Below are 72,089 nucleotides of genomic sequence, written 5' to 3'. Positions count from 1 at the left end.
GAATTGTAAATAAAATCGTTACATTTTAAGTAATAATTTAAAATATTTGAATGTAAATAAAAATAAAGGAACATTTGTGTAATATGTCCCAAATTTAGGGGTCACTTTATAAATATATCCCATTTTATTTCAAAACTATTTATATGTCCTATAGTTAAATTTTACCTCAATATACTCATATATGTATATTAAGTTGTAAAAATAATAAATATGTGCTAAAAATTACTAGAATACCCTATAAATTAGGTTTTAATTGATCACTATAAATATAGTCACTAGCTGCGTCCAAGAGTATTATTTTTTTTTCTTTTTGAACACTTTGGATTAACTACAAATGATAATTCCTTTGATGCAACTCATTGAAGAACTCTTTAGACTCCGGATGTCTAATGACATTCTAGAAGAAATGCTAGAAATAATCTGAAGGATGTAAATAGCATGTCTGGCCATACAAGATTTAGTTATGCAAATTTATACAAGCCTGTATTTGATTTTCTGTTATCAATAAATTTGGTTCATCCTCTAACCCAGCCACGGGGTTTGGGTTTTGAAAGTATCGGCTATCATGCGCATATAAACAGACACAAATGGAGGTATATACTGTTTCAGAGCTTTGCTACGAATTTGGTCGTACACCTTCAAGGGTAGTCCAAGCATGAAGCATAATGACTTGAATAAAAATCATGAATAAGTTCCCTCACTTCAGTAACCAACTCTAGAAAGTTGCCAAAATTAATATTGTCGATGACCTTGGCCTTCTGCTCGGTTCCGTCAAAACTTGCAAGTGCATAGAGGCCATCATATATTGCAACACCTTGATAAAAAAATATTACTACTGATATAAATCAATCAGCAAATGAGATAATATTTTCAATTCTTTTAAATGTCCTGATTTGTACACGATATTTGACAATTTATATATAAGAAAAAAACATTAATGAATCCTGGAAGGTATGGATTGGGTAGTAGTAATAACCCGCATCTACAAGGGTAAAATCTAAAACTGTTAGCTAAAATATGATTAGCTAAAATTTATTGAACCTGTAATCATTTTTGCTCCAATGGCATTAGTTATAGTTATTAGCTATATTCATAATATTACTCTTTTTATTAATTTTATATATAAATGAAAAAGTTTAGTTATTTCTTTTTTTTGAAAAGAAGTTTAATTACCCCAACAGAGGTTATGAGCTTTGTGGGTTTAGCAGGATATTACCGGAGATTCGTGCAAGACTTTGCTAAGATAGCCGACCCATTGACTAGACTTACCCGGAAGATAGAAAGTTTTGTATGAACAGAGAAATGTGAGGAAAGCTTTCAGGAACTGAAAAGGAGACTGGTGTCAGCACCAGTGCTCGCTCTTCCCGATGGAAAGGGTGAGTTTGTGATATACAGTGACATTATCGCATAAAGGATTAGGATGTGTGCTTATGCAGCACGGAAAAGTTATAGCGTATGCCTCTCGACAATTGAAGGAGTATGAGAGCAGATACCCGACGCATGATCTAGGAATTAGCAGCCATAGTGTTTGCCCTGAAAATTTGGAGACACTACCTATACGGTGAGAAAATGCGAGATTTACACAGACCATAAGAGCCTCAAATATATTTTTACTCAGAAAGAACTGAACATGAGACAGAGGAGGTGGTTATAGTTGATTAAGGACTACGATTGTGAAATTTTGTATCACCCGGGTAAAGCCAATGTGGTGGCTGACGCCCTTAGTAGGAAGGAAAGACTCAAAATTGATAATGCCATCTGAGGAATTAATTTAAAGAATTTGAGAAAATGGAAATTGACGTGAGAGTGACCGGTAAAGGGACAGAAGGATTATTTTGAGGTTAAGCTAGTGCCGGAACTGACGGAAAAGATATGAGTATGTCAGGAAAAGAAGATGAGTGAAGAAAGAGGAACATTGACTGGTGAGGAAGTGAGATGCGAGAAGGAAGAGAAAGGGATTATGAAGTCTGCGTCCCAAATTTGGATTCCAAATGTGCAAAGTTAAAGGACGAGCTGCTGCACGAAGGGCACAACTCCAGATATTCAATCCACCCAGGAAGTACGAAGATGTACCGTGACCTAAGGAATATTATTGGTGGCCTAACATGAAGAGAGAAGTAGCAGAGTGGGTCAGCAAGTGCTTGACGTGCCATAGAGTGAAGGCTGAACACCAGCGACCTAGTGGACTATTACGGCCCCTGGAAATTCCGGAATGGAAATGGGAGCTTATAGCCATGGATTTTGTGACAGGCCTACCAAGGACAAAGACCAATCACGACGCCATATGGGTTATCATAGATAGACTGACCAAGTCTGCACACTTCCTACCAATCAACGAAAGGTACACCATAGACAAGTTGGTGGATATTTACTTAAAGGAAATTGTAGTGAAACACGGCGTTCCTGTAGCTATAGTGTCAGATCGAGACCCACACGTTAATTCCCGATTTTGGAGAAGCTTCCAAGAATGTGTAGGCACCAGGACTAAACATGAGTACCGCTTACCACCCCCCAGACTGATGGGCAAGCGAAAGGACTATTCAGACCCTAGAAGATATGCTACGAGTGTGTGCCATCGACTTTAAAAGAAATTGGAATGACCACTTACCCCTGATCGAATTTGCTTACAACAATAGCTATCACGCTAGCATAGGAATGCCTCCGTATAAAGTTCTTTACGGAAGGAGATGTCGCTCTCCCCTATTTTGGGATGAAGTTGGAGAACACAAGATAATAGGACCCGAGTTAGTCAGTAAACCAGAGAAATGGTGGAACTCAACAGGAAGAGACTGGTAGCAACTCAAGACAGACAATAGAAGTACGCTGACCAGACCAAAAAAGATAGAGTGTATGAAGTAGGGGATTCAGTGCTGTTGAAGGTATCTCCGTGGAAAGGAGTAATGAGATTTGGAAAGAAAGGGAAGCTGAGTCCCAGATTCATAGGCCCCTTTTAAATTTTAAGGAGAATAGGACCTCTAGCTTACGAGCTCGCCTTGCCTCCTAATCTGCAACAAGTGCACAACGTGTTCCACGTGTCCATGTTAAGGAAGTACCATGCAGATGTGTGACATGTAATAGAAATACGAGCAGGTAGATTTACAACCAGACCTGACCTACATTGATCAGCCAGTAAGGATAATGGACCAAAAAGAACAAGTGCTGAGGAACAAGACTGTGAAGCTGGTTAGAATCTTGTGGAGGAATCAAAATGTCGAAGAGTTAACTTAGGAACTTGAAGACGCAATGAGGAATAGATATCCCCACTAATTTTCTAATTGATTCCGGGACGGAATCCTTGTTAGAGGGGAAGACTGTAATAACTCAAATTTTTGAGACATTGTAAAAATATTTAATGAATAGTAACCCTGACTGACGGGAAAAACGTTTTTGGCCCACACAATGTTGTGCATGAGAAAATGAGTTTTGGAGTTGATATTATAATTATGCGTACCAAATGAGTGTATATAAACGCTATTAGTTTTCGAAGAAACGTACTTTGAAAAACAACCATATTTATGAATCATCGAGGATTACGGGAATCACAATATAATTACGAATTTAAAACCCTACGGATTTATGGCCAAGTATTATAATTCAAACCATAAGGAATAAATATGAAATGATTTACGTCGCGAACCGTTTACGAGAAATTATTACAAAAACGTTTAAGCGACCGAGCGAACGCGTAAACGATTAAATAAATGTAATGCACTAACTAACCATGGTAGAAAAGTAACCATGGTTACTTTATCAAATAGTGAGCTAAGGTATAGGATGATCCACCAGGGCTAGAAAATAGTAAGCTAAAGGGGCTAAGCTAATTAGCTTAGCTTGTAAACTACAAAGGCTAGCTAGTATTTGTCCAAGGATTAGGCAACAAGAATAAATCCTAGGATCTAAAATAGAGAATAACATCAAATAAAATATATCACAAGCATATTTTCAAGAAGCTCCCAAGAAGCAACACAAAAACACACACTCTCTCTCCCTAAACTCTCCATTCGGCTTCTTCCAAAAAGAAGAAGAAATCAATTTCAAATCTTCAAGCTCTAGCCATGGATATATCCTCCCATTAATTCTCAAGCTTTATACCAACCAAACTAAGGTCAGATAAATCTTTGAGCTCTTTTATCAAGGTTTGATGGGTAAAATAAATTCAACAAAGATGATAATGAATAGTGTGAATAGTAACTCTTCTTTGGTTTCTTGATTTTAATGGTTGTTTTAGGTTCCAAAAACCATACTAGGCACTCCCAAGACTTCACCATCATCAATAACACATCTCAAGCTCTCAATAAAGGTATAAATCTTTAACCCAAACTTATTAAGATTTAAGTTCATGATCCTTTTAGAACATAGTTGTAAACTAGTTTTGGTGGAAGTATTGTTGTAATCTTGATGTTTAGCAAAGTAGATTTAAGGTTGATGTTGCTGCCTCAAAAACATGATGTTCTCGAGAGGAGTTAGTGTGGTGATGATATTATGTTGATTGTTGGTGGTAGTATAAAGATTTAAGGCATAAACGAAACTCCGATCGTAACCGTAATCTCGTTAAAACGAACAAAACGTAACTTTAAGTTTCTGCAGAAAGTCCCGAAGATGTAAACTATAGTTTCTTCCAAAATAACCCTTGATATGATATACAATGTTATAAGGATCGTTTAGGCGCTTGAATCACGTGATTCTGATTTACGGATCAAAAGTTATGGCCGTTTACTAAAAGTGATTTACGCGACAAAAACTGCTACGAATTTTAAACTTTGAAAATAAAAAGGATCGACTTAAAAATATTTATAAATCATGAAATTTTTATAGAGATTAGTAAATTGAGTTTTCTAACTTTCATAAAAATTTCAAGTGAAAATAATGATTTTTCAATTTTATTAAAATATCGGAGCCGAGACCGCGCAATTAGAAAACCGTATAATCCATAAGCGGAGCCAATGATGAAAATGAAAACGGACTTAAGGTACCCCGGGAAAGGAAGTGACCATAATGTAAATAAGGACTTAAAGAGATAATAAGGGTAATATAAGTTGAGAGGGTGTTATAATAAGTAGTGCATGAGTGCGAGTCACCGTAGATTAGAACGGGACCTAAGGAAACGAATTTTGTTTATGATTATAGATTTCCGAGAAGAACCTAGAGCATCCTTCACCTCGAGATACCTAGGCAAGTTTAGGGACTCAACTCCATTTACTGTTGTGTTGTGAAATAATTGTTTTATTATCATTGCATAAATACCATGTTTGCTATGATACGTAATAATTGAATTTTTCGCATAATGTAGTGATGTTGTACGATAAGTATGTATCGTAAAATGTTTAATTCCGCTTTAAGCGTGACGTATAAGTATAAGACCGAGAGTCGGTCGGGATTTTAAGATAAAAACCCGATGATCATCCCGGTGATATTATAGGACGATTAATAGTCCATAGTAGTATGTTTTAAAAGGACTCAACGTCCACTTACAAAATATTAAACACCTCGAACTTTTATTAAAACGATTTCCAAAAATCGTATTCCCTCAACTATAATTTATCGTTCGAACAAGAAATATTATCTACTATTCATTATTTATGGAGAAGTATTCTCCAGTGAATATTTATTTCAAACTCGATTAAATATTAAATATTATTAAATTATTTAAACATAAATTAGTTGAATAATATTATTTCAAATATTCTTTTAAAAAGTATAATTATTCGAGTTTAATTATTTAACTATTAATATTTAATTATTTAATTATTTAATTGTTTAATTATGATTTAAAAATTATAGAACCTGATTCAAAAAAAATTTCTGATTTTCGGAAAATCATTCGAATAATTTCAGATCGTCGGAGAATATTATCTCGACTTATTTTAAATATTTTGATTATAGTTTCAAAAGAAACTCCCCCTTATATAACAAATATGTTGACAACAGTCAACGAATTGTATTCAAAAAAAATTCGTAAAATTTGGCGCACATCCTTAGTAGTTCCTCCGAAAATTCTCGAAAGTATATATATATACGTACATAACCAGGTGTACCTATCAACAAGTAATATGCTTGGGGAACAATACAAGTTCCAGATATATGATGAGATTCTTACAAGGACAAGGAGGAGTAGACTCTAGTACTTCGTGGACTGGGGAGTACTACCAATTTACTACCACATGAGAAGGTATCTTATATATAGGGCTGAGCATTCGGTTGGTTCGGTCCAAAACCGGACCGAACCGAATATACCGAAAAAACCGAATAGTCATTTTTTCTTGGACCGAACCGGACCGAAGTTATATTATGGACCGGACCGAACCGAACCAAAATAATTCGGTTCTGTCCGGTTTTGGACCGAATAGACCGTTTGTTTTTTCAAAAATAAAATTGCATTAAAAATTAAATCACAAATTATAAATTTTAAAATATAATTAAAGTAATGTGATATGTGGAGTTCTAATACTCCATAAATATAATTACAAATTAAAAATTTTGATTATAATTTTTAAGATATATGTAAAATATATATAATACAAAATTATAGTATCTATGATTTGGTCTATTCGGTCCGGACCGAAATATTTGTGAAAAAAACCGAACCGAACCGAATTTTATTTCGGTCTATTCGGTCCGGACCGAATAGGATAAAACCGAACCGAATTTAGGACCAAACCGAACCGAATTAGCACGGTTCGGTTCAGTTTTTTCGGTTTCGGTTCGGTTTTGCTCAGCCCTACTTATATATTGATAAATATGTGGAGTATGCGTACTTGAGAGGGATGGGCGCAAAACCGTGTCTTGAGAGGGATAGACGCGAAGTGTGTACCTGAGAGGGATGGAAACAGAAAGGCCCAAATGTGGCCAGGGTGATAACCAATAATAAAAATGGAATCTTCCATCTACATGTAGAAAATGTTACTATTCCGTAGTACGACTGATCATCATATGCGGTGGCTCCAGTGAATGTCATATTCTTCCAATTGGAATTGTGATGCAATACCGTAACCCAAGCCTAGGTGCTGGGTTTACCATTAAGGTATTTGCATGATAATAAATCCCCTAAAGAATTATTTTCAAAAGAAGGTGTGTATCACCACTGATAACTATTTTTGAATAAAATATAATATCATATATAATGTTTTTACTTGAGTTTATCATATAGTCATTTCATACTGTACATTATTATGCTGGGCATTATAGCTCACACTTGTTTTCTTAAATTGATACAACACAACAGTGAATCAAGATACCTATCATGAGACACACATCCATGAAACGGGTACGAAATGGCCAGCTATTTCATAGGTTGTTTGGTGTTGTACCACAGGTAGACCGAATAAGCTGAATTGGTTTTCAGTTATTTTTAGTTCAGATTATTTATACGTATGACTTATATAAGGTAATAAATAAGCAACATATATTTGGCCGACGGACTAGCCTTACTTAAAGGTTATTCCCCGGTAAGACTTAATTACTTTTGGGTTGTACTAATTATCACTCTGTGGTTTGATTTACTCTAGTAATGAATGGCTCGTTTCCAAGACAATAACCTGTAAGTGTGTGTGATAAGTGTGGGGTCATTAGTGTGAGTATTTATATATTGTGATGCGATGTATGTAGTTTATAGTGATTGAGATGGCGTGGCCTCCGAGATCCCTGACCCCGGATTTTGGGGCGCCACAATATACATATAGGTGTATAACTTAGTGATACTACAGTTTAAAAAAAATAATGTAATGATTGAAATTTATATTTTTATTGTTATTTATGGGTGTGTTTACGAAAGATTACTATATTTAATTAAAAGGTAATTTTAGCTGAGATCAATAATATACGAATTGTCATTAGTCCTTGAACTGACCAAATTCAACTATATATTTTTTTAGAGCCACAACTAACTATATTCAAATTTATATTAGTTTAATATATTTAAACCCGAATCAATGGTAAAATTTTATGTGTCAATGACAAAAAATTTATGTTAGCTTAAGGCCCTTTATATCAACCAAATCCAGCAATTATACTTACTATTTTGTTTAATTTTATTTTAGCCTGGGGTGATTATTATTTTATTTTAGACCGAATGGATAATATATATTATTTTATTTTAGTTTGATAACATAATATCGACACCACAAATTTCCTTACAAATTTTTATTTTGTTATAATTCGTTTCATTAATATAATATTTTTAACGGGATCAATAATATTTATTATTTGATTTTAACCCGATTCTTCAAATACAACTAAATGTATGTATTTTTTTTAAAAAAATTATTTAAAATCGGATCAATAGTATAATTTTGTTTAGCCCGATCGGCAGAAATTTATATATTATTTTTCTTTTAACGAAAACATATTATAATTATGTTATGAATATTTATCTATTTATGAAAGTATTTTATTTTAAATAATACTATAATTACGGTGACCAGACGAACTACCAACCAAACTTTCATTATTTCATCTTTAATGCTGAATCGGGTTAGAAAACAAAATCAAAATTTGAAAGGTAATTCGTTGATCGATATAATGCCAATATGCTAAAACAAAATAAAATATATTATTTATTCGATTTAAAACATAATAATATTCACCAAGCTAAAATAAAATTAAAAAAGTTAGATGTAATTAGCTGGATTTGGTAGATAAAGGGCATGTGGCTAAAAAAAATAATGTATATTATCGATTTACACTAAAATTAAATTCAAATTAAAGATAATTATTATATTAAGGGTAGTGGCTGCGGGTTACCTACGATAAATAAAATTAAAAAAAAATTAACATGTATCTAATTCATTAGTATGTATAATATAAGTTTAGAAGAGTGGGATAAGAAGGATCCGACCCTTATAGTAAAAATACGGAAGTTTGATAGTTTACTTGTGTGTACAATGTTTATAATTATACTTACAATTTTGTTTAATTTTATTTTAGTCCGTGGTGATTATTATTTTATTTTAGACCGGATGGATAATATTGATTATTTTGGTTTAGTTTTATGACATTATATCGACCCCAAAAATTTTCTTTTGTTATAGTCCGGTCCAATAATATAATATTTTTAGCGGGAACAATAATTTTTATTATTTAATTTTAGCCCGATTCTTTAAATCCAACTAACTATATGTAATTTTTTTAATTTTTTATTTAAAATTGGATCAATAGTATAATTTTGTTTAGTCCAGCAGGGTGAATTTTATATTTTATTTTATTTTAACAAAAACTATTAGTCATATTATAATTCTGTTATGAATATTTATCTATTTATGAGAGTGTTTTATTTTAAATATTATTATAATTATGGTGACCAAACCTACTATCCACCAAACTTTCATGGTTTCATCTTTAATATAATAGTATAGATAAGAAAAACACGGATAAAATCCGGCCCAATCTGCTCACAGACCTAAAATAGATCTCATATTTAATAGGAAGTCGACCCGACACTATTTTAAAAATGTCTGACCCTATTTATTTTAAAAATTGGACTTTTTAAAAATTGAATAAAACCTGAACCGATAAGACTTTTGCGCATTTTTAATATCAAATACAAATTTACGATTTTTTCTTCAACTAAATTATTTCTTTGCTCTGAGTTCAAATTAAAATTTTATTATTTGTCGTCCCAAATTCTGGATACGACTGTCGTTTTGCCAAAAATTTTGATTTTTTTTAAGAACGGTTACTCATTTGTAAGGTTATAATTCATATTTGTCAAAAATAATTATTTCTTAGCATATTTTGAATTGTAGTCGATTGCTTTATTCATGTTCATCCCTAAATAAAACACTTATATATTAGCCTAATTATTCAAAAAAAAAGTTACAACCTTGAAAAAAAAGGAAATTATTTTTACAAAATTGTTTATAATTTTTTTTGAAACTATTTTTAAAAAAAAATACATTATTCTTATAAAATAGTAATTAAAATTTATTTAAATGTAACATAATATTTTATTTTATATGTAATCCATGATTTTTATGTATTGGTTTTTATCTATTGATATAAAGTATAAGATCAAAACTTTGATTCCTAAAGGTAACTTACCAAAAAAAGCATTCTATTATGTCATTATAAATTGAAACTTTAACTAATATTAAATAAATTTAACAAACTTCTCCTACTATATATTATATGTCAATTAAGGGTAAAAAGAGCCATTTTAATGGCCGTGAAATCACAATTTTGCCCTTTTGTTTTGAGAAATTATAAAAATGTAAATCAATTTTGCCCTTTTGTTTTGAGAAATATTTGTCTGAATTTTAATTTATCATATTTTTATATTGTAAATCAATTTTAATATGATTTGATTTTAAAAATATGAGATATTACTAATATTTTTGTATAATACGAATTAGTAGATTTTTTTTAAAAAAATAAAAATAAAAATACATGATTATTATTTTTAATTATATCAAGAATTCTCGCAGGATTCCCCATTCGAGTCGAGTGAGGACTGGAAAGGAATAGAATATTCATTCGGGGTGTAGGGTGAGTCTGGGGATCAAATAACACTTCCTGATCACGATGTGGCCCAATGCATATCCGTATAAACAAACTTCAAGTATTTTGTGATAATAGTATAGTTTTAATTTTATTAGTAATTATGTTTATCTGCCTTAAACTAAGTATCTAATATTAAAATTATCGGGGGTGAGCCAGAATCAAACTGTACGACAAAAATAAATTTTCACCACTTAAGTTGTCTATACGTTTGAAACGAAAAAAAAATTAAGAAAATACAGTTATGACCTTTATGTCATCTCATTTTAATTGCATATTTATTTATTTAAATTTTTATGAAATGTAATTAAATTTATAAAAATATATCATTCATTATTACGTAATTGATGTATGAATATAAAATAAAGTTAAAATAATCATTTCTTGTATTCGAAAATTAATTTCTCATAGACGTAAATTCGTTCGAAATAATATTTCGATAAAAATAGAGACCCGTGCCTAGCATGGCTTTTTACTTTAGTTAAATGTTAAATCCAAACCATAGATCGATCGGTAAACACAGGACAGGAGGAGCCTGATTCCTAAGCATAGTCGGACTATTAAAAGTCTCTATAAATATATATTGTATGAAGCCTTTATCGAACATCATCAAGTAAATTCTGAGCATCTATCGAGTTCATTCTAGATGGATTACGTAGCTCCTGCCATCGCAGCTTTCGAAAAACTCACAATAACAGATTCTTTTAGCCATCCCATCAATGCCTTAATGAACCTCACTATAAGCGAGAGCACCAACACTTCGAAACCTGTCATGCCAAGCCCAAAAATAACCCCAGAAGAATCATGCAGCCTTGTCAATTTACGCACTCTTCTCGGACACTACTATGGAACATGCTGTAAGCCTTCCATCTGCTTTCGCTTTCAAGACCCGTCTTCCATCCTTACTCCAGCGGTAAGAATTAGCCAGTATCGATTTCGTTATGCTTTGGTTAAATCGGGCATGCGAGAAAACTTAAAGATTACAAAAAAGAAGGGTAATGCTGTTGAATATGAGTTTAACACAGTACGCTCGCCATATATACGGGAAAAGATAAATCGCCTGCTAAGCAACATGGCCGAGAAAAAACCCGAGTACAGGGATAGGTTAGAGCTGGCTAAACTTTATATTCAGCAGGGTGAGAATCAAGAAGAAGTTCTTAGTATTGTTAAATCGCTGTACTAATTACTGTGCGATAGGGAAATTTGTTGGGATTTGATTTTATTACGATGAAATTAGGAACTCTTACATGTACTTTATGGCTGTTTTTATATTATATTAACATTGTGTTAATTACTGGGCAAAAAAAAAACTTTGTCTTAGTTACTTGACCTGGATTTATTAGTATTTACCTATTAATACGGGTTCATGTAATTCTCGACATGTCTTTAGTTTTTTAATCTATTAGCATTATACTTATTGGTTATCATTATCAATACGTTGAAATAGTTTATATAATTAATTGAGTTGCTATCAATTAAACGTAGGATGACATATCTTGAAAGGTATTATCAATTTTCAAAGTAATTGCAACTTGTTTACAAGTAAATTTGCTAATATTGCTTAGTAACATGCTTAAATCTTTTCACGAATGTACTTTGTAATTAAAAATATTGACTGTTGAATAATTACAAATAAGGAAGCACAATTATATTTGCATCCGACATAGGAAATTGCATTTGTCATCTTTTAATGTATCTACAATTGTTATTTCTTTATGTATACTAATTACATGTGTATTAGTCATAATTGCAAAGAGGGACAGGATATCTGCAATAAAATTTGCATATGTAGCAACAAGAGATCAAAAATACCTGTATGTATACATGTGCAGATTATACTTAAACTGTTTACAAAATTTTTATGTTCAACAAGAAATTTGGGAACTTTATCAGCGAAATATGTTTGGAAGAATAGCAGTGATGTCAATATCAGCAATTGAGGTTGGTGTTAAACATTATTGTCTTTTACAATTTGAAGTACTATACAGCAAACATTGTTAACTATATCATGGAATGAGCAGATCCACTTCAAGTTCGAGCTGATGCAGGAGACCCTGTACTTGACACTGTGAATCTAATTGATAGGTTCTTGGCCATTCACCCTGTGGTACGTAAAAAGCTCCAGCTAGTTGGGATCACAGCTCTGCTTATGGCATGTAAGTATGAAGAAGTTGCAGTCCCAGTTGTCGAAAATCTCATTAGTGATTTCTGACAGGGCGTACACTAGAAGAAATATGTTATCAAGGGAAGTGCGTTTAGTCCAAGAAGCATTGGAGGAAGAATTGGATACCGCTCCCTCAAAGTCTTTCTCCACCTAGAATTTTTTTTTGATGTATCATAAACAATCCTCTTTGATCTACCCAAATTTTGAGGGATAAATAGTGTTTAAGATTACTGGATGCATGATTTTTGAGCGTACTTTGAATATTCAACAGTAAACTTGTAGAAGGATATGGAAAGTTCACCGAAAAAATTAAAGAGATGTGTTAAATGGGAAGTAGGGGGAGAGAAAAAGAGTTAAAATACAAGTTCTACACGAGGATAACAAGATGAGTAATTTATAGGAGTAACATGAGTTGTGCTTGACAAAAATCAACCAACGGTTAAGATCAGAATTGAACGTGTATCACGAATATGGATCGCTTGATATGCAAGATGCAAAAGCGATCCGCACAAAACAATTTTGACCAATAAAAGATTATCACGCGGATCGCTGTCCACGAATATATGGACCACATGATAAGCAATTTTAATGAATGACTCAGATATGATGCAAGAGCAATCCGCACAAAATACTTTTGACCAATTAAAACTTATCACGTGGATCGCCAATATGAACCGCATGATAAATACTTTCAACGACTCAAATATGAAGTTGAAGCGATATGAACGAAATGATTTTGACCAATATAGATTACAAGATATGCATTTATAACTAGCTACTCATATTTTATAAAATGATTTCAACCAATAATTTTGATTCATACGATTTTCAACTTATAAACTAAATTAGTTGTTAACAAATAAATTGTTTTGTAAGTTTAATATATAATATGTCCAAGATTTTATCTTGCAAATAATTTATTAATTTGATAATATATTTATTTTTAAAAAATATAATTTTGATACTCTTAATAATATATAATTTTGATACTCTTAATAACTAGTATATGAATTATTTAATGAATCATATTTAACGCATATGATGAAATTACTAACATGAAACTACAGGAGTAATTAAAAATGTATATAAAAAATGTAATAGATTATATAACATTTTGAAATATAAATTCTAATTAGATTCAATAAGTTATGTTTAATCTTTAGTAAAACTTTTCTGTTTAATCTTAATCACCTACTTTTATGGGAAAAAAAGAAAGAAGGAAGAAATATGAGGATGTTCCAAGCTTCCCGGTTACTCGAAATAATTAAAAATGTTTGTTCCCAAGATACAAATAAAATCCAGCTTGGTCCTCCCACTAGTGTTTTAAAACTTCGCGATATGAATGTTTATATTTATGGCTTACTATAATAATTAGAATGGAGTATAATTTATAATTTGGTTAAACACTACTTTTTCCGAACCCCCAACAACAGTTGTTATATTATTAATAAATTTGCTTTTAAAGGTTATATAATAAACTGTTAAAACTTAAAAGGTATATTGTTAAAATACTCATCTATACTATTATCTATACTACGTGGTTGCCACATACTGAAAGAAAAGATTCAGTATTTAAACTTATATAATAACAGATGAACTTAACTCCAAAGGGTTCACAACTATAGGAAGATTTGTTGTCAACACCACCAACAAAAACAACTTCATACAGTTATTTTTTTTTAGCTAAGCATGCCATGCACCTAAATATTTTGGACCTGAGCTACATCAGTTTCGCAAAAAATATCGATTCAGAATATATTTTAATGATCTTCTAAAGTCTGTTTAATTTGGCTAAAACAAATTTCTGATTAGCCATTTGTTTGGTCTAAGACAAACAGAATCCTGATTTCTGTGTAGTTCAAATATAATAAAATGTATTTCTAAGGAGGATATTCGGAAACTGTTATCATATTAGGGTAAACAATTTCCAGATTCTTGGAACAGTTCATTAAAATAATGATTTAGAACTTTACAAAGGAATCTAAATTATTTTTCAGAAAATCTTGTGGGATCTTAGAAAATAATATTCCAAAAACTTATTTTCCAAACTCAGGTTATTTTCCTGTAAACAAATGGAGCCAATAAATAAATAAATCAGTAATATATTTTTCTAAATCAAACAACTGATCGAAAATAAGAAAATACTATCATTTGACTATTTTCTAGAGGTAAGACATAATTGCACTTGGACATCAATCACAAATAAGCATTTTTAAGTGCACGAAAATAGTATAGCATGTCTCTGACCAAGTACTCCCAAGAGTTGAGGTTCCATCTGCAAAATATGCGGATATACGAGCTTTTGCAAGCTTTGTCTTTGCACAAAGCAATATTCCTAAGACAAAAAAAGGGGGAGGGGGAAGACAATTGCAGGATTACCATTTTTTATTTTACATAAAAAGATTAAAAATTAGTTAAATTCACCACAAGTAAAGATTTAGTATGAATATTATCCACAAATAAGTCACAATAGTCTAACAGCCTCCATAGGTTATGAGGCAAGAAATAAAAGAAATTCTTGCCGTCCTCCAACTATAAAGTAATGTATCCAAAATCCAAATACATGAATGCATTTCTTAAAAGCACAATGGTACCTTTTAACCATTATTATCTCCGGCCATATACTTCGGAAAATCATCAATATTATTTCATACTATTTATTTTATTAATTAAATACAAAATTTCAACTATAATCTTAATTGTGCTTAATTTGGTCAGATACAGATATGATACTGAGAACATACCTGATGTACCTCTTCCAAGACGATGAACAGGGACAGGGTTTGTCTGTTGACATGCAAATATAGAACTTTGTTTGATTGCGTGCCACTGTAATTGAGTCAAAACAGTCCGGTGCTGGAATAGTCCTCCCGGTAAAACTTGGAGACCGGATGGCTTGTCTAGTGCAATCTGCATACAATATATACACCTCAACATTAAACAAGAAACCATCAAATAAGTGAACCTGACATCTATATATCTTATGTTTACACACAAATCATCTCATTAGAGCCACATTTGTAAGATAGCTTGCAAAGGGTTTTTCTTTTCGTCATACTTGTGGACCCTAAAGTAAAATAGAAGATTACAATACAACTTCTTCTGGGAAACAGAAGGAGAACCAAAGAAAGGCCATAAAACAATAAATTCAGATAAATATCTGATAAGACTTAAATGCACCCTATTTAACTTCCTATTAATCTGCATACATAGACTTTAAACTTTAAAAAATATGCAACTATATATATTATACTCTGGACGATGAGACTGAAGTTTGTTATATACCAAATGATCATCTTCAAATAGAACTCCAAGCAAGTATGGTGCATCAGGTTCTCTCCAAGGAATTCGATGATATTGCAATTCTGAAGCAGCACTAGTATCAAGCTTATCAAAAAACAGTACAAAGATGTACTAACTACTAAATCAAACCAATATACCACAATACCTTAGAACTTTGATAGGGTCTGTAACAATCGTGCCATCAACGGTTATCTGCAAGGGAATTCGCACTTTGAAAAACACTAGTTTCTACAACCCCAGACAATCAAAAGACATTTATGTCAATTTGAAAACTAACCTGTCCATTCTCGATTCTCTGCAACCATCTGTCAGTCATTCATTAAAAAAGAGAAAAATTAGAGTTTGCACACTAACATTAACATGCACTCAGGAGTGGGCAAAGTGTAGGTCCATAAAGCTATTATTGGAAACAAATAAGCTGAAACTATGCAGATACAATTGTTTGAACGTAAACTGAAAAAAAACAAAAGAGACTTGCATGAAGCTGTGTTCATATTTCTTATTTCATGAAGTACTCTATATAGAATATGCAGATAAAGAAAAATGGCTACAAACAAGGAACTACTAAAACAAACTACTCCTACATGATCTCTAAGTCTATCCTGCTTCTCCTGGAAACTCTCCGCACAATTACGACTAAATCAAACTAGCATGCAAGTTACTGAATAATGAAAACAAATAAATAAAAAAACAAGTTTTATATTAAAATAAATCCAACAATCTCTCCCTTAATTTGAAACTTGTTTCTCCAGCTCTTTGACACCCAACAACTTTCTCATTCTTTCAAACTTAACAGTACTGAGTGCCTTTGTTAGAATGTCTGCACACTGCAAATTTGAGCTCACGTGCCTGATAACAATCCCTACGCTCAACGCATTCACGGATGAAGTGATAGCGTATATCTATATGCTTGCTTCTTCCATGGAAGACCGGGTTCTTAGCTAGATCAATAGCAGACTTGTTATCGATATACAGAATGACTGGACCAACATTTTCTCCTGTTATTTTACTCAGCAAATTTCTCAGCCAGATGGCCTGACAAGTAGCAGCAGTGGCTGCCATGAATTTAGCCTCACATGAGGACAAAGCAACACATCTTTGCTTTTGTGACACCAAGGTGATCAAGCTATTATTCAGATAAAAAGCCACGCCCCCTGTACTTTTCCTGTCGTCCGTTTGCCCAGCTAAGTCACTATCTGAATAGCCCACGAGCATATTGTTGCCGCTGTTTTTCGAATATACCAGACCAAAATCCAAGGTCCCCTTCACATACCTTAGTATACGTTTCACAGCATTTTTGTGCAGCACCGTCGGTTTCTCCATGAATCAACTTACCATTCCCACCGCATACGCTATGTCAGGACGTGTGTGAACAAGATAACGAAGCCCCCAAACCATGCTCTTGTACTCCGTTGAGTCTACCTGAATACCTCCTTCATCCTTAGTAATACGTTCCTTTGGGTCCATTGGAAATTTTGTAGGATTACACTCTCCCAGTCCTGCTCTTTCCAACACCTTTTTGGCATACCCTGTCTGCTTCAACTCAATATATCCTTCTCCTTGTTTTACCTCTATTCCCAAGTAGTAAGACAGTTTACCCAGGTTGTTCATTTCGAATTTGCTGTTCATTTGCTGTTTAAACTCATTGATAGCAGTAACACTCGTCCCTGTGATCAAAAGATCATCTACGTATACACCAACGACAAAAACTTCTCCCCCTTTGCATTTTGTATAAACTGCATGCTCGTGTGGACACCTTGTGAAGCCCATACATTCGAGACTTTTGTTCAGTTTAGCGTACCAAGCACGCGGTGCCTGACGTAGACCATAAAGGGCTTTTATCAATTTATATACCAGATGCTCTTGCCCACTTTTAACAAACCCTTCTGGCTGTGTTACATAGACTTCGTATTTCACCATTCAAAAAAGCAGTCTTCACATCTAAATGATGTACCTGCCAGCCACACTTTGCTGCTAGTGCTAACAACAAGCGAACGGTTTCAAGTCTGGTAACTGGGGCAAAAATTTCATCGAAGTCTACCCCTTGTTCCTGCACATACCCCTTGGCCACGAGTCGTGCTTTATACTTTATAATTTCCCCATCCTCACCTCTCTTTATTTTGTAAATCCACTTGAGCCCTATCACTTTTTGATCAACCGGTAGCTCTGTCAGCTTCCAAGTATTATTTTGTTCGATCGAATCCATCTCTTGTTGCATTGCCTGCCTCCAGTTACGTTCTTTAGCAGCCTGACTATAATTTCTCGGCTCATCAATGCCCATGAGAAGTAATTCATCATCCAATTCGATTTCTTCTGTTTCATTGTATATGTCAACAATGGACTTGAACCTCCTTGGCTCACTGCTATTTTCTGCATCTTCATTTTTGGATCCATGTGTGAATATTTGTGACTGGGGCGTTGTTGCATCACCATCAGAGTCTGCATCCGTCTGATGTGCATCTGCTTCAACCATTTCATCCTGTGTAAAACCATCAACAACAGTGAAAGTGTGTTGATGTTCCATCAATTCAGTTTGCTGGCCTTGATTCCATGTCCACGTTTTTTCCTCCTCAAAAACTACGTCTCTGCTCACCAGTATGTTGTTATTCTTGGGATCGTATAAGCGATATGCTTTGGTTCTAGGTTCATTACCTAAATGCACAATCACTTTACTTCTGTCATCCAATTTTTTTAAGTGATTCCCAGAAACTTTCATGTGAGCTAAACAACCAAACACCCTTACATGCCCAATGCCTGGTTTTGTTCCCTTCCATGCCTTATATATATGGGGTTCGTTCATTCATTGAGCGAGTAGATAATCTGTTGAGTAGATAAACCGAGTGCCTTATAGCCTCTCCCCACAAAATTAATGGTAACCCCATTTGTTTCAACAGACTTCGTGCCATGGCGACAACAGTGCGGTTCCTGCGCTCCACTACTCCATTCTGTTGGGGGGAGTACGGAGCCGTGTAATGCCGTGTTATACCACTTTCCTCGCAGAACACTTTAAAATCTTGAGAACAAAACTCTCCCCCACGGTCTGTTCTGAACACTTTTATTCTTTTGGTTGTTCCATTTTCCACATGTGCCTTGAATTTCTTAAATATAGCCAATGCCTCATCTTTACTCTTAAGCATATAAACCCACATCCAACGACTGAAATCATCGACAAGAAGTAAGAAATATTTGTTACCTTCGGACGTGGTTGGGGATATAGGACCGCATAAATCACCATGCACCATTTCCAATCCCATTTTTGCATGATAGTTGGCCTTTGGTGGGAAAGACTTTCTTGCTTGTTTTGACATTAAGCACCCTGTGCACACGCCCTTCGGCGGAGAAAATTTTGGCATACCATATACCATTTGGTTTGAGTGCATTAGAGACAAGGCTGGAAAGTTTACATGACCCAGCCGAGAGTGCCACAACCACGACAATTCCTCAGCTTTCAGCTTCAAGCACACGGCCTTCTCTGTTTCAATGATCATTTTATACAACCTGTTTGGTGACCTCTTTACTTTCATGAGGAGTTTTCCTTGAACATCATGTACCCACAAAAACTCTCCACTCAGAACAACCCTATTTCCATCCTCAGACAGTTGCCCGAGACTAATTATATTACTACGAAGTAAAGGAATATAATAGACCTCATGCAATGTACGTCTTTCTCCATTTTTGCACACGAAGCTAATAGAGCCTTTCCCTTTGATATCTACCGTTGATCCGTCACCAAACTTCACCTGTCCAGTTATATTTTCATCCAACTCCCTGAATTTTGAACGAAGTCCGGTCATATGATTGCTCGCCCCATTATCCAAGTACCACAGATTTGATTCCACACGATCATCACCTTGACCCAATTTTGGGACCACCTTTTCTTCGTTCAACAACATCATATCGTCCCTCTTCCCGCTGTGTTCTGTCAGTAATAGTGCGTATTCATCTTCATTGATCTGGGCCATGTTCACTTCCTGTTTTTGATCCCGTTCTCGTCGTGGTTTTTTGCATTCAGCGGCATAGTGCCCATATGCACTACAGTTGTAACACCGTATTCTGCTCTTATCACGCCCCCAACGAGTGCTTTCCTTTCCTCGAAACCTCTGGTTTGAAGATCCCTCAGCTGCCCCTTTATTGCCATTTCTTTTAATCCATTCCTCTCTAGTTATTAACAGTTTTCCTTCGGCATTTTCCCTCTTAGACCACTCTTCTTCTGTGAGTAGGAGTTGTCCATCACTTTCACCTGCTTGCCCTTTCACTCGCTCCTCATGAGCTTTTTACGATCCTATGGCCTCCTCTACAGACATCGTTTCCAGATCAGCAAATTGTTCTATGGTGGAAACAATTTGCAGAAACTTTGATGGCACCGCACGGAGCAGCTTTTTAACCACATAACTCTCCTTGATTTCTTCCCCTAGTGCACGTATGTTTGTCACCATTCCGTTCAGTTTCAAATATAAGTCATCTAGTATTTCACCGTCTTTCATGCACAGCGACTCAAATTCACTCTTTAACGTCTGAACCTTGGCTTTTTTCACACGCTCCGCACCTTGACACATAGTCTGAATGGCCTCTCAGGCTTCCTTTGCTGTTTCCTTATCAGCCAGAGACAACAAGACATCTTCAGGAATTCCCTGGTATATTGTGGCCAGGGCGATCTTGTCTTGTCTGTCATCAACCACACCTCCTTTCTCTTTCTTCTCCACTGCATTCCACACCCCCTGTGCTTTCATGAACACCTTCATCTTAAGTGCCCAGGCTGTGTAGTTACTTCTTGCCAGCATTGGATAGTTTAAACCAATCGCACCCTCTTTGAGCTTATTTGTCTCTGTTGTCATCTTTGGCATATACTTGGGCATACAATGAGACCTAAGCTCTGATACCAAATATTGGAAACAAATAAGCTGAAACTATGCAGATACAATTGTTTGAACGTAAACTGAAAAAAAACAAAAGAGACTTGCGTGAAGCTGTGTTCATATTTCTTATTTCATGAAGTACACTATATAGAATATGCAGATAAAGAAAAATGGCTACAAACAAGGAACTACTAAAACAAACTACTCCTACATGATCTCTAAGTCTATCCTGCTTCTCCTGGAAACTCTCCGCACAGTTACGACTAAATCAAACTAGCATGCAAGTTACTGAATAATGAAAACAAATAAATAAAGAAACAAGTTTCATATTAAAATAAATCCAACAGCTATATACCCTAATGCATTAGTATTATTCAACATATTTCTGTAGTTGATAAAGTTTCAATCATAGGGGAGATAAGAGTTACGAATTGAACTCTATCGTAGCAGAAGGCAGGAGCACCTTTGCAACAGTTAACAGAACTAATTATAAATAAAGCAAACCAGACGCTTAAATTTCAAACAAAATTCGCAACATCTAGACAACTTATAAATTACGCGAGATACTACTAACTATAAAGCTACAACAATTCCAAAACTCATACAATATCAATATATGGAACAACAACTTTAATTGCAAAATCTGAAGCTTATAAACACTACTTTCTGTGGGTCAATTCGTAAGGGTTTCTCTATTGTTGTCACAATGTCACTAGTTCTGGTTTCGACTCTCGTTCACCCGAGAAAATAAACTCAATTGTAATTTTAAAAAAGAAGATAAGTATAGTGATAAAGTGGATTATCCTTGCAAAGGAGCTGAACTCTTGTACTTGGTGGAGTAAAAATGAATAAGTGTGAGACCTGTTTATATAATGTAGTGAGTTAGAATAATGATTACACAAATTTATTTTGTGTAAGAGAAAATAGAAAATAGTTACATAGATATAAAATACCAGAATCAGAGGGTCGGACGCGATCGGAATAGAAGAGGCCGTCGTTTAATTCCGGCCAGGGTTCTCCGATTGTCCGCATTTCACTGTTGTTCCGGAATAGAGGACCAAAATTCCGGCCGATACGGAAAAAAACTACAAAAAAAGCCCATCAAGAAAAAAGTCCAGCCCGGCGAGGGCCTTAATTATTTTTTCTCAGTGTGAAATTCGAAAAATCCCAGATAAAGTTTAGTTTAGACCTGGATAAAAGTTTAGCATTTTAAGAAGTCTAAATAAAAATCTGATTTTTATATAAAATATATAATATTTTAAATATTCTTTATTAAAAATTATATTGAACTATTAGAAGTAAAATAAGTTATATTTGATTGATTTATCAATTTGTTATTGTAAATAATAATTGTTAAATTTTAAGTAATAATTAAGAATATTTGAATGCAATATAAAAAATAATTGCAATAATGCCGAAGTGAAGTGCGTTCAGCTAAATTGGAAGAAGGAAGGAGAAAAGATGAAACGATGGACTGAAATTGCACATTAAATATCTTTTATTAAAATTATATTACACTATTAGATGTAAAATAAGTTATATTTGATTGATTTATCGATTTGATATTGTAAATAATAATCGTTAAATTTTAAGTAATAATTTAAAATATTTGAATGTAATATAAAAATAAAGGAAATTTGTGTAATATGTCCCAAATTTAGGGGTCACTTTATAAATATATCCCATTTTATTTCAAAACTATTTATATGTCCTATAGTTAAATTTTACCTCAAATATAACTCATATATGTATATTTAAGTTGTAAAAATAATAAATATGTGCTAAAAATTACTAGAATACCCTATAAATTAGGTTTTAATTGATCACTATAAATATAGTCACTAGCTGCGTCCAAGAGTATTATTTTTTTTTCTTTTTGAACACTTTGGATTAACTACAAATGATAATTCCTTTGATGCAACTCGTTGAAGAACTCTTTAGACTCCGGATGTCTAATGACATTCTAGAAGAAATGCTAGAATAATCTGAAGGATGTAAATAGCATGTCTGGCCATACAAGATTTAGTTATGCAAATTTATACAAGCCTGTATTTGATTTTCTGTTATCAAATAATTTGGTTCATCCTCTAACCCAGCCACGGGTTTGGGTTTTGAAAGTATCGGCTATCATGCGCATATAAACAGACACAAATGGAGGTATATACTGTTTCAGAGCTTTGCTACGAATTTGGTCGTACACCTTCAAGGTAGTCCAAGCATGAAGCATAATGACTTGAATAAAAATCATGAATAAGTTCCCTCACTTCAGTAACCAACTCTAGAAAGTTGCCAAAATTAATATTGTCGATGACCTTGGCCTTCTGCTCGGTTCCGTCAAAACTTGCAAGTGCATAGAGGCCATCATATATTGCAACACCTTGATAAAAAAATATTACTACTGATATAAATCAATCAGCAAATGAGTATAATATTTTCAATTCTTTTAAATGTCCTGATTTGTACACGATATTTGACAATTTATATATAAGAAAAAACATTAATGAATCCTGGAAGGTATGGATTGTGTAGTAGTAATAACCCGCATCTACAAGGGTAAAATCTAAAACTGTTAGCTAAAATATGATTAGCTAAAATTTTATTGAACCTGTAATCATTTTTGCTCCAATGGCATTAGTTATAGTTATTAGCTATATTCATAATATTACTCTTTTTATTAATTTTATATATAAATGAAAAAGTTTAGTTATTTCTTTTTTTGAAAAGAAGTTTAATTACCCCAACAGAGGTTATGAGCTTTGTGGGTTTAGCAGGATATTACCGGAGATTCGTGCAAGACTTTGCTAAGATAGCCGACCCATTGACTAGACTTACCCGGAAGATAGAAAAGTTTGTATGAACAGAGAAATGTGAGGAAAGCTTTCAGGAACTGAAAAGGAGACTGGTGTCAGCACCAGTGCTCGCTCTTCCCGATGGAAAGGGTGAGTTTGTGATATACAGTGACATATCGCATAAAGGATTAGGATGTGTGCTTATGCAGCACGGAAAAGTTATAGCGTATGCCTCTCGACAATTGAAGGAGTATGAGAGCAGATACCCGACGCATGATCTAGAATTAGCAGCCATAGTGTTTGCCCTGAAAATTTGGAGACACTACCTATACGGTGAGAAATGCGAGATTTACACAGACCATAAGAGCCTCAAATATATTTTTACTCAGAAAGAACTGAACATGAGACAGAGGAGGTGGTTAGAGTTGATTAAGGACTACGATTGTGAAATTTTGTATCACCCGGGTAAAGCCAATGTGGTGGCTGACGCCCTTAGTAGGAAGGAAAGACTCAAAATGATAATGACATCTGAGGAATTAATTAAAGAATTTGAGAAAATGGAAATTGACGTGAGAGTGACCGGTAAAGGGACAGAAGGATTATTTGAGGTTAAGCTAGTGCCGGAACTGACGGAAAAGATATGAGTATGTCAGGAAAAGAAGATGAGTGAAGAAAGAGGAACATTGACTGGTGAGGAAGTGAGATGCGAGAAGGAAGAGAAAGGGATTATGAAGTATGCGTCCCAAATTTGGATTCCAAATGTGCAAAGTTAAAGGACGAGCTGCTGCACGAAGGGCACAACTCCAGATATTCAATCCACCCAGGAAGTACGAAGATGTACCGTGACCTTAAGGAATATTATTGGTGGCCTAACATGAAGAGAGAAGTAGCAGAGTGGGTCAGCAAGTGCTTGACGTGCCATAGAGTGAAGGCTGAACACCAGCGACCTAGTGGACTATTACGGCCCCTGGAAATTCCGGAATGGAAATGGGAGCTTATAGCCATGGATTTTGTGACAGGCCTACCAAGGACAAAGACCAATCACGACGCCATATGGGTTATCATAGATAGACTGACCAAGTCTGCACACTTCCTACCAATCAACGAAAGGTACACCATAGACAAGTTGGTGGATATTTACTTAAAGGAAATTGTAGTGAAACACGGCGTTCCTGTAGCTATAGTGTCAGATCGAGACCCACACGTTAATTCCCGATTTTGGAGAAGCTTCCAAGAATGTGTAGGCACCAGACTAAACATGAGTACCGCTTACCACCCCCAGACTGATGGGCAAAGCGAAAGGACTATTCAGACCCTAGAAGATATGCTACGAGTGTCTGCCATCGACTTTAAAAGAAATTGGAATGACCACTTACCCCTGATCGAATTTGCTTACAACAATAGCTATCACGCTAGCATAGGAATGCCTCCGTATAAAGTTCTTTACGGAAGGAGATGTCGCTCTCCCCTATTTTGGGATGAAGTTGGAGAACACAAGATAATAGGACCCGAGTTAGTCCAATAAACCAGAGAAATGGTGGAACTCAACAGGAAGAGACTGGTAGCAACTCAAGACAGACAAAAGAAGTACGTTGACCAGACCAAAAAAGATAGAGTGTATGAAGTAGGGGATTCAGTGCTGTTGAAGGTATCTCCGTGGAAAGGAGTAATGAGATTTGGAAAGAAAGGGAAGCTGAGTCCCAGATTCATAGGCCCCTTTTAAATTTTAAGGAGAATAGGACCTCTAGCTTACGAGCTCGCCTTGCCTCCTAATCTGTAACAAGTGCACAACGTGTTCCACGTGTCCATGTTAAGGAAGTACCATGCAGATGTGCGACATGTAATAGAATACGAGCAGGTAGATTTACAACCAGACCTGACCTACATTGATCAGCCAGTAAGGATAATGGACCAAAAAGAACAAGTGCCGAGGAACAAGACTGTGAAGCTGGTTAGAATCTTGTGGAGGAATCAAAATGTCGAAGAGTTAACTTAGGAACTTGAAGACGCAATGAGGAATAGATATCCCCACTTATTTTCTAATTGATTTCGGGACGGAATCCTTGTTAGAGGGGAAGACTGTAATAACTCAAATTTTTGAGACATTGTAAAAATATTTAATGAATAGTAACCCTGACTGACGGGGAAAACGTTTTTGGCCCACACAATGTTGTGCATGAGAAAATGAGTTTCGGAGTTGATATTATAATTATGCGTACCAAATGAGTGTATATAAACGCTATTAGTTTTCGAAGAAAACGTACTTTGAAAAACGACCATATTTATGAATCATCGAGGATTACGGGAATCACAATATAATTACGAATTTAAAACTCTACGAATTTATGGCCAAGTATTATAATTCAAAACATAAGGAATAAATATGAAATGATTTATGTCGCGAACCGTTTACGAGAAATTATTACAAAAACGTTTAAGCGACCGAGCGAACGCGTAAATGATTAAATAAACGTAATGCACTAACTAACCATGGTAGAAAAGTAAGCATGGTTACTTTATCAAATAGTGAGCTAAGGTATATGATGATCAACCAAGGGCTAGCAAATAGTAAGCTAAAGGGGCTAAGCTAATTAGCTTAGCTTGTAAACTACAAAGGCTAGCTAGTATTTGTCCAAGGATTAGGCAACAAGAATAAAATCCTAGGATCTAAAATAGAGAATAACAATCAAATAAAATATATCACAAGCATTATTTTCAAGAAGCTCCCAAGAAGCAACACAAAAACACACACTCTCTCTCCCTAAACTCTCCATTCGGCTTCTTCCAAAAAGAAGAAGAAATCAATTTCAAATCTTCAAGCTCTAGCCATGGATATATCCTCCCATTAATTCTCAAGCTTTATACCAACCAAACTAAGGTCAGATAAATCTTTGAGCTCTTTTTATAAAGGTTTGATGGGTAAAATAAATTCAACAAAGATGATAATGAATAGTGTGAATAGTAACTCTTCTTTGGTTTCTTGATTTTAATGGTTGTTTTAGGTTCCAAAAACCATACTAGGCACTCCCAAGACTTCACCATCATCAATAACACATCTCAAGCTCTCAAGAAAGGTATAAATCTTTAACCCAAACTTATTTAAGATTTAAGTTCATTATCCTTTTAGAACATAGTTGTAAACCTAGTTTTGGTGGAAGTATTGTTGTAATCTTGATGTTTAGCAAAGTAGATTTAAGGTTGATTGTTGCTGCCTCAAAAACATGATGTTCTTGAGAGGAGTTAGTGTGGTGATGATATTATGTTGATTGTTGGTGGTAGTATAAAGATTTAAGGCATAAACGAAACTCCGATCGTAACCGTAATCTCGTTAAAACGAACAAAACGTAACTTTAAGTTTCTGCAGAAAGTCCCGAAGATGTAAAATATAGTTTCTTCAAAAATAACCCTTTATTATGATATAAAATGTTATAAGGATCGTTTAGGCGCTTGAATCGCGTGATTCTGATTTACGGATCAAAAGTTATGGCCATTTTACTAAAAGTGATTTACGCGACAAAAACTGCTACGAATTATAAATTTTGAAAATAAAAAGGATCGACTTAAAAATATTTATAAATCATGAAATTTTTATAGAGATTAGTAAATTGAGTTTTCTAACTGTCATAAAAATTTTAAGTGAAAATAATGATTTTTCAATTTTATAAAAATACCGGAGCCGAGACCGCGCAATTAGAAAACCGTAGAATCCATAAGCGGAGCCAATGATGAAAATGAAAACGGACTTAAGGTACCCCGGGAAAGGAAGCGACCAAAATGTGAATAAGGACTTAAAGAGATAATAAGGGTAATATAAGTTGAGAGGGTGTATAATAAGTAGTGCATGAGTGCGAGTCACCGTAGATTAGAACGGGACCTAAGGAAACGAATTTTATTTATGATTATAGATTTCCGAGCAGAACCTAGAGCATCCTTCACCTCGAGATACCCAGGCAAGTTTACGGACTCAACTCCATTTACTGTTGTGTTGTGAAATAATTGTTTTATTATCATTGCATAAATACCATGTTTGCTATGATACGTAATAATTGAATTTTTCGCATAATGTAGCAATGTTGTACGATAAGTATGTATCGTAAAATGTTTAATTCCGCTTTAAGCGTGACGTATAAGTATAAGACCGAGAGTCGGTCGGGATTTTAAGATAAAAACCCGGTGATCATCCCAGTGATATTATAGGACGATTAAAAGTCCATAGTGTTACCATCTCCCCATTATTTCCTATTTATAATATATATATATATATTAAATCTTTTAATAGATTTGTATCAGTGTTATCCTCCCCTATATAAGATGTACTCTTTGATAATTAAAATTGAGATTTTTGTCTTTTCTTGGGCTGTGATTCATAAGGTTTTTCTCTCTTCTGCCATTGGGAAATCCTAGAGGTAGGTTCTTTTGCACTCGAGTAAGCCTAGGGGGAAAAAGTAAACTTAGAGGTAGTATATTATCTGCGACTAATCCATGAAACTTACATATTTAGATTTTGTTTTCAACTCTTGTCCTGTATCACATAGCCTTTTGTATTACAAATAACATGGAAGGATAAGAAAACCTGATGGTGAAGCAACATATAATCCTTTAGCAACTCCAGGATATTTTAGCATCCCAATTGGCTGATTGATGATAACCTATTTAGCATAGTACTATTAATATGTTTAATTATTTGTGCATAAGGGAAAGAGGCAAATATATATAAATCACTAGAAAGTAGAAACTTGAGAGATCCTAAATTATCATGCTGAAAAATTAATGGCTGCACAAAAATTATTTCACCTCATTCTCACGAAGAATACCACTTGCTAATGCCCGGTATGTCTTTGAGATTTTCCTAGTTTTACTAATATCTGCATCTTCAATTCTGTAAACATTGAGAGTATTTCCTCAGTAAAAGTAAAACTTAGAGTGAGCGGTTCTAGAGTAATCTCCAGTAACTCGCTAATTTCAAGAAAGAAACTCCATTGGTAAATAAATTAGAAAAGAATAAACACCTATCCCTTAATTTTATTCACTTTGCATAAACCAAAAAAAAAAATGGCATCATAATGACAGACTTACAGACAAAATTTGAACATGTAAGAGCTACAACCTAAAACATGTCAATTTCTTAAAAATTACCACAAGTTCTAGGATTGTAGTAGCCTAATAGGTCATGTAACCAGATAATAATGCTTTCTTTCCTGGACTCCTGGACCAGCAAACAAAATTGTAGTCCAGTAAAAACTTCAGTCAATATCTCATTTGTGTAAATACAATCCAGTCCCATATTTTAAGAAAAAACTACAGGAGAAGGCCAAATTAACATTTAAACATACCCTATGAAGCTCAATTAACTTTCTCGGACACTCATTGATTGGTCAAACTATTAGTATTATTATAACTTTATTAGAGCAAGTCCTTCAGCCATATTGCCTATGTACCAAGTCCACTAGTGCTGCCTTTAGAGCTTACAAATATCAGTATCGGTATTAGTAAATACGTAGAATGTTACATTTTTCTTGTGCCAAGTCTGCTAGTGTTGACTTCAGAACTTAAAAAGAGCAGTATTAGTAAGTACAAAGAAATGTTATTATGTTGAATATAAGTATGTCTATTAACAAGTAGGATAGGCCTACATCTATTTCTCTCTCCCTAACTGCTCTATCTGTGACAGTACCTCTCTATTTTTCTCTCCCAAGATTCTGCTTTTCCTACTCTTACCTAGCAAACATTGTTTTTATCCAGTTTGATTAGAATAATAAATATTCAATCAAAATTTATCGGATCGCTCACCAATTTCATATCTACAGCCAGCTTTGAGAATAAAAACAAAAAGATCTAACAAAACCTGCTTTTTAAATGACGGGTGCTGAAGAATTTGCCAAAACCTTCAGGGACCAGAAAAATGCATTGTTGTTTCTTTTCATATACTTTTCGGGGGGGGGGGGGACTAAACGAAGGTGGTCTAAGTCTAAGGTTTATATTTTATCAAGGATGTAATATATACGTTTATTTACCATGTGGTTCCATACATGCATATATTTACTGCGTGGTTGTCACATACTGAAAGAAAAGATTCAGTTTTAAACGGATATAATAACAGATGAACTTAACTCCCAAGGGTCCACAACTACACAAAGATTTGATTGTCAAAAGCCATCAACAAAAACAACTTCATACAGTAGTTTTTTTAGTTGAGCATGCCATGCACCTAAATATTTTGGACTTGAGCTACATTAGTTTTGTAAAAAATATCGATTCAAAATATATTTTAATGATCTTCTAGACTCTGTTTAGTTTGGCTAAAACAAATTTCTGATTATCCATTTGTTTGGTCTAAGACAAATATAATCCTGATTTCTCTGTGTATTTCAAGGATAATAAATTGTTTTTCTAAGGAGAATATTCGGAAACTGTTATCATATTAGGGTAAACATTTTCCAGATTCTTGGAACAGTTCATTAAAACAATGATTTAGAACTTCACAAAGAAAGCTAAATTATTTTTCGGAAAAATATTGTGGGATAAATTATTCTTAGCAAATTATATTCCAGAAAATTATTTTCCAAGCTCAGATTATTTTCCTGTAAACAAATGGAGCCAAAATTAAATAAATCAGTAATATATTTTTCTAAATCAAACAACTGATGGAAAATCAGAAAATACTATCGTTTGACTATTTTCTAGAGGTAAGACATAATTGCACTTGGACATAATCACAAATAAGCATTTTTTAAGTGCACGGAAATAATATAGCATGTCTCTGACCTCGTACTCCCAACAGTTGAGGTTCCATCAGCAAAATATGCCGATATACGAGCTTTTGCAAGCTTTGTCTTTGCACAAAGCAATATTCCTAAGACAAAAAGGGGGGGAGACAATTGCAGGATTACCATTTTTTATTTTACATAAAAAGATAAGAAATTAGTTAAATTCATCACAAGTAAAGAATTAGTATGAATATTATCCACAAATAAATTTAGAGCGTAGCAGTCATAATAGTCTAACAGCCTCCATAGGTTTATGAGGCAGGAAATAAAAGAAATTCTTGCTGTCCTCCAACTATAAAGTAATGTATCCAAAATCCAAATACATGAATACAGTTCTTAAAAGCACAATAGTACCTTTTAACCATTAATATCTCCGTCCATATACCTCGGAAAATCATCAATATTATTTCATACTATTTATGTTATTAATTAAATACAGAATTTTTTAACTATAATCTTAATTGTGCTTAATTTGGTCAGATACAAATATGATACTGAGAACATACCTGATGTACCTCTTCCAAGATGATGAACAGGGACAGGGTTTGTCTGTTGACATGCAAATATAGAACTTTGTTTGCTAGCGTGCCACTGTAATTGAGTCAAAACAGTCCGGTGCTGGAATAGTCCTCCCGGTAAAACTTGGAGACCGGATGGCTTGTTTAGTGCAATCTGCATACAGTATATACACCTCAACATTAAACAAGCAACCATCAAATAAGTGACCCTGACATCTATATATCTTATGTTTACACACAAATCATCTCATTAGAGCCACATTTGTACGATAGCGTGCAAAGGGTTTTTCTTTTCGTCATACTTGTGGATCCTAAAGTAAAATAGAAGATTACAATACAACTTCTTCTGAGAAACAGAAGGAGAACCAAAGAAAGGCCATGAAAACTATATTCAGATAAATATCTGATAAGACTTAGATGCCGACCCTATTTAACTTCCTATTAATCTGCATACATAAACTTCAAACTTTAAAAAATAAGCAACTACATATATTAGATTCTGTACGATGAGACTGAAGTTTGTTATATACCAAATGATCATCTTCAAATAGAACTCCAAGCAAGTATGGTGCATCAGGTTCTCTCCAAGGAAGTCGGTGATATTGCAATTCTGAAGCAGCACTAGAATCAAGCTTATCAAAAAACAGTACAAAGATGTACTAACTACTAAATCAAACCAATATACCACAATACCTTAGAACTTTGGTAGGGTCTGTAACAATTGTGCCATCAACGGTTATCTGCAAGGGAATTCGCACTTTGAGAAACACTAGTTTCTACAACCCCAGACAATCAAAAGACATTTATGACAATTTGAAAACTAACCTGTCCATTCTCGATTCTCTGCAACCATCTGTCAGTCATTCATTAAAAAAGAAAAAAATTAGAGTTTGCACACTAACATTAACATGCACTCAGGAGTGGGCAAAGTGTAGGTCCATAAAGCTATATACCCTAATGCATTACTATTATTCAACATATTTCGGAAGTTGATACGGTTTCAAGCATAGGGGAGATAAGAGTTACGAATTGAACTCTATCGTAGCAGAAGGCAGGGGCACCTTTGATTCTAGACAACTTAAATTACGCGAGATACTACCAACTATAAAGCCACAACTCCAAAACTCATACAATATCAATATATGGAACAACAACTTTAATTGCAAAATCTGAAGCTTATAAACACTACTTTCTGTGGGTCAGTTCGTAAGGGTTTCTCTATTGTTGTCACAATGTCACGAGTTCTGGTTTCGACTCTCGTTCACCAGAGAAAATTAAACTCAATTGTAATTTAAAAAAGAAGATAATATACCCTTGCAAAGGAGCTGAACTCTTGTACTTGGTGGAGTAAAAATCAACAAGTGTGAGACCTGTTTATATAATGTAGTGAGTTAGAATAATGATTACACAAATTTATGTAAGAGAAAATATAAAAATAGTTACATAGATATAAAATACCAGAATCAGAGGGTCGGACGCGATCGGAATAGAAGAGGCCGTCGTTTAATTCCGGCCAGGGTTCTCCGATTGTCCGCATTTCACTGTTAGTTCAAGAACTGAGGATATAGATTCTGCTACTTAATATATTGCTTACATACAAAATAGAAATCTTCAAAGAATTAATTCAGAGGGCCGAAATTCCGGCCGATTTGAAAAACATTACAAAAAAAGCCCATCTAGGAAAAAGCCAGGCCTGGCCGAGGGCTCCAAACCGACCTTACTTCTTCGTGAAAATCTTGCTTCGCCTGAATTTCGAAAAATCCCGGATAAAGTTTAATTAGACCCACATAAAAGTTGAGGCATCTTAATTAGTCCCGATAAAAATTCGATTTTTATATAAAATGTATAATATTTTAAATTATATTTATTAAAATTATATTGCCCTATGAGATGTAAAATAAGTTATATTTAATTGATTTATCAATTTGATATTATAAATAATAATCCTTAAATTTTAAGTAATAATTCAGATTATTTGAATGTAATAAAAAAAATGATGCCTAACTGTTGCATTCAACCAAATATAGGAAGAAGGAAGGAGAAAAGATGATACGGTTTACCGTAGATTCTGAAAGAGTAGATAGGCTCATTAAACTTTAATTTATTTTAAAAATATTTTAAATTATACAATTTCATTTATATATTTTGTCATTAATTTATAATTAATTCAATTTAGATAGGTGTTGATATTTTGTTTATATTTTATTTTGTATCGTTCACTTTTTCAGTCAATAAATATTATTTACACAGTTTTTTCAGTTTATAAATATTGTTTAAGTTTTTTTTCAGTTAACCAATATTTTTTCACATATATGTTTTTTCTACATATATTGCTTAAACATGTGAACTCGAAATCAATTTTGTCAATTACTCCTCTAACAGTATTTCTGTATATAAATTTCAAATATAAAAAATTAGTTCAATATTACTCGGCGTCGCCTTACAGCGACCCCTCGTAATTTAAAATTTGGAAAACTGAAAAAATGTAAATACTCAATATGAGTTATTTTAAAACCGTTGAATTAAAAACTGCAATGTTATATTTCTATATATATTGCTTAAACATATGAATTTGAAATTAATTTCTGTCAATTACTCTCTAACTGTATTTCTATATATATAACTTAAATATAAAAAAATTAGTTATTATTACTCGGCATCGCCTAACGGCGACACCTCGTAGTTTAAAATTAAAAAAATTAAAAAAAATGAAAGTACACAATATAAGTATTTTAAAACAGTTGAATTGAAAACTACAATATTACATTTCTACATATATTGCTTGCACATGTTAATTCGAAATCAATTTTTATCAATTACTCTCTAACTGTATTTCTATATATATAACTTAAATATAAAAAAATAGTGCAATATTACTCGGCGTCGCCTTACGGCGACCACTCGCAGTTTAAAATTTTGAAAATTAAAAGATATAAATACTAATATAAGTTATTTTAAAACTGTTGAATTGAAAACCATAATGTTTTACCTGAATACATATACAAAACATATAAATTAGTGCATTAAAACAAAAGTCATTATTCTGCTAAAGAATTTTTTTTATTCAAAAGTATTTTAATATTATTGCGACGCCTCGTAGTTTAAACATTATACAATTAAAATATTTCTTTTATCAACACAGATCCATATCAATACTCTATAATTTGCAAAATGATTCTCCAGTTTTCCAAAAGATTTGTTGGAAGGCTCTTGAACAATAGATGTCATGGAAATCACAAATTGATTCCAAATAGCTAATGGCACGATTGCAAGCATATGTGTGTTCTGCAAATGTTTTTAAAAAAAGTTAACTAAAAACATAGATATGAAACAATATACTATGCATATTCACATCATGATTCTAATCCTGATGTTGAATTTGCCACAATATTCTATGTGAATTGTAATCATGGAGAATATAATTGAGAGTTAAAATTATAATCACATCCTGATTCTAATCCTGATATTGACAAACCATATTCATATCCTGATCCTGATTCATATCTTGTTGCATAAAAAATCAGGATTTCTCAGCATCAAGACTAGAATCAGGATGTTAATATGCAGAGTATGCTCCAATAGATGTGAGAAATGGTTCGAATGCAACTGATACAATTAAATCACAACTCACAGTCCAACAAAATAAGATTGTGTCTGACTGCCTCCCCACGCTCATTACTTGATATCCACATTCTTATCGCTCAAACCTTCAATGTCCAAGCTACTTGAGTAACATCCAGAGCGGACAAATGCTGATGGTCGTCCATATCTGAATGCAAGAGAGGAGAAACTTAATAAATTACTATGGAACTTCAATGTATATTTGAGGAAATAAAAAATGTGTACCTCTATTACCTTCTTTTGATGTTTGAGTATAGGTTGAGAACCCAGACATTTGAATATATAGTACAGTAAAACGAAATTGATTATGGTAGAGTTGCATAATCTTTTTAACTTTTAAACAAATATGTACTATTTTCATTGATTAATTGACTGAGAATTTGTGTAGCCATAATATTCTCTGTGAATTGTAATCATGGAGAATCTATTTAAAAGTTAAGATTGTAATCAAATCATGATTCTAATCCTGATGCTAACAAACCCTGATTCATATCCTGATACTGATTCATATACTGATGAAGTAGAAATCTAGGAACATATCATGATCTTAATTCATATCTTGTTGCAGAAGAAATCATGATTTCTCATCATCATGATTAAAATTATGATGTTAATATGCAAAGTATGCGCCAAGAGATGTGAACAATGGTTCGAATGCAACTGATATAATTAAATCACACCTCACAGTCCAACTGAATAAGATTGTGTCTGACTGCCTCCCCACGGTTATTCCTTGATATCCACACTCTTGTCACTCGAACCTTCAATTTCCAAGCTACTTGAGTAGCATCCAAAGCGGAAAAATGATGATGGTCATTCATATCTGAATGCAAGAAGAGGAGAAACTTAATAAATTAATATGAAACTTCAATTTATATTTGAGAAAATCAGGAATGTGTATCTCTATTATATTCTTTTGATGTTTGAGTATAGGTTGAGAGCCCAAACATGTGAATATAGAGTACATTTAAACGAAGTTGATTATGGTAGAGTTACATAATATTTTCAACTTTTAAACAGATATGCACTATTTTCATTGATTAATTGACTGAGAGTTTGTGTATCCATAATATTCTCTGTCAATTGTAATCACAAAGAATATAATTGAGAGTTTAGAAAACTTGCTTCATGAATATTGTGTCTAACACAGTAAGAAATGTAACAATATAACCGGTCACGCGTAACTTGCATTTGAGGGTGATGAAAGTGATATAGGTATAAAAAATGCGCACATCGATAGCATAATCACCCGGATAGAAAGTATATTCATTAGTTCCCCTTAAAAAATTAAATTCTGAAATATTTATAAGATATGTTGTATTTAAAGTTGCCACTAATAATGTCAAAATAAAAAGAAATAGAAGAATAAGTAATAAAAAAATATTGTAGTATGTGTATCACTGATACCACATTTTTTTACTCCCATATGCTTGAGCAGCGTGTGATAATTATCAAGTTGTTTTGATAACCATTTTCTTATTGTGAGTCAAAATCCCTTTCAACATGCTTAAAACCGATATCATGTTTAAGCTTTTCACATAAATCTAAGATTACCTGTGCATGAAGCATCATACACAAAATAATATTGACGAAATTGCAACAATAACCAAATATCTACATAAACAGATGCAATATATGCACTTGTTTTAGATATTAACCTTATAACCTACTTTAGTTAGATTATAAAGGGAGATGATGGCTCTAACAAAAAATATGACGTTATCAAATGCTAATCAGGTTTGAAAACGACACAGATGACATAGAAGTAATATAAGGATAGTTGAAATACCCGTCGATATAAATTTTGATTCTCCAACATTACTTCCTTTTTTTGATGCAAACTATTGAAGATGTAAATTTGTACCTTTTCTCTTGACTGGTCCAGTAGCTCCTTAAATAATTTTCCCTGAAATGATTCAACAATTATGCTATGAAAAACTATCTTTCTTCCTAAACCCTTAATTCATAGACATCGGGATAAATGTAATAATATAAGGTAACCTTCAGCAAATATGTAAGCAACAACTATTGATGTAAACAAACCATGTGGACACATATATATTAGTAGAAAAAAATACACAAAGAGCGTAGGCCTAAATAATAAAGTAGACATTATTATTTAGAAATAACATATAGACGAACCTTATAATGTGAGAGATAACCATAGTATTTGAGAGGATAGCCCCCTTAAATTGACACCACCAATTTAAAATATTATAAAATTATTTTTTCAAAAAAAAAGATAATAAAATTAAAATATTTCTTTTCTCGATACAGTTTGATGTAAAAAAATTTAAAATTACATAAATTACCTTAATTGTCAAAAGGTAAATATATACTATATACAAATAAAAATTATATAGTTATATTCAAAAAAGATGAATTTTGATATACAATTTAGTTTAATATTACTCAGCGTCGCCTTACGGCGACACCTCGCACTTTAAACTTTGAAAATAAATGTATATACTGTACATAAGTTATTTTAAAATACGTTAATTGACAATTACTATGTTATATTTGATGTATACAATTTGTAAAAGTAAAATATTATTGCATTAAAATTATTTTGCAACGAATTTTTTTTATTAAAAAATCATTTTAATATTATTGATAACCACCTTAAACTGACACTTCCAGTTTTAAACATTATAAAATTAATTATTCAAAAAAAGATAATTAAATTAAAATATTATTGTTCTCGACAAAGTTTGATGTAAAATAATTTAAAATTACAAAAATTACATTAATTGTCAAAAAGTAAAATATATACTACAGAGAAATGAAAATTATATAGTTATATTCAAATTAGCTGAATTTTGATATACAATTTAGTTCAATATCACTCAGCGTCACCTTACGGCGACCCCTCGCACTTTAAACTTTGAAAAAATAAATATAAATACTCTACATAAGTTATTTTAAAATATCTAACAGACAACTATTATGTTAATTTTTTTTTTATCGTAAATAACCCGCATCCGCTACCCTTCGGGCGCGCGCACTGAGTAAACCCTACGGGCTCACGCAATAGCCAGCAAACCACGTAAACCAAGGTAAACCGCATTTAAGCGATAGGCTCTGGCTTAGAAGGCATAATCATAAATTCTCCTCTCGTGGGATTCAAACCTTTGACCAAGAGGATAGTTATCCCCTCTTTTAACTAGCTGAGCCAACCCTTGCGGGCCTATTATGTTATATTTGATGTATACAATTTGCAAAAGTATATATTATTGCATTAACATTATTTTGCAACCGACACCTTTTATTAAAAAATTTATTTTAATATTACTGATAGCCACCTTAAACTCACACCTCCAATTTTAAACATTATAAAATTAATTCTTCAAAAAAAAAAGATAATAAAATTAAAATATTTCCTTTCTCGACACAGTTTGATGTAAAAAATTTAAAATCACATAAATTACATTAATTGTCAAACGGTAAATATATACTATAGACAAATGAAAATTGTATAGTTATATTCAAAATAACTGAATTTTGATATACAATTTAGTTCAATATCACTCAGCGCCGCCTTACGGCGACACTTCGCACTTTAAACTTTGAAAAAATAAATATAAATACTCTACATAAGTTATATTAAAATATGTTAATTGACAACTATTATGTTATATTTTATGTATACAATTTGCAAAAGTATATATTAGCGCATTAAATTTATTTAGACCCACATAAAAGTTGAGGCATTTTAATTAGTCCCGATAAAAATTTGATTTTTATATAAAATGTATAATATTTTAAATAATATTTATTAAAATTATATTGCCCTATAAGATGTAAAATAAATTATATTTGATTGATTTATCAATTTGATATTATAAATAATAATACTTAAATTTTAAGTAATAATTCAGAATATTTGAATGCAATAAAAAAATGATGCATAACTGTTGCATTCAACCAAATATGAAGAAGGAAGGAGAAAAGATGATACGGTTTACCATAGGTTCTGAAAGAGTAGATATGCAAGAAGCTGGTAGCACTATAGAATATACTCATTGTAGTACTCCCTCCGTCCCTCCCAAATATTTATATTTAACTTGGACACGGAGTTTAAATTGAATGATAAAGTAGTGGAGGAAAATTTAAAAAGTGAGTAAAGTATTGGAACCGATTAATATGATATATAAAAAGTGGGTATAGTTGAGAGAAGTGGTAGATGTTATTTTAAAAATTATTAAAACTTTACTATCTTTGAAATTTTTTGAAATGTAAATAATTGGAATGGACGTCCCAAAAAAGAAAGTGAAAACAAATGAGAGGGACAAAGGGAGTAATATCTTCCGGAAAATCCCTGAGAATGTCGACTCAAGAATAAGCTTTCGTTTTGCTTTTACAAAAAGAAATTTATTTTGTTTCGAGATATCGCTCTCGTTCATAATTTAATATCGTTTAGTATCTAAATTACGCATACACTACACCATATAAGTCCTATCGCAACGCCCTCATTAAAGAATGTTACCTAATATGTTACCCTAGATATGGTACTCATGAGCTAATCTAACATTGTGGTTTTTATGTTACCTTAGCCAAAAACCTAATGTTGCATTAGGTAGAAAGTGTTGTAGCTTGAAACATTTTTGTCAAAATGTCACCTTAGAGTATTAAAACATAATTATAATATTTTTAAGATTAAATATTAATTTTAACTCATTTTTCAAGATTCTAAGCCGATATACTAATACAAATTTAATATAAGAGATATATGATACACAATATTTTTATAACAAAACTAAAAAAATATAAAAATGTAATATACGAATTTATATAATATATTAAAATATATAAAAATTGTATAAATATTTGAATATTAATTATTACATAATTGTTGCAGTTTGGGCCTGAATATATATCCAAATTATGGGCCCAAGTAATTTGCAGAGAGAGGGAAATTTTGGGCAAAAAGCCGCCCAATTTTTTTAGACAAATTGAAAAATTTGACATCTCCCTCGTTATACTTCTCTTTCAGTCCGCCTCTCATTCTCTCTCAACACACACTCTCTCGTTACCCATCTCTCTCGGCACTCTCTCTCTCTGTACTATGTCGCTACTCTCTCTACCACTCTCTCCCCCTACCATTATCTTACCATAATCTATGACCCATCTCTGTCTCTGTCCAACCCCGTTGTCTCTCTCCCAACCCCGATTTCTCAGTCCCAATTCTCACTCTCTCGCTCTTTGTTATTCACACCGACTACATAATTAGATCAATGAGTCTACAAATTATTTGATTCAAAGCTACGGTCGTGCCTAATTTGAAAACTTCAAATTAGGGCTTCTTAGAAATGGGGTTTCAATTTTTTAGTTTAAATTAGGGCCTTCAACTAATTTCTATGTCTTTGACTTCGGGTCTTCTTTGGTAGAATTGGAGCTTTGGAGTTTTAATTTTAGGTATTTTGATTCTGATTTTTGGTATTTTTGGAGCTTTTGCGCCTTTTTTTGGTGATATCATGAGTAAATTTATTTCATAAACTAACTTCTTTTCTAGAAAGTTGATAAGAAAATATGCCCATTTCAAACACCCTTTAACTAATGGTTACCTTACTGTTTGCGCATTTACTTCTACACCAAAAGGTTACAAGGTTTGTTAATCATAATTCATCAAGTTCAATTTCTTAATATCTACGGTATGACTTGTTCTCACTAGATATGTTTGAAAAATATGTATGCAGAAACTCGGGGAGATTAAAAACTATCTTTTGGTCTGAACTTCTGTAGTTTATCTCTTTATTATTGCCATGGTGTATCTAAATTTGTTCCAAAAGGTATACTCAGGCTCATACCAATTCTCACTGTCATGTGCCTCTTAAGCTCCCCGCTAGAACAATTTAGGGATATACAATTTAGTCTAAATATCTTGCATGAAAAAGTAACGTCTTTTTTTAATCTTCACTCTTGTTTTCATGTCTTATGCTTCTACTGTACACATTATTATTAATGATAGTATTAGTATGCGCTCTTTGAATAATTGAATGTCTCGACATAGCAGTATGTTGAAGTGTGAAACAGTGTTGGACTAAGTGTTCTATTATGAACAATTTAAATGAAATATGATTTTTTAAGCTAATGTTCTAGTTCCTTTATCTGCATTATAGTTAACATGTCCTTATTTCTGAACTCAACAGAATGTGTTAGATTTTGATTAAATGTTATTTTCCGTGAACTGGGTTTATGTCTTGGAATGGTCATGCATTTTAACAGACCTATATTCAGAGAATACTATCTAATCTTTTATATTCGGTCAGTTTTGCTGGACATTGGACACTGACTCTTTAATTTCATTTTTCAAGTTTTGCAGTCTCAGAGTTTCTTTCAGAGTTCTCATGGATTATGCAATGTAGGTTGTTGAAGTTGCAATACTGACGTATTTCCAGTTTCCTTGTCTAGTGAGATTAAAAACTATCTTTTGGTCTAAAATTCTGCAATTTTATCTCTTTATTATTGCCATGATGTATCTAAAGTTGTTCCGAAAGGTATACTCAGGCTCATACCAATGCTCCCTGTCATGTGCCTCTTAGGCTCCCTGCTAGAACAATTTAGTGATATACAAGTTACAATTCAAGGGAAGATATGGCTAGCCTGTAAGATATTGGCGTTGCAGCCAGAAAAGTAAAAGATATAATAAGTCTTAGATATATAAGTAATCAGTTCTAAGGTGTGCATTTCACATTCCTTTTTCTTTTTCTTATTTCAACTTTTATGATGCGCAAGTTCATTAGATATTTTAAGAAAAATATTTGAGCAAGAAACTGCTATGTTTTTTTGACATTCTGATAATTAAAGCAGGTGAATAGAGGCCTTCTATATTCTGGCATTATGGCTTCCTACATAGTTTTCCTCTGTTGTTCTGCTATAAGAAGGTTAGGAAGAAAAACTAATCTCCTGATCTCCATTAACGAGCTCTATCTGTTCAACATTAAGCCTAGATTTTGTAATTCTCAGTGAACCTGTTAGTGAAAAATGTGGCGCACAAATGCATGGAAATGGACACAGCGATTGGACCTCCATATTAGTAAGACTTTGCCATATTCCCAAGGAACTTTTCCAATTGTAAGTTGAATTAAGTACTGTCTTTATTGGTCTTGAAATTAAAATGTAAATGTACTTCGTAGTGTATAATACTGGGCTCATGCATATGCAACAGATGTATAAAAAGTTTAAGATATATACAGATCCATTGACTTGTACAAATTTAACTTGACTTAGCAATGTAGCTGTCAGCTTCTCTCAGGGATTAGTATATATGAGCGGAGCATTGTATGACATGGTTTAGTGTATCAAATGTACTTAGAGAAAATGGCTCTGTTTTTCAGTTTATTGTTCTCCTGAGCTTGCATGTCTTTTTGTGCACATCACAATATTTACAGCTTGCCTACATTTAAACTTTGGCTGGCTCGCTGATAAACGTGATTACCTGACACAGTGTTATTATGCTTCTTGACATGTCCAAACACATCTAATATTTTGCATTTCTTTTTTATACCCTTTCTGCACAATGAGCACATCACCAACTGTCATTTGAAGGCCGTTGCTTGATACATATTCTTATAAACCATGATCATTATTTTTTATTCCACAAACTCTGCGTGTTAATTTTAGAAATGTGATTTTTTTCGCAGCCTCGAACTGTGGTACAACACGATACTAATTCTTTTGACAGGGAACATGAAGAATGCAAAAGTTGCCATTGATGCCCTTTCCATCTGGTATATATTTATACACAATTCCACTGTAATAATTTGGCATCATCATTTAATTTTAAGAAATAAATGTTTTCTCTTTTGGCAGCCTCAGTATCAATGGTTGGGAAATGATGATAGCTCTTGGTTTTTTAGCTGCAGCAAGGTAGTAACAACTGTGTTTTGTTTTACGATTATCCTTCATATCATTTTTATGATGATATATTGGGCCATAACTTATCAAAGGGAAAATCAGTTTTACTAAGACAACTGTATTTTCAGTCACTTACATTACATGTACTTGTTTTTGCATAAAACGTCTAGTGAGCGAGTCTCAAATGAGCTAGAAAGAGGAAGCTCCAAAGCTGCAAAGTTTGCCATCATGCAGATAGTGCCGGATTAGTTGAGTTAATTACGATTCTCGTAAATTAGACTTGTAATGTTTGTATTTAGTAGATTAAGAAGTTTGGGATGTATTAGATATAGTACATTTAATTGTACATCGGTTTTATGAAATGGTATTGTTGGATGGATCGTTGGGTTAATGAATTTGCTTTTGGGATTGCATAAATATCAACAACAAATTTTCATTTTTTTTATTAGAAAAGTGTTACATTAGCTTTATAAAATGTTATAATACAAAAAAATGGGACCCATATTCCACGTAATAACTGTGGTCCTATATGTGGGTCCCACTTTTTTAAAAACATTTTGAAACTCTAAGGTAACATAAAAAATAAGTTACAACTGATCTCTCTTTCTGTTGCATTAGCAAGCTAAGGCAACATATAAACAAGTTAAAACACGATGTTGCCTTAGGCACCAAAGATGTTACCTTAGACCCCTAAGGCAACATGGAAAAATCTATCTTTAAGAAAATGTTACCTTAGCTTAAAAATGGGGCAAGCGCAACATATTTACCCCCTAATACAACGTTTTTTTGGTGTTACAGTAGGCATTTTATGGTGTAGTGATAGGTCAAGGTGACAAACATTAAATAGCATTTAATGTATAGACGAGCCTAAAATCCCGCGGATTATTTTTAATATTACATAATTTTTTAATATAATTTGAAGTAAAAAAATTAAGTTATGAGATTTATTTATTTGAAATTTTAATAATACTTATTAATATTGTAATAACTCGAATTTTCGAGACCTTGTAAAAACGTTTAATGAATAGTAACCCTGACTGATGAGGAAAACTTTTTAGCCCACACTATGTTGTGCATGAGAAAATGAGTTTCGGAGTTGATATTATGATTATGCGTACCAAATGAGTGTATGTAAACGCTATTAGTTTTCGAAGAAAACGAACTTTAAAAAACGACCATATTTACGAATCATCGAGGATTACGGGAATCACAATATAATTACGAATTTAAAACCCTACGGATTAATGTCCAAGTATGATAATTCAAAACATAAGGAATAAATATGAAATGATTTACGTCACAAACCGTTTACGAGAAATTATTACGAAAACGTTTAAGCGACCGAGCGAACGCGTAACGATTAAATAAACGTAACACACTAACTAACCATGGTAGAAAAGTAACCATGATTATTTTATCAAATAGTGAGCTAAGGTATAGGATGATCAATCAAGGGCTAGCAAATAGTAAGCTAAAGGGGCTAAGCTAATTAGCTTAGCTTGTAAACTACAAAGGCTAGCTAGTATTTGTCCAAGGATTAGGCAACAAGAATAAAATTCCTAGAATCTAAACTAGAGAATAACAATCAAATAAAAGATATCACAAGCATTATTTTCAAGAAGCTCCCAAGAAGCAACACAAAAACACACACTCTCTCTCTCCCTAAACTCTCCATTCGGCTTCTTCCAAAAAGAAGAAGAAATCAATTTCAAATCTTCAAGCTCTAGCCATGGATAAATCCTCCCACTAATTCTCAAGTTTCATACCAACCAAACTAAGGTAATATAAATCTTTGAGCTCTTTTTATCAAGGTTTGATGGATGAAATAAATTCAACAAAGATGATAATGAATAGTGTGAATAGTAACTCTTCTTTGGTTTCTTGATTTTAATGGTTGTTTCGGGTTCCAAAAGCCATACTAAGCACTCCCAAGACTTCACCATCATCAATAACACATCTCAATCACTCAATAAAGGTATAAATCTTTGAACCAACCTTATTTAAGATTTAAGTTCAAGATCCTTTTAGAACATAGTTATAAACCTAGTTTTGGTGGAAGTATTGTTGTAATCTTGATGTTTAGCTAAGTAGATTTAAGGTTGATTGTTGCTGCCTCAAGAACATGATATTCTTGAGAGGAGTTAGTGTGGTGATGATGATATGTTGATTGTTGGTGGTAGTATAAAGATTTAAGGTATAAACGAAACTCCGATCGTAACCGTAATCTCGTTAAAACGAACAAAACGTAACTTTAAGTTTCTGCAGAAAGTCCCGAAGATTTAAACTGTATTTTATTGAAAAATAACCCATGATTATGATATAAAATATTATAAGGATCGTTTAGGAACTTGAATCACGTAATTCTGATTTACGGATCAAAAGTTATGGCCATTTTACTAAAAGTGATTTACGCGACAAAAACTGCTACGAGTTACGAACTTTGAAAATATAAAGGATCAACTTAAAAATGTTTATAAATCATGAAATTTTTAAAGAGAGTAGTAAATTGAGTTTTCTAACTGTCATAAAAATTTCAAGTGAAAATAATGATGTTTCAATTTTATAAAAATACCGGAGCCGAGACCGCGCGATTAGAAAACCGTAGAATCCATAAGCGGAGCCGACGATGAAAATGAAAACAGACTTAAGGTACTTCGGGAAAGGAAGCGACCATAATGTGAATAAGGATTTAAAGAGATAATAAGGGTAATATAAGTTGAGAGGGTGTATAATAAGTAGTGCATGAGTGCGAGTCACCGTAGAATATAACGGGACCTAAGAAAATGAATTTTGTTTATGATTATAGATTTCCGAGCAGAACCTAGAGCATCCTTCACCTCGAGATACCCAGACAAGTTTACGGACTCAACTCCATTTACTGTTGTGTTGTGAAATAATTGTTTTATTATCATTGCATAAATACCATGTTCGCCATGATACGTAATAATTGAATTTTTCGCATAATGTAGCAATGTTGTACGATAAGTATGTATCGTAAAATGTTTAATTCCGCTTTAAGCGTGACGTATAAGTATAAGACCGAGAGTCGGTCGGGATTTTAAGATAAAAACCCGGTGATCATCCCAGTGATATTATAGGACGATTAAAAGTCCATAGTGTTACCATCTCCCCATTATTTCCTATTTATAATATATATATATATTAAATCTTTTAATAGATTTGTATCAGTGTTATCCTCCCCTATATAAGATGTACTCTTTGATAATTAAAATTGAGATTTTTGTCTTTTCTTGGGCTGTGATTCATAAGGTTTTTCTCTCTTCTGCCATTGGGAAATCCTAGAGGTAGGTTCTTTTGCACTCGAGTAAGCCTAGGGGGGAAAAAGTAAACCTAGAGGTAGTACATTATCTGCGACTAATCCATGAAACTTACATATTTAGATTTTGTTTTCAACTCTTGTCCTGTATCACATAGCCTTTTGTATTACAAATAACATGGAAGGATAAGAAAACCTGATGGTGAAGCAACATATAATCCTTTAGCAACTCCAGGATATTTTAGCATCCCAATTGGCTGATTGATGATAACCTATTTAGCATAGTACTATTAATATGTTTAATTATTTGTGCATAAGGGAAAGAGGCAAATATATATAAATCACTAGAAAGTAGAAACTTGAGAGATCCTAAATTATCATGCTGAAAAATTAATGGCTGCACAAAAATTATTTCACCTCATTCTCACGAAGAATACCACTTGCTAATGCCCGGTATGTCTTTGAGATTTTCCTAGTTTTACTAATATCTGCATCTTCAATTCTGTAAACATCGAGAGTATTTCCTCAGTAAAAGTAAAACTTAGAGTGAGCGGTTCTAGAGTAATCTCCAGTAACTCGCTAATTTCAAGAAAGAAACTCCATTGGTAAATAAATTAGAAAAGAATAAACACCTATCCCTTAATTTTATTCACTTTGCATAAACCAAAAAAAAAAATGGCATCATAATGACAGACTTACAGACAAAATTTGAAAATGGAAATGGACACAGCGATTGGAAATGGATGGAAATGGACAAATGCATGGAAATGGACACAGCGATTGGACCTCCATATTAGTAAGACTTTGCCATATTCCCAAGGAACTTTGCCAATTGTAAGTTGAATTAAGTACTGTCTTTATTGGTCTTGAAATTAAAATGTAAATGTACTTCGTAGTGTATAATACTGGGCTCATGCATATGCAACAGATGTATAAAAAGTTTAAGATATATACAGATCCATTGACTTGTACAAATTTAACTTGACTTAGCAATGTAGCTGTCAGCTTCTCTCAGGGATTAGTATATATGAGCGGAGCATTGTATGACATGGTTTAGTGTATCAAATGTACTTAGAGAAAATGGCTCTGTTATTTCAGTTTATTGTTCTCCTGAGCTTGCATGTCTTTTTGTGCACATCACAATATTTACAGCTTGCCTACATTTAAACTTTGGCTGGCTCGCTGATAAACGTGATTACCAGACACAGTGTTATTATGCTTCTTGACATGTCCAAACACATCTAATATTTTGCATTTCTTTTTTTATACCCTTTCTGCACAATGAGCACATCACCAACTGTCATTTGAAGGCCGTTGCTTGATACATATTCTTATAAACCATGATCATTATTTTTTATTCCACAAACTCTGCGTGTTAATTTTAGAAATGTGATTTTTTTCGCAGCCTCGAACTGTGGTACAACACGATACTAATTCTTTTGACAGGGAACATGAAGAATGCAGAAGTTGCCATTGATGCCCTTTCCATCTGGTATATATTTATACACAATTCCACTGTAATAATTTGGCATCATCATTTAATTTTAAGAAATAAATGTTTTCTCTTTTGGCAGCCTCAGTATCAATGGTTGGGAAATGATGATAGCTCTTGGTTTTTTAGCTGCAGCAAGGTAGTAACAACTGTGTTTTGTTTTACGATTATCCTTCATATCATTTTTATGATGATATATTGGGCCATAACTTATCAAAGGGAAAATCAGTTTTACTAAGACAACTGTATTTTCAGTCACTTACATTACATGTACTTGTTTTTGCATAAAACGTCTAGTGAGCGAGTCTCAAATGAGCTAGAAAGAGGAAGCTCCAAAGCTGCAAAGTTTGCCATCATGCAGATAGTGCCGGATTAGTTGAGTTAATTACGATTCTCGTAAATTAGACTTGTAATGTTTGTATTTAGTACATTAAGAAGTTTGGGATGTATTAGATATAGTACATTTAATTGTACATCGGTTTTATGAAATGGTATTGTTGGATGGATCGTTGGGTTAATGAATTTGCTTTTGGGATTACATAAATATCAACAACAAATTTTCATTTTTTTTATTAGAAAAGTGTTACATTAGCTTTATAAAATGTTACAATACAAAAAAATGGGACCCATATTCCACGTAATAACTGTGGTCCTATATGTGGGTCCCACTTTTTAAAAACATTTTGAAACTCTAAGGTAACATAAAAAATAAGTTATAATTGATCTCTCTTTCTGTTGCATTAGCAAGCTAAGACAACATATAAACAAGTTAAAACACGATGTTGCCTTAGGCACCAAAGATGTTACCTTAGACCCCTAAGGCAACATGGAAAAATCTATCTTTAAGAAAATGTTACCTTAGCTTAAAAATGGGGCAAGCGCAACATATTTACCCCCTAATACAACGTTTTTTTGGTGTTACAGTAGGCATTTTATGGTGTAGTGATAGGTCAAGGTGACAAACATTAAATAGCATTTAATGTATAGACGAGCCTAAAATCCCGCGGATTATTTTTAATATTACATAATTTTTTAATATAATTTGAAGTAAAAAAATTAAGTTATGAGATTTATTTATTTGAAATTTTAATAATACTTATTAATATTGTAATAACTCGAATTTTCGAGACCTTGTAAAAACGTTTAATGAATAGTAACCCTGACTGACGAGGAAAACTTTTTAGCCCACACTATGTTGTGCATGAGAAAATGAGTTTCGGAGTTGATATTATGATTATGCGTACCAAATGAGTGTATGTAAACGCTATTAGTTTTCGAAGAAAACGAACTTTGAAAAACGACCATATTTACGAATCATCGAGGATTACGGGAATCACAATATAATTACGAATTTAAAACCCTACGGATTAATGTCCAAGTATGATAATTCAAAACATAAGGAATAAATATGAAATGATTTACGTCACAAACCGTTTACGAGAAATTATTACGAAAACGTTTAAGCGACCGAGCGAACGCGTAACGATTAAATAAACGTAACGCACTAACTAACCATGGTAGAAAAGTAACCATGATTATTTTATCAAATAGTGAGCTAAGGTATAGGATGATCAATCAAGGGCTAGCAAATAGTAAGCTAAAGGGGCTAAGCTAATTAGCTTAGCTTGTAAACTACAAAGGCTAGCTAGTATTTGTCCAAGGATTAGGCAACAAGAATAAAATTCCTAGAATCTAAACTAGAGAATAACAATCAAATAAAAGATATCACAATCATTATTTTCAAGAAGCTCCCAAGAAGCAACACAAAAATACACACTCTCTCTCTCCCTAAACTCTCCATTCGGCTTCTTCCAAAAAGAAGAAGAAATTAATTTCAAATCTTCAAGCTCTAGCCATGGATAAATCCTCCCACTAATTCTCAAGTTTCATACCAACCAAACTAAGGTAATATAAATCTTTGAGCTCTTTTTATCAAGGTTTGATGGATGAAATAAATTCAACAAAGATGATAATGAATAGTGTGAATAGTAACTCTTCTTTGGTTTCTTGATTTTAATGGTTGTTTCGGGTTCCAAAAGCCATACTAAGCACTCCCAAGACTTCACCATCATCAATAACACATCTCAATCACTCAATAAAGGTATAAATCTTTGACCCAACCTTATTTAAGATTTAAGTTCAAGATCCTTTTAGAACATAGTTGTAAACCTAGTTTTGGTGGAAGTATTGTTGTAATCTTGATGTTTAGCTAAGTAGATTTAAGGTTGATTGTTGCTGCCTCAAGAACATGATATTCTTGAGAGGAGTTAGTGTGGTGATGATGATATGTTGATTGTTGGTGGTAGTATAAAGATTTAAGGTATAAACGAAACTCCGATCGTAACCGTAATCTCGTTAAAACGAACAAAACGTAACTTTAAATTTCTGCAGAAAGTCCCGAAGATTTAAACTGTATTTTATTGAAAAATAACCCATGATTATGATATAAAATATTATAAGGATCGTTTAGGAACTTGAATCGCGTGATTCTGATTTACGGATCAAAAGTTATGGCCATTTTACTAAAAGTGATTTACGCGACAAAAACTGCTACGAGTTACGAACTTTGAAAATATAAAGGATCAACTTAAAAATGTTTATAAATCATGAAATTTTTAAAGACAGTAGTAAATTGAGTTTTCTAACTGTCATAAAAATTTCAAGTGAAAATAATGATGTTTCAATTTTATAAAAGTACCGGAGCCGAGACCGCGCGATTAGAAAACCGTAGAATCCATAAGCGGAGCCGACGATGAAAATGAAAACAGACTTAAGGTACTTCGGGAAAGGAAGCGACCATAATGTGAATAAGGATTTAAAGAGATAATAAGGGTAATATAAGTTGAGAGGGTGTATAATAAGTAGTGCATGAGTGCGAGTCACCGTAGAATATAACGGGACCTAAGAAAATGAATTTTGTTTATGATTATAGATTTCCGAGCAGAACCTAGAGCATCCTTCACCTCGAGATACCCAGACAAGTTTACGGACTCAACTCCATTTACTGTTGTGTTGTAAAATAATTGTTTTATTATCATTGCATAAATACCATGTTCGCCATGATACGTAATAATTGAATTTTTCGCATAATGTAGCAATGTTGTACGATAAGTATGTATCGTAAAATGTTTAATTCCGCTTTAAGCGTGACGTATAAGTATAAGACCGAGAGTCGGTCGGGATTTTAAGATAAAAACCCGGTGATCATCCCAGTGATATTATAGGACGATTAAAAGTCCATAGTAGTATGTTTTAAAAGGACTCAACGTCCACTTACTTTATCGAGTCTGAAATAAATATTCACTGGAGAATACTTTATCGTTCGAACAAGAACTATTTATCTACTATTCATTATTTATGGAGAAGTATTCTCCAATGAATATTTATTTCAGACTCGATTAAATACTAAAGATTATTAAATTATTTAAACATAAATTAGTTGAGGAATATTATTTCAAATATTTTTTTAATAAGTTTAATTATTCAAGGTTTAATTATTTAACGATTAATATTTAATTATTTATTTATTTAATGGTTTAATTATGATTTAAAAATCACAGAACCTGATTCAAAATACTTTTTGATTTTCGGAAAATCATTCGAATAATTTCAGATCGTCGGAGAATATTATCTCGACTTATTTTAAATATTTTGATTATAGTTTCAAAAGAAACTCCCCCTTATATAACAAATATGTTGACAACAGTCAACTCACATCATTAGTACTTCCTCCGAAAATTCTCGGAAGTACATATATATACGTACATAACCAGGTGTACCTATCAATAAGCAATATGTTTGGGGATTAATATATGTTCCAGATATATGATGGGATTCTTACAAGGACAAGGAGGGGTAGACTCCAGTACTTTGTGGACTGGGGAGACTACCAATTTACTACCACATGAGAAGGTATCTTATATACTGATAAACATGTGGAGTATGCGTACCTGAGAGGGATGGATGCAAAACCGTGTCTTGAGAGGGATAAACGCAAAGTGTGTACCTGAGAGGGATGGACACAGAAAAGGCCCGAATGTGCCCAGGGTGATAACTAATAATAAAAAGGGAATCGTCCATCTACATGTAGAAAAGATTATTATTCCGTAGTATGACTGATCATCGTATGCGGTGGCTCCAGTGAATGTCATATTCTTCCAATTGGAATTGTGATGCAATACCGTAACCCAAGCCTAGGTGTTGGGTTTACCATTAAGGTATTTGCAGGATAATAAATCCCCTAAAGAATTGTTTTCAAAAGAAGGTGTGTATCACCACTGAAAACTATTTTTGAATAAATCATAAATATCATAAATAATGTTTTTACTTGAGTTTATCATACAGTCATTTCATACTGTACATTATTATGCTGGACATTATAGCTCACACTTGTTTTCTTAATTTGACACAACACAACAGTGAATCAAGATGCCTATCATGAGACACACAGCCAGAAAACAGGTAGGAAATGACCAGCTATTTCGTAGGTTGTTTGGTGTTGTACCATAGGTAGACCGGATAAGCTAGATTGGTTTTCAGTTGTTTTTAGTTCGGCTTATTTATAAGTATGACTTATGTAAGGTAATAAATAAGAAATTTATATTTGGCCGACGGACTAGCCTTACTTAAAGGTTATATTTCCCGGTAAGACTTAATTACTTTTGGGTTGAAAAAATTATCACTTTGTGGTTTGATTTACTCTAGTAATGAATGGTTCGTTTCTAAAACAATAACCTGTAAGTGTGTGTGTGTGATAAGTGTGGGGACGTAAAGTGTGAGTATTTATATATTGTGATGCGAGGTATGTGGTTTATAGTGATTGAGATGGAGTGGCCTCCGAGATCCCTGACCCCGGATTTTAGGGCGCCACAAATATACATATAGGTGTATAACTTAGTGATACTACAGTTTTAAAAAAATAATGTAATGATTGAAATTTATATTTTTATTGTTATTTATAGGCGTGTTTACGAAAGATTACTATATTTAATTAAAAGGTAAATTTTAGATGAGATCAATAATATACGAATTGTCATTAGTCTGTTAACCGACTAAATTCAACTAACTATATTTTTTTAGAACCACAACTAACTATATTCAAATTTATATTAGTTTAATATGTTTAAACCCGAATCAATGGTAAAATTTTATGTGTCAATGACAAAAAAATTATGTTAGCTTGAGGCCCGTTATATCAACCAAATCCAGCTAATTATACTTACTATTTTGTTTAATTTTATTTTAGCCTGGGGTGATTATTATTTTATTTTAGACCGAATGGATAATATGTATTATTTTATTTTATTTTGATAACATAATATCGACACCACAAATTTCCTTTCAATTTTTTTTTGTTATAATCCGTTCCATTAATATAATATTTTTTGCGGGATCAATAATATTTATTATTTGATTTTAACCCGATTCTTCAAATACAACTAAATATATGTAGTTTTTTTTAAATTTTTTTATTTAAAATCGGATCAATAGTATAATTTTGTTTAGCCCGATCGACTGAAATTTATATATTATTTTTCTTTTAACGAAAAATATTATACAAATTATAATTATGTTATGAATATTTCTCTATTTATGTAAGTATTTTATTTTAAATATCACTATAATTACGGTGACCAGACCGACTACCAACCAAACTTTCATTATTTCATTTTTAATGCTGAATCGGGTTAGAAACAAAATCAAAATTTGAAAGGTAATTCGTTGATCGATATAATGCCATTATGCTAAAACAAAATAAAATATATCATTTATTCGATTTAAAACATAATAATATTCACCGAGCTAAAATAAAATTAAAAAAGTTAGATGTAATTAGCCGGATTTGGTAGATAAAGGGCATGTGGCTAAAAAAATAATGTATATTATCGATTTACGCTAAAATTAAATTCAAATTAAAGATAATTATTATATTAAGGGCAGTGGCTGCGGGTTACCATTGATGACTCAGATGATGACCTTACTGAGGATGCCCCGAAGGAGGAGACTGACCTTCCTGTCCCCATAGCTGATGACGTTGAGATGCCCCAGGGAGATGACTTAGGCTGGAGGGATGTAGAGATGTATGCTCTCCCGACTGTTCGCTCTCCTACACCACACCCAGGGATGCAGAGTCCTTTGCCCTATACTGATGATGACGAGGAGGATGGGATGGACGCATAGACCTACGAGGCTTATGACATATCCTCTAACAACCCAGACTCACCTCTACCACCCCCGACGACCATACATATAGCTGTACACGACTGGATAGTGGCTCAGCTTAACGCTGAGATCACTGCGGCATCTGCCCACATTGTGGAATTTCGCCAGGCACTGACAGCTGAGAGAGCCATCAGACTAGGATACCCAGGGGACTTCAGAGCTGCTTCCCCAGCCATAGCCCGCAGAGAGATTGATGGGATCGAGCTCCATACCCGGGTTCAGATGAGGATGACGGCGGTTGGAGCATACATCCCGGTAGTTGACGCAGAGCTGATGTTGGCAGGAGTGATGATGAGGGTGTGTGACCTCACGCGCAGTGACAGTGACTGCGGGACTAGTGACTATTTATGGATCTTGAAGAAGGCTGGGTGACTTGTCACCAATTTTGATAGGATAGCTGGTAGTAGATAGCGTTCCTAGCCCTTCAGGGTGCACGACTTATGTATTTGTATTTCAGTATTCAGAATAAGTAATGATGCATTATAATCAGGCCATGTATGAACTCGATAGTCGTTTTGTCCCCAAAATATAATTGGGAGACCCTATGGTATATATATCTAGCAGTTATTAAGAAATTAATTTTCATATTATTGCACTTGATAAAAACATGCTAGATAATAAATGACATGCTTACATATGAATAAATTAATCCAATGGTAAAATTATTGCAACTATATTGATACATTTTCATTATCAGAACAATGTCACTTCGTAGAAGAGGAACCAGGGCATAGCCCGCATAATCTGTTAACCAACAACAGAATGAACCTGACCCTGTAGTAAATGAGGAAAGTGAAGAAGACCTAGACTATACTGAATATGATGAGGAAGAATATGTAGAAGAAGAGGCTGAGGATACCCATCAGGGAGGGAACCCCATGAATGATTTTATGGAACTTTTAAGAGCAAACCTGAACCAACAGCCCATTCCGCCACAGCCGCATGCTGCCCAACAGACTGCAGCCACTGCCTTCAGGGCATTCAAATCCCTCAAACCTCCAGAGTTTCTAGGTTCTGCCGACCTCGTTGAAGCACGGGCCTGGCTCAAGGAAATAGAAAAGTCCTTCGAGATACTAAGTGTGGAAGAACGATACACGACCATTTTTGCTTCTTACATGCTGAAAGGAGAAGCTAATTACTGGTGGGAGTCCAAACGAAACTTCGAGACTGATGTTGTGATTCCATGGGATAGATTTACCCGACTGTTCTTAGACAAGTATTTCCCTAGGTTTATGGAAACTCATATGGAGATTAAGTTTCTAGAGTTGAAACAGGATAAGATTATTGTGGCATAGTATGAGGCCAAGTTCACCGAGCTGTCAAGATTCGTGCCTGAGTTCCTGAATACCGAAGAGAAGAAAGCGTGAAGGTTTCAGCTTGGTCTAAAACAGTGGATCCAGAACCGAGTGGCAGTACTAGAGCTGACAGATTACGCCACCTTAGTGCAGAAAGCCTCGATTATTGAAGCTGGCAGTGAACAAAGTTTGAAGGAAAAGGAAAATAGAAAGAGGAAGATAGGAAGCCAAGGAGGAGGAACCGGGAACAGGAGCCTTCCAAGCAGGTTCGTCAGGGGAGTGGTGTCCCAACCTGTACACGACCCCGGATTCAGAAAGGCCCCAAGTGAGAGTGTTGGCCAGGGCGACGGACAATCTAGGGCAACATTTCATAGCCAACCCCGCGCCCCAATACCGGAGTATCAAACCTGTAAAAGGCGACACCTTAGAGTGTGTAGCCAGGCGAGAGCCCCTTTAAAATGCTATAAGTGTGGTCAAATCGGATACCTTTCTAACAACTACAACCAACCCAGCGTGACATATTTCCAATATGGGAAAGTAGGACACATGAGGAAGGATTGCCCGACATTGAAGCCCCCAGCCTCAGGGATGAGCAGAGCTGCATCCAACCGACCCCCAGCTACTAGGACCTTTAACATGACCGTTCAGGATGCTGTCCGAAACACGGACGTGATAGCAGGTACCCTTCTGTTAAATTCCGAACATGCAAATGTCCTATTTGATTCTGGAGCAACTAAGTCATTTATATCTCAAGATTTTGCTAAAAAATTAAAACTTAACGCCATACCCTTACGTGAGGTATTACAAGTGGAAATAACAAACAAAGAAATAATTCATGTGAATCAAGTACACCCCAAATGTGAGTTGAAATTAGAAGGGAAGGTCTTTGAGGTTGACCTAATCCCATTTGTGTTAGGAGAATTTGATGTAATCTTAGGAATGGATTGGTTATCCAGTAATGGAGCGCAAATAAATTATGAGCGGAAGAGGGTGAAGATAAGAGTGCAAAATGGAAAAGAAGTAGTGTTTAGAGGTCAACGACAAACCCAAAAATTTTTGACCATACTACAGGCAAAAAGATTGTTAAGAAAAGGTAACAAGGCCTATTTGGCTTATGTGATGGATACTAAGAAGGAAGTTCCTAACATACAGGACATACCCATAGTGAATGAATTCGAGGATGTGTTTCCAGAGAACTTACCAGGATTTCCACTCGACAGAGAAATAGAATTTGCCATAGAATTAGCACTAGGGACAAAACCAGTGTCCACGGCCCCTTATAGGCTAGCCCCGGTTGAGATGAAGGAATTAACTTCTTAACTGCAAGAATTATCAGATAATGGAATGATAAGACCCAGTGTGTCGCCATGGGGAGCGCCAGTACTGTTTGTAAAGAAAAAGGGCGACAGTATGTTAGGTCACACAACACTGTAGAAGGGGTTGAATACAGTGTAGAATACAATCAAATTGATTTCGAACACAAGTAACAGTAAACAAATATATTCAATATAATAAACTCTATTACAATGGAACTGTTCTCTCTTAGTGATGAACAAATATCACGAGAGCTGCTAGGTTACAATGTATGATCTTCTCGATAATGATAACACATATAGTGTAAACCTATGTCTGTGTTTATATGGTACACAGTTACAAGATAACTTCTAACTGATATGGAATATTATTCTGTCTCCCAAAATATATCAGTCAGATATCTTATACAATTCTTTCAGTCCTCTAACTCTTTCCATGCATATCTTCTTTTTGTATTAGTCTTGATCTTCTTTCCTGTAAATCAGCTTCCTTCCTTAACTGTTAGTCCTCCCGTACTTAAGTTCTGATATCCATCTTCTGATATTTATCTTCTGATAATCTAAGTTCTGATATCCTTAAGTTCTGACTTCCAGTAAATACTGATTCCAGTAAGTACTGATATTTCCTGTTTGTTAAGATCTGAAAACTAAACATGAAATATATTAGACATGACATCTCAAATATATCTAACAATCTCCCCCAACTTATAAATTGTACAAAATATACAAGTTAATAGATTTGATGATGTCAAAAACATTTAAGTTCAAATGCAATAAGAGTTTAATAAGACTATTAACTACAACTTACAGTCCTTATAGCTTTACCAACTTCACTGGAACAATCTGAATCCATAATGATTCTTAACAAAATCTCTTACTAGCTTATCTTCTGCTTTCCTCAAAAATTCAACTAACTGTGCTTTAACCTGCATCAGTTCTTCATCTTTACTATCACCAATTTGACAATTGGCTGTTCTGAGAGCTTGAATTGATGTTCTTTCAAGTCCATCACCAAGTCTGATAACTCTAGGATGTGAAGAGTTTTCATTATAACATAAGCATTTTCCTTTCAGAATAACTTCTACCTTAGCAGAATTCTTCAGCATAGGAATTTCTCTTCCATCACCTTCAGTAATCATTGGTACACACTGAGAAGTCTTTGTTCCAGATATTCTGAATAGATCTCTTATAGCCTTCAAAATGTATTCTGATCATCTTCTTGTAACATCAGATTTTACTTCCAGAAGATAGTGAATATGTTGAAGTTCTCTGACAGACTTCTTTAGCACATCAGTATCAACTAGTCTGTAAGTTAATCCATCATAGAGAAATAAAATCAATTTCTCCTTTAGATTATCCTTATCATGAGCATCTATCACGATTTGAGCAGACAACACTTTGTCAAGGTGCTTTTGTTTGATTTGTTCATATGGTTTGTCTATCAACATGAAAGGATCTGTTAGAGTAACTTCTACTCCTGCTTGTATCTTCTCTTCATCAGAACCTAATCCAGCTTTTTCTCTAGGTTGCTTGGATCTCAATCCAAATGTTGCAAGTTGATTCATCAAGAGATTGGATTTTGGTTCAACTGGAGTAGCTTTCTTCCATAACAACTTCTTCTTATCAGCAATTGTCATCTTTTCCAAATTAACTTGATCAGAATTTGTTATTTCTTCTGTAGCTTGCTGTTCTTCATTCTGAACAACTTGAGCAGTGTCAGAGGTTATTTTAGATTCTTCAATTATCTTTCTTCTCTTCAGAATTTGAACAGTTTCATCTTCTATCAAATTATCATCATGCATTGTAGTTTGATAGACTGGAATGGAAGAACTTATCTTTTTCTTAATCTTTAAAGGTTCACTAACCTTTTCTTTTCCTTTTGACTTAGGATCAATCTCAGTTTGTGATCTAGTATTGGACTTTGAAGTCTTAGAATTTGACTTTTCCCTGACCACAATGCCTTTTTCCTTAGGCCTTGGAGGTTTCTTTGTATCAGAAGCTTTAGACTTAAGATTTGTCTTCTCAGCTGCAAATCTAGCTTCTTCCTCCTTGAGAGTTTCCAAATCCAATTCTGGATTTTGTTTCAGAAATAATCTTCTAGCTATCTCCTCATCAAGTGTCTGGATTTTAGGATTTTTGTAATAAACAGTAGTCTGCTTCCCCTTTAGCTTCAGAGTTTGTAAAAACTTCTGAGAGTCTTTAGATCCTGACTGAATCAGAATATCAGAACTTGACATCAGACTTTGTTTATCAGAACTTGACTTCAGACTTTTAGCATTCACAGCATCAGAACTTGACTTGTTCTGTGTAGAAGATTTTCCTTGAACTTTTCCTTGACCTTTACTCTTATTAGAGTTTCCCTGGTCATCACCTTTATCATCCTTTTTCTTCAGTATTTCAGTAGGTTAGCATTTGGACTTAACTACCTTCTCCCCCTTTTTGGCATCATCAGAAAGTAAGAGAGAAAGAAGAAGTTCAACTGAAGATTGGATTTCTTCCAATTGAGCTTTCTGAGAAACTTGGTTAGCCAGGACCCCATCAATTTGGGCATGTTGCTTCTCTTGAATCTTCTCAATGGCTTCAATTTTCTCAAGAGTAGGTTTGATATATCTATTCTTGTCAAGCTGAAGCTGTAGATCTAGCTTATCAGCATGTTCCTTTAGTGTATCAACCTTCTCATGAGTAGAAAAATGTATACCTTGAAGATGTTTGGTAGATAGAACAGTGATCTTGAGTTGTGTCTTCAAATCAGCATTTGTGAGCAACTCATCAGCTTTAGCAATATGCTCTGTCAGAATGTTAGAACTTGGAATAAAATCAGTGTCATTCCACTTCTTGGTCCACTCCACACCTCTGTGAGTATCCTCCCAAGGAATAGGTGCTTCCTTTTCAACAAATTTCTTCACCAATTCTTCCTTTCCCAGAATGGGAACTGGAGTCTCAACAGAAACATTGTCTTCAGAACTTGAGGAAGACTCATTATGTTCTGAAAGCACAACAGTATGTGAAGCAACTGGAGATTCAGGAACAGCTTCATTTAAATTCTGAACATCAGAATTTATCTCCAGAGCTGGTGTGGTTGATGTAGATGGTATCTCAGCATTTAAAATTGCAAAATGAGTTGGAGATTGCTGAGCTTCTGTAGATGGAGCTTCCAGATAAAGAACATTTGGTATATTCAAATTGTGAATATCTATCTCAGAGTTTTTAGTTTGTTCTTTAGCATCATCTGTAGCTTTAATAGGAGAGACATGAGGGGTTACAACTATATCAGTAGCAGTGTCTTTGGCTTGAGCTGGATGGGCTTCAATGATAATTGGTTCTTGTGAGATCAGAGATGCCTGATTCCCTTCCTCAGCTTCAGTTGAATCCTAAGATATAGGCTTGGCCTTGTACCTTTCTGCCCTCATTTTCTTTAGTCTCCTTGAGGGTGAAGGAGTTGCTTTAGCATCTTCAGAACTTACAGATTGCTTTTTCAAAGTATCAGAACTTTGAGCTGCAGTTTCTTTCTGAGAGGTAACATTCTCAGCTCCAACTATCACAGGTTCTGATGCATGAATCCGTGCTTCAACTATTTCTCAAATCATCACAATTTATTATTGACCATAATTTTAATCAAAACATTCATCAAAGGATAAAGTTCAAATAGATGAAGTAAAGATTAACAAATTATAATTAGAACATGCACAGTCACATAATATGAGAGAAACAGAGACTAAATCTTGCAATTAAGGGAAATTTCATTAATATATCAAACGAGTACATATCATGAAATTTATAGATTACATGCAAAAATTACAAGATAGTCCTAGTCTAAGAATCTTAACATCAACAACCTTAGTCCTAGTCTAAGAAAACCTATCGACTAGTTCCTCTTGCTGTTGGCAAAGAGCCCTGTAAGACGAATGATCCGTTCTTGCTGAAGGAGAGCCTCTCTCCTTTCTTCTTCCAATTGATCAAGATGAAGCTGGTAGTCCATCGAAAAGAACAAAAGGTCTGTGTGAACCTTTTATGGAACAGAGTTCCAGAGCTCTTTAGAAATGGCGGTGACATGCCACTCCTGTTGCCAGTCATCATAACTTAACTCTATATTAAAAGTTTCATAGTTCATGAACAAATTGAAAAGAACCATTTTTGTTTATGAAGAAGAAAAATGATGAGAATTAAAAGAGAGAGTGAGTTTGTGAGAAAATAGAAGATGATTTGGCTGAGATGAATTGTCGATTTAAATAGCCAATGGAATACCAAGGGACGCGAGGACTGTTTAACGATTAAGAGTAAAACATAATGATGCCTCGTCTCCCTAGACCAATGTGTAATAATAACAGTCAGTAAAAAGTAAAAGCAGGAGTTAATGGGCATAAGAAATAAACAATAATTACTGCGCACATGCAGTTTTTCAAGACAAACACGTTTACCACTAACCCATAATGATTATGACTGTTTTTATCTTACCCACATATATTCTGATTTAAATATGACTGTTTCAGTTTTTACCACAAATAAGTCAAGTAAAGAATAATGCCACGTAAGCATCAAAGATTCCATCAGGATTTAATATCAGAACTTAAACTTATATCAGATTTTAACAGTCATCAGAATATGGCTTCTGAACTCAAAAAGTGAATATCTTTTTCTGTGATTCTTCATACAAATACTGACTTGTTTTCTCCAGAGTTTAATCATCAGAACTTCCATCAGAACTTGTCCTCAGAATTTATGCAAGTGACACTTAACTGTTTTTCAAAAACAACTTAATCACCACAGTAATTTTCATCATTCATATGGAGTGAAAGTGTGTGCATTCAGCAGAATATCAGATAAAGATTAAAGTCTGATAAACTTCAGTACATCTTAGAAATAAGGCATAACTAAGAAAAGTGCTTAAAATCTGTCAACAATCATGAAGTCTACTATAGAACAAATTTATGCAAGAGTCCACCTCAACTATTTTTGCTCATTTTATGCATCTTTTGAAATTTCTTTTTACAGTGACTTCTCAGTGTAAGTGAGTCACGATTGCTTATCAGAATTTATGCTGTTGTCATAGTATTTCTCCAGTAATCAGAGAATGTGAAAAGTCACCAAGAAAATTTATTTGCTTTTCTAATGCATATTACTTAATACCAGCAATGCACTTGGGTCTTCCCTCCCACATATTTACTCTAGATCTCAAAGGAGTACCTGACTTTTATTTTCTTTCTTTTCTTTTCTTTTGATAAGTGAGGCTTATCAACATTTAGTTCATCCTTAAGATTTATTGACATCAGAATTTGACAGATAAGAAGCAAGAATCTAGTTTTTGACTTAGTAATAAGATACACAAAGTAAACTTGACTAAGCTCAAAATCAGAATTTGCTTGTGTTAATGAGTTTCCACATAAATAACTAATTCAAACATGGGATTTCTAGTATGTTAAAGACTACTAGGTCAGCGTCTAGCACAATTATCCTCATTGGATTGAATAGTCACAAATCATTCAAAACACTATCAGAGTTTAAAGATCCACATCAGATAACAATCAGTATTTAATGAATTTTAATAAAAGAACAGATTTCATGAAGATAAGACAATCTGTAAACACTGATAATAAAGTCTGATGCATGAGAACAAAAACTAAGCAGATTTAGAGAAAGAACCTGAAACCATATCAAGTTCATTTACCAGTCTTGTAAAAGTAGCTTCACATAGTGGTTTGGTGAAGATATCTGCTAGTTGTTGATCTGTTGGAACAAAATATAATTACATTGTACTTTCCATCACATGTTCCCTTATGAAATGGTACCTAATTCTGATGTGCTTTGTCATTGAGTGTTGAACTGGATTACCTGTCATAGCAATAACACTTTGATTATCACATTAAATAGGAATTTTAGAAAATTCTAACCCATAATCCAGTATCTGATTCTTCATCCAAAGAATCTGTGCACAACATCTTCCGGCAGCAATATAATCTGCTTCTGCAGTTGATGTGGAAATTGACTTCTGTTTCTTGCTAAACCAAGAAACCAATCTGCCTCCAAGAAATTGGCAGCTTCCACTAGTATTTTTCCTGTCTATTTTGTATCATGCAAAATCTGCATCTGAGTAACCTATTAGCTTAAAATCTGATTCTCTTGGATACCACAATCCCAGATCAGCTGTACCCTTAAGGTACTTGAAAATTCTTTTCACAACTATCAAGTGAGGTTCTCTTGGATCAACCTGAAATCTTGCACAAAGATAGGTAGCGTACATGATATCAGGTCTATTTACAGTTAAATAGAGTAAAGAACCAATCATACCTCTATAGTTAGTAATATCTACTGGTGAGCCAGTATCTTTTATCTAACTTGGTTGCAGTGGCCATGGGAGTGGATGTAGTTGAAGAATCTTGCATTCCAAATTTCTTCAAAAAATTTCTGGTGTACTTGGATTGACATATAAAAGTACCTTCTTCTTTTTGCTTGACTTGAATGCCCAGAAAAAAACTAAGTTCTCCCATCATACTCATTTGATATCTTGACTGCATTAGCTTTGCAAACCTCTCACAGAGTTTGGCATTTGTAGAACCAAATATGATATCATCAACATATATCTGTACCAAAAGTAAGTCCTTCCAAGATAGTTGCGGTATCCAACTGGGAAAGACCAACTACCCCAACATAGGTTATGAGCTTTGTGGGTTTAGCAGGATATTACCAGAGATTCTTGCAAGACTTTTCTAAGATAGCCGACCCATTGACTAGACTTACCCGGAAGATAGAAAAGTTTGTATGGACAGAGAAATGTGAGGAAAGCTTTCAGGAACTGAAAATGAGACTGGTGTCAGCACCAGTGCTCGCTCTTTCCGATGGAAAGGGTGAGTTTGTGATATACAGTGACATATCACATAAAGGATTAGGATGTGTGCTTATGCAGCACGGAAAAGTTATAGCGTATGCCTCTCGACAATTGAAGGAGTATGAGAGCAGATACCCGACGCATGATCTAGAATTAACAGCCATAGTGTTTGCCCTGAAAATTTGGAGACACTACCTATACGGTGAGAAATGCGAGATTTACACAGACCATAAGAGCCTCAAATATATTTCTACTCAGAAAGAACTGAACATGAGACAGAGGAGGTGGTTAGAGTTGATTAAGGACTACGATTGTGAAATTTTGTATCACCCGGGTAAAGCCAATGTGGTGGCTGACGCCCTTAGTAGGAAGGAAAGACTCAAAATGATAATGACATCTGAGGAATTAATTAAAGAATTTGAGAAAATGGAAATTGACGTGAGAGTAACCGGTAAAGGGACAGAAGGATTATTTGAGATTAAGCTAGTGCCGGAACTGACGAAAAAGATATGAGTATGTCAGGAAAAGAAGATGAGTGAAGAAAGAGGAACATTGACTGGTGAGGAAGTGAGATGCGAGAAGGAAGAGAAAGGGATTATGAGGTATGCGTCCCAAATTTGGATTCCAAATGTGCAAGAGTTAAAGGACGAGCTGCTGCACGAAGGGCACAGCTCCAGATATTCAATCCACCCAGGAAGTACGAAGATGTACCGTGACCTTAAGGAATATTATTGGTGGCCTAACATGAAGAGAGAACAGAGTGGGTCAGCAAGTGCTTGACGTGCCATAGAGTGAAGGCTGAACACCAGCAACCTAGTGGACTATTACGGCCCCTGGAAATTCCGGAATGGAAATGGGAGCATATAGCCATGGATTTTGTGACAGGCCTACCAAGGACAAAGACCAATCACGACGCCATATAGGTTATCATAGATAGACTGACCAAGTCTGCACACTTCCTACCAATCAACGAAAGGTACACCATAGACAAGTTGGTGGATATTTACTTAAAGGAAATTGTAGTGAAACACGGCGTTCCTGTAGCTATAGTGTCAGATCGAGACCCACACGTTAATTCCTGATTTTGGAGAAGCTTCCAAGAATGTGTAGGCACCAGACTAAACATGAGTACCGCTTACCACCCCCAGACTGATGGGCAAAGCGAAAGGACTATTCAGACCCTAGAAGATATGCTACGAGTGTCTGCCATCGACTTTAAAAGAAATTGGAATGACCACTTACCCCTGATCGAATTTGCTTACAATAATAGCTATCACGCTAGCATAGGAATGCCTCCGTATAAAGTTCTTTACGGAAGGAGATGTCGCTCTCCCCTATTTTGGGATGAAGTTGGAGAACACAAGATAATAGGACCCGAGTTAGTCCAGTAAACCAGAGAAATGGTGGAACTCAACAGGAAGAGACTGGTAGCAACTCAAGACAGACAAAAGAAGTACGCTGACCAGACCAAAAAAGATAGAGTGTATGAAGTAGGGGATTCAGTGCTGTTGAAGGTATCTCCGTGGAAAGGAGTAATGAGATTTGGAAAGAAAGGGAAGCTGAGTCCCAGATTCATAGGCCCCTTTTAAATTTTAAGGAGAATAGGACCTCTAGCTTACGAGCTCGCCTTGCCTCCTAATCTGCAACAAGTGCACAACGTGTTCCACGTGTCCATGTTAAGGAAGTACCATGCAGATGTGCGACATGTAATAGAATACGAGCAGGTAGATTTACAACCAGACCTGACCTACATTGATCAGCCAGTAAGGATAATGGACCAAAAAGAACAAGTGCTGAGGAACAAGACTGTGAAGCTGGTTAGAATCTTGTGGAGGAATCAAAATGTCGAAGAGTTAACTTAGGAACTTCAAGACGCAATGAGGAATAGATATCCCCACTTATTTTCTAATTGATTTCGGGACGGAATCCTTGTTAGAGGGGAAGACTGTAATAACTCAAATTTTTGAGACATTGTAAAAATATTTAATGAATAGTAACCCTGACTGACGGGGAAAACGTTTTTGGCCCACACAATATTGTGCATGAGAAAATGAGTTTCGGAGTTGATATTATAATTATGCGTACCAAATAAGTGTATATAAACGCTATTAGTTTTCGAAGAAAACGTACTTTGAAAAACGACCATATTTATGAATCATCGAGGATTACGGGAATCACAATATAATTACGAATTTATGGCCAAGTATTATAATTCAAAACATAAGGAATAAATATGAAATGATTTATGTCGCGAACCGTTTACGAGAAATTATTACAAAAACGTTTAAGCGACCGAACGAACGCGTAAATGATTAAATAAACGTAATGCACTAACTCACCATGGTAGAAAAGTAAGCATGGTTACTTTATCAAATAGTGAGCTAAGGTATATGATGATCAACCAAGGGCTAGCAAATAGTAAGCTAAAGGGGCTAAGCTAATTAGCTTAGCTTGTAAACTACAAAGGCTAGCTAGTATTTGTCCAAGGATTAGGCAACAAGAATAAAATCCTAGGATCTAAAATAGAGAATAACAATCAAATAAAATATATCACAAGCATTATTTTCAAGAAGCTCCCAAGAAGCAACACAAAAACACACACTCTCTCTCCCTAAACTCTCCATTCGGCTTCTTCCAAAAAGAAGAAGAAATCAATTTCAAATCTTCAAGCTCTAGCCATGGATATATCCTCCCATTAATTCTCAAGCTTTATACCAACCAAACTAAGGTCAGATAAATCTTTGAGCTCTTTTTATAAAGGTTTGATGGGTAAAATAAATTCAACAAAGATGATAATGAATAGTGTGAATAGTAACTCTTCTTTGGTTTCTTGATTTTAATGGTTGTTTTAGGTTCCAAAAACCATACTAGGCACTCCCAAGACTTCACCATCATCAATAACACATCTCAAGCTCTCAAGAAAGGTATAAATCTTTAACCCAAACTTATTTAAGATTTAAGTTCATGATCCTTTTAGAACATAGTTGTAAACCTAGTTTTGGTGGAAGTATTGTTGTAATCTTGATGTTTAGCAAAGTAGATTTAAGGTTGATTGTTGCTGCCTCAAAAACATGATGTTCTTGAGAGGAGTTAGTGTGGTGATGATATTATGTTGATTGTTGGTGGTAGTATAAAGATTTAAGGCATAAACGAAACTCCGATCGTAACCGTAATCTCGTTAAAACGAACAAAATGTAACTTTAAGTTTCTGCAGAAAGTCCCGAAGATGTAAACTATAGTTTCTTCAAAAATAACCCTTTATTATGATATAAAATGTTATAAGGATCGTTTAGGCGCTTGAATCGCGTGATTCTGATTTACGGATCAAAAGTTATGGCCATTTTACTAAAAGTGATTTACGCGACAAAAACTGCTACAAATTATAAATTTTGAAAATAAAAAGGATCGACTTAAAAATATTTATAAATCATGAAATTTTTATAGAGATTAGTAAATTGAGTTTTCTAACTGTCATAAAAATTTTAAGTGAAAATAATGATTTTTCAATTTTATAAAAATACCGGAGCCGAGACCGCGCAATTAGAAAACCGTAGAATCCATAAGCGGAGCCAATGATGAAAATGAAAACGGACTTAAGGTACCCCGGGAAAGGAAGCGACCAAAATGTGAATAAGGACTTAAAGAGATAATAAGGGTAATATAAGTTGAGAGGGTGTATAATAAGTAGTGCATGAGTGCGAGTCACCGTAGATTAGAACGGGACCTAAGGAAACGAATTTTATTTATGATTATAGATTTCCGAGCAGAACCTAGAGCATCCTTCACCTCGAGATACCCAGGCAAGTTTACGGACTCAACTCCATTTACTGTTGTGTTGTGAAATAATTATTTTATTATCATTGCATAAATACCATGTTTGCTATGATACGTAATAATTGAATTTTTCGCATAATGTAGCGATGTTGTACGATAAGTATGTATCGTAAAATATTTAATTCCGATTTAAGCGTGATGTATAAGTATAAGACCGAGAGTCGGTCGGGATTTTAAGATAAAAACCCGATGATCATCCCGGTGATATTATAGGACGATTAAAAGTCCATAGTAGTATGTTTTAAAAGTACTCAACGTCCACTTACAAAATATTAAACACCTCGAACTTTTATTAAAACGATTTCCAAAAATCGTATTCCCTCAACTATACTTTATCGTTCGAACAAGAAATATTTATCTACTATTCATTATTTATGGAGAAGTATTCTCCAGTGAATATTTATTTCAAACTCGATTAAATATTAAAGATTATTAAATTATTTAAACATAAATTAGTTGAGGAATATTATTTCAAATATTCTTTTAAAAAGTTTAATTATTCGAGGTTTAATTATTTAACGATTAATATTTAATTATTTATTCATTTAATTGTTTAATTATGATTTAAAAATTATAGAACCTGATTCAAAAAACTTTCTGATTTTCGGAAAATCATTCGAATAATTTCAGATCGTCGGAGAATATTATCTCGACTTATTTTAATTATTTTGATTATAGTTTCAAAAGAAACTCCCCCTTATATAACAAATATGTTGACAACAGTCAACGAATTGTATTCAAAAAAAATTCGTAAAATTTGGCGCACATCCTTTGTAGTTCCTCTGAAAATTCTCGGAAGTACATATATACGTACATAAACAGGTGTACCTATCAACAAGCAATATGCTTGGGGAACAATATAAGTTCCAGATATATGATGAGATTTTTACAAGGACAAGGAGGGGTAGACTCTAGTACTTCGTGGACTGGGGAGACTACCAATTTACTACCACATGAGAAGGTATCTTATATATTGATAAACATGTGGAGTATGCGTACTTGAGAGGGATGGGCGCAAAACCGTGTCTTGAGAGGGATAGACGCGAAGTGTGTACCTGAGAGGGATGGCCACAGAAAGGCCCGAATGTGGCCAGGGTGATAACCAATAATAAAAAGGGAATCTTCCATCTACATGTAGAAAATGTTACTATTCCGTAGTACGACTGATCATCGTATGCGGTGGCTCCAGTGAATGTCATATTCTTCCAATTGGAACTGTGATGCAATACCGTAACCCAAGCCTAGGTGCTGGGTTTACCATTAAGGTATTTGCATGATAATAAATCCCCTAAAGAATTATTTTCAAAAGAAGGTGTGTCCACTGAAAACTATTTTTGAATAAGATATAAATATCATATATAATGTTTTTACTTGAGTTTATCGTATAGTCATTTCATACTGTACATTATTATGCTGGGCATTATAGCTCATACTTGTTTTCTTAAATTGATACAACACAACAGTGAACAAAGATACCTATCATGAGACACACATCCAGGAAACGGGTACGAAATGGCCAGCTATTTCGTAGGTTATTTGGTGTTGTACCACAGGTAGACCGAATAAGCTGAATTGGTTTTCAGTTATTTTTAGTTCGAATTATTTATAAGTATGACTTATATAAGGTAATAAATAAGCAACGTATATTTGGCCGACGGACTACCCTTACTTAAAGGTTATTCCCCAGTAAGACTTAATTACTTTTGGGTTGTACTAATTATCACTCTGTGGTTTGATTTACTCTAGTAATGAATGGCTCGTTTCCAAGATAATAACCTGTAAGTGTGTGTGATAAGTGTGGGGTCATTAAGTGTGAGTATTTATATATTGTGATGCGATGTATGTGGTTTATAGTGATTGAGATGGCGTGGCCTCCGAGATCCCTGACCCCGGATTTTGGGGCGCCACAAATATACATATAGGTGTATAACTAAGTGATACTACAGTTTAAAAAAAATGTAATGATTGAAATTTATATTTATATTTTTATTTATAGGTGTGTTTACGAAAGATTACTATATTTAATTAAAAGGTAAATTTTAGCTGAGATCAATAATATACGAATTGTTATTAGTCCGTGAACTGACCAAATTCAACTATATATTTTTTTAGAGCCACAACTAACTATATTCAAATTTATATTAGTTTAATATGTTTAAACCCGAATCAATGGTAAAATTTTATGTGTCAATGACAAAAAATTTATGTTAGCTTGAGGCCCGTTATATCAACCAAATCCAGCTAATTATACTTACTATTTTGTTTAATTTTATTTTAGCCTTGGGTGATTATTATTTTATTTTAGACCGAATGGATAATATGTATTATTTTATTTTAGTTTGATAACATAATATCGACACCACAAATTTCCTTTCAAATTTTTATTTTGTTATAATTCGTTTCATTAATATAATATTTTTAGCGGGATCAATAATATTTATTATTTGATTTTAACCCGATTCTTCAAATACAAATAAATCTATGTAGTTTTTTTAAAAAGAAATTATTTAAAATCAGATCAATAGTATAATTTTGTTTAGCCCGATCGGCAGAAATTTATATATTATTTTTTTTAACGAAAACATATTATAATTATGTTATGAATATTTATCTATTTATGAAAGCATTTTATTTTAAATAATACTATAATTACGGTGACTAGACGAACTACCAACCAAACTTTCATTATTTCATCTTTAATGCTGAATCGGGTTAGAAACAAAATCAAAATTTGAAAGGTAATTCGTTGATCGATATAATGCCAATATGCTAAAACAAAATAAAATATATTATTTATTCGATTTAAAACATAATAATATTCACCAAGCTGAAATAAAATTAAAAAAAGTTAGATGTAATTATCTAGATTTGGTAGATAAAGGGCATGTGGCTAAAAAAAAATGTATATTATCGATTTACGCTAAAATTAAATTCAAATTAAAGATAATTATTATATTAAGGGTAATGGCTGCAAAAAAATTAAAAAAAAAATTAACATGTATCTAATTCATTAGTATGTATAATATAAGTTTAGAAGAGTGGGACAAGAAGGATCCGACCCTTTTAGTAAAAATACTGAAGTTTGATAGTTTACTTGTGTGTACAATGTTTATAATTATACTTACTATTTTGTTTAATTTTATTTTAGTCCGGGGTGATTATTATTTTATTTTAGACCGGATGGATAATATGTATTATTTTGGTTTAGTTTTATGACATTATATCGACCCTAAAAATTTTCTTTTGTTATAGTCCGGTCCAATAATATAATATTTTTAGCGGGAACAATATTTATTATTTAATTTTAGCCCGATTCTTTAAATCCAACTAACTATATGTAATTTTTTAAATTTTTTATTTAAAATTGGATTAATAGTATAATTTTGTTTAGTCAGCAGGGTGAATTTTATATTTTATTTTATTTTAACAAAAACTATTAGTCATGTTATAATTCTGTTATGAATATTTATTTATTTATGAGAGTGTTTTATTTTAAATATTATTATAATTATGGTGACCAAACCTACTATCCACCAAACTTTCATGGTTTCATCTTTAATATAATAGTATAGATAAGAAAAACACGGATAAAATCCGGCCCAATCTGCTCACGGATCTAAAATAGATCTCATATTTAAGAGGAAGTCGACCCGACACTATTTTAAAAAAGTCTGACCCTATTTATTTTAAAAACTGGACTTTTTAAAAATTGAATAAAACCTGAACCGATAAGACTTTTGCGCATTTTTAATATCAAATACAAATTTACGATTTTTTCTTCAACTAGATTATTTCTTTGCTCTGAGTTCAAATTAAAATTTTATTATTTGTCGTCCCAAATTCTGGATTCGACTGTCGTTTTGCCAAAAAATTTGATTTTTTTTAAGAACGGTTACTCATTTGTAAGGTTATAATTCATATTTGTCAAAAATAATTATTTCTTAGCATATTTTGAATTGTAGTCGATTGCTTTATTCATGTTCATCCCTAAATAAAACACTTATGTATAAGCCTAATTATTCAAAAAAAAAAAATTACAACCTTGAAAAAAAAGGAAATTATTTTTACAAAATTGTTTATAATTTTTTTTGAAACTATTTTTAAAAATAAATACATTATTCTTATAAAATAGTAATTAAAATTTATTTAAATGTAACAGAATATTTTATTTTATATGTAATCCATGATTTTTATGTATTGGTTTTTATCTATTGATATAAAGTATAAGATCAAAACTTTGATTCCTAAAGGTAACTTACCAAAAAAGCATTCTATTATGTTATTATAAATTGAAACTTTAACTAATATTAAATAAATTTAACAAACTTCTCCTACTATATATTATATGTCAATTAAGTGTAAAAAGAGCCATTTTAATGGCCGTGAAATCACAATTTTGCCCTTTTGTTTTGAGAAATTATAAAAATGTAAATCAATTTTGCCCTTTTGTTTTGAGAAATATTTGTCTGGATTTTAATTTATCATATTTTTATATTGTAAATCAATTTTAATATGATTTGATTTTAAAAATATGAGATATTACTAATGTTTTTGTATAATACGAATTAGTAGATTTTTTTTAAAAAAATAAAAATAAAAATACATGATTATTATTTTTAATTATATCAAGAATTCTCGCAGGATTCCCCATTCGAGTCGAGTGAGGACTGGAAAGGAATAGAATATTCATTCGGGGTGTAGGGTGAGTTTGGGGATCAAATAACACTTCCTGATCACGATGTGGCCCAATGCATATCCCTATAAACAAACTTCAAGTATTTTTGTGATAATAGTATAGTTTTAATTTTATTAGTAATTATGTTTATCTGCCTTAAACTAAGTATCTAATATTAAAATTATCAGGGGTGAGTCAGAATCAAACTGCACGACAAAAATAAATTTTCACCACTTAAGTTGTCTATACGTTTGAAAAGAAAAAAAATTAAGAAAATACAGTTATGACCTTTATGTCATCTCATTTTAATTGCATATTTATTTATTTAAATTTTTATGAAATGTAATTAAATTTATAAAAATATATCATTCATTATTACGTAATTGATGTATGAATATAAAATAAAGTTAAAATAATCATTTCTTGTATTCGAAAATTAATTTCTCATAGACGTAAATTCGTTCGAAATAATATTTCAATAAAAATAGAGACCCGTGCCTAGCATGGCTTTTTACTTTAGTTAAATGTTAAATCCAAACCATAGATCGATCGGTAACCACAGGACAGGAGGAGCCTGATTCCTAAGCATAGTCGGACTATTAAAAGTCTCTATAAATATATATTGTATGAAGCCTTGATCGTACATCATCAAGTAAATTCTGAGCATCTATTGAGTTCATTCTAGATGGATTACGTAGCTCCTGCCATCGCAGCTTTCGAAAAACTCACAATAACAGATTCTTTTAGCCCTCCCATCAATGCCTTAATGAACCTCACTATAAGCGAGAGCAC

At 33.4% G+C, this 72,089-nt stretch overlaps 2 protein-coding genes and 2 long non-coding RNA genes across 4 annotated transcripts; all 4 read right to left on the bottom strand.

The window, feature by feature from the left end:
• Positions 1-14,748: 14,748 nt before the first annotated feature.
• LOC141700402 (uncharacterized) lies at positions 14,749-16,392 on the bottom strand. The gene is made up of 5 exons (XR_012566316.1): positions 16,236-16,392; positions 16,104-16,150; positions 15,941-16,020; positions 15,400-15,565; positions 14,749-14,990 (listed from the first exon to the last, which is right to left on the bottom strand). It is a non-coding gene; the product is annotated as an uncharacterized LOC141700402 (long non-coding RNA).
• Positions 16,393-16,747: 355 nt separating this feature from the next.
• On the bottom strand, positions 16,748-17,281 carry LOC141700405 (secreted RxLR effector protein 161-like). Its single transcript, XM_074504185.1, has one exon. It carries the CDS (start codon positions 17,279-17,281, stop codon positions 16,748-16,750), a length of 534 nt encoding a protein of 177 aa, XP_074360286.1.
• A 3,248-nt stretch (positions 17,282-20,529) lies between these two features.
• On the bottom strand, positions 20,530-33,405 carry LOC141700403 (RNA pseudouridine synthase 5-like). The gene is made up of 10 exons (XM_074504184.1): positions 32,347-33,405; positions 32,201-32,258; positions 31,714-31,741; positions 31,582-31,628; positions 31,419-31,509; positions 30,877-31,042; positions 30,369-30,456; positions 28,398-28,482; positions 28,177-28,252; positions 20,530-20,831 (listed from the first exon to the last, which is right to left on the bottom strand). The coding sequence occupies exons 1-10, from the start codon at positions 32,423-32,425 to the stop codon at positions 20,530-20,532; spliced, it is 1,020 nt and encodes a 339-aa protein (XP_074360285.1). The 5' UTR covers positions 32,426-33,405.
• A 477-nt stretch (positions 33,406-33,882) lies between these two features.
• LOC141700406 (uncharacterized) lies at positions 33,883-51,209 on the bottom strand. The gene is made up of 5 exons (XR_012566317.1): positions 51,086-51,209; positions 36,299-36,415; positions 35,190-35,332; positions 34,520-34,657; positions 33,883-34,173 (listed from the first exon to the last, which is right to left on the bottom strand). It is a non-coding gene; the product is annotated as an uncharacterized LOC141700406 (long non-coding RNA).
• Positions 51,210-72,089: the final 20,880 nt, after the last annotated feature.

This window comes from Apium graveolens, unplaced genomic scaffold, assembly GCF_009905375.1.
Source record: "Apium graveolens cultivar Ventura unplaced genomic scaffold, ASM990537v1 ctg23, whole genome shotgun sequence".
NCBI classification, from domain to species: Eukaryota; Viridiplantae; Streptophyta; class Magnoliopsida; order Apiales; family Apiaceae; genus Apium; species Apium graveolens.
This window is presented reverse-complemented; position numbering and strand designations above follow the sequence as displayed.

Coding starts and splice junctions, on each gene's coding strand:
- LOC141700405 (XM_074504185.1), bottom strand. CDS start 17,281: ATGGAGAAACCGACGGTGCTGCACAAAAATGCTGTGAAACGTATACTA.
- LOC141700403 (XM_074504184.1), bottom strand. CDS start 32,425: ATGCGGACAATCGGAGAACCCTGGCCGGAATTAAACGACGGCCTCTTC. Junction 31,629..31,713: donor AGAGAATCGAGAATGGACAG/GTTAGTTTTCAA, acceptor ATTCCCTTGCAG/ATAACCGTTGATGGCACAAT. Junction 31,043..31,418: donor TATTTGAAGATGATCATTTG/GTATATAACAAA, acceptor TACTGTATGCAG/ATTGCACTAAACAAGCCATC.